The 72,089-nt window shown below is 31.8% G+C and overlaps 3 protein-coding genes and 1 long non-coding RNA gene across 7 annotated transcripts; 3 read left to right on the forward strand and 1 right to left on the reverse strand.

Annotated features, from left to right (window-relative positions):
* The first annotated feature begins 5,847 nt into the window (after positions 1 to 5,847).
* On the forward strand, positions 5,848 to 9,387 carry LOC109339445 (protein FEZ-like). Its single transcript, XM_019576883.1, has 3 exons — positions 5,848 to 6,026; positions 6,840 to 7,141; positions 8,830 to 9,387. Exons 1-3 carry the CDS (start codon positions 5,858 to 5,860, stop codon positions 9,385 to 9,387), a joined length of 1,029 nt encoding a protein of 342 aa, XP_019432428.1. The 5' UTR covers positions 5,848 to 5,857.
* Positions 7,120 to 20,834, forward strand: LOC109339443 (myb-related protein 306-like). 3 transcript variants are annotated; one of them, XM_019576881.1, is made up of 4 exons: positions 7,120 to 7,139; positions 19,464 to 19,665; positions 19,805 to 19,934; positions 20,040 to 20,834. In XM_019576881.1, the coding sequence occupies exons 2-4, from the start codon at positions 19,533 to 19,535 to the stop codon at positions 20,770 to 20,772; spliced, it is 996 nt and encodes a 331-aa protein (XP_019432426.1). In that variant the 5' UTR covers positions 7,120 to 7,139; positions 19,464 to 19,532; the 3' UTR covers positions 20,773 to 20,834. The 3 variants fall into 3 exon arrangements, with proteins under 3 accessions (XP_019432426.1, XP_019432425.1, XP_019432427.1); XM_019576882.1 differs by lacking the exon at positions 7,120 to 7,139 and having other exon boundaries at positions 19,408 to 19,665; positions 20,040 to 20,468; positions 20,499 to 20,834; XM_019576880.1 differs by lacking the exon at positions 7,120 to 7,139 and having other exon boundaries at positions 19,403 to 19,665.
* LOC109339446 lies at positions 20,767 to 39,816 on the reverse strand. Its single transcript, XR_002106663.1, has 3 exons — positions 39,804 to 39,816; positions 32,074 to 32,078; positions 20,767 to 20,906 (listed from the first exon to the last, which is right to left on the reverse strand). It is a non-coding gene; the product is annotated as an uncharacterized LOC109339446 (long non-coding RNA).
* A 28,118-nt stretch (positions 39,817 to 67,934) lies between these two features.
* LOC109339447 (mini zinc finger protein 2-like) lies at positions 67,935 to 68,669 on the forward strand. 2 transcript variants are annotated; one of them, XM_019576886.1, is made up of 2 exons: positions 67,935 to 68,038; positions 68,189 to 68,669. In XM_019576886.1, the coding sequence occupies exon 2, from the start codon at positions 68,211 to 68,213 to the stop codon at positions 68,481 to 68,483; it is 273 nt and encodes a 90-aa protein (XP_019432431.1). In that variant the 5' UTR covers positions 67,935 to 68,038; positions 68,189 to 68,210; the 3' UTR covers positions 68,484 to 68,669. The 2 variants fall into 2 exon arrangements, with proteins under 2 accessions (XP_019432431.1, XP_019432429.1); XM_019576884.1 differs by having other exon boundaries at positions 67,973 to 68,043.
* The last annotated feature ends 3,420 nt before the right edge of the window (positions 68,670 to 72,089 follow it).

The following is a 72,089-nucleotide window of genomic DNA, read 5'->3' on the forward strand; positions in this document are numbered from 1 at the left end:
GTCCTTAAGAATCTGGTCCTAGCTAACAAACCAGATCTTCTGTTTATTGCTGAGCCAAAGGTGGATTTCAATGATATCCACCCTTCCTATTGGTCTCAAATGAATCTTAAGCTATTCATAGTGAATAAAAGGCCCAACTTGATTCCTAGTTTATGGGGTCTTTGCAATAAAAATGTTGATCCCATAGTCCTTGGTTGCACTGATCAACTGATCTCAGTATCAATGGCTATCAACAACACAACTTTCAACTTTGCTGCTATATATGCTCATACCAACTACTTGGTTAGAAGGAATCTCTGGGATGACCTGAGCATACTTCTTTCCTCCTTTTCTGGTCCTTGGTGTTTCATGGGTGATTTTAATGCAATCATGGGCTCTCATGAGCATAAAGGCTCTTCTAGTCCAGCTAGAATTCCTATTGTTGACTTCAAGGAGTTTACTGATAAAGAGAGCTTAATCCATCTTAGCACCAGAGGCTCTGACTTCACTTGGTCCAACAAAAGAAGAGGGAATGCTCTTACTGAAAAGAGGTTGGATAGAGCAATGTGTAATGAGGGATGGCTCAATTCATGGAATCAGGTCTCTTGTTGTTCTCTTCCTAGAGTCTCCTCTGATCACAATCCAATTCTCCTTAATTGCAGCTCTTACAGTATTGATAGAGTTACCTCTTTTAGATTCCAGTCTATGTGGATGCAGCATCCCAATTGCAGATCAATAATTGAGGATTCTTGGAATGGCAGGGTGATTGGTTGTCCAATGTATGTGCTATCTTCGAAATTGAGAAGATTAAAAGCAGCTCTTAAAATTTGGAATAAGGAAGTCTTTGGCAACATCCATCAAAGAGTGAAAGATGCTTTGACAGAAGTTGAATCCATTCAATCTTGTATCAATGTTTTGCAGCATAATCATGAGGATATGCAAATGTTGCTTGATGATGAAGTCACTGCTCAAAGACACCTTCTGAAGGTGCTTGGCATGGAAGAAGAATTTTGGAGAGAGAAATCCAGAATCAATTGGCATACTCAGGGTGATAGAAACACTGCCTTCTTTCACAGAATTACCAAAATCAGACAAGTGGCTAAGTCTATGAACTTGCTAAGGCACAATGAAGTCATTATTTCTGATCAGGAGGAAATTGCTAATCATGCCCTCAATTATTTTGTTGATCTTTTTGCTAGTCCTAATGTTACATCTGCAAACTCTTTAATTGCAGATGTTATACCCAGCATAGTCTCTGATGATGAGAACTACATGCTTGTCAAGGACCCCTCTGTTGATGAAATTAAAGGGGTTGTGTTTGCTATGAATGGTAATGGTGCCCCTGGTCCTGATGGTTTTGGTGGTTGTTTCTATCAGCACTATTGGGACATTGTTGGTTTGGATGTTTGTAACTCTGTGCTTCAATTCTTTAAGCATGGTTGGATCTTGCCTAACCTCAACTCTAACAATGTGGTGCTAGTTCCTAAGGCTGCTAATGCTGAGAAAATTGATGACTATAGACCTATTGCTTTGGCAAACTTCCAATTCAAAGTCATCACTAAAATTCTGGCTGATAGAATGTCCATCATAGCTGCTAGAATAGTTTCTCCTAATCAAAGAGGATTTATTAAGGATAGATCCATTCAAGACTGCATATGTTGTGCTTCTGAAGCAATAAATCTCCTTGACCACAAATCTTTTGGGGGGAATTTGGCTCTAAAATTGGACATAACAAAGGCTTTTGATACTCTAGACTGGAAATTTCTGATTGACACTCTCTCTGCTTTTGGTTTTGGTGGAAAGTTCATCTCCTGGATCAAAACTATCATGCATTCTGCTAAGCTCTCTGTAGTAGTCAATGGCAAGAGTTATGGTTACTTTAGTTGTAGCAGGGGTGTAAGGCAAGGGGATCCTCTTTCTCCTATTCTGTTTTGCCTTGCTGAAGAAGTTTTAAGCAGAGGAATCTCCAAGCTCTGTGATGAGAACAAGATTTCCTCAATAAAGGGTCCAAGAAATCTTTGCACAACCTCTCATGTCCTTTATGCTGATGATGTTTTCATTTTTTGCAGAGGAGTCAAAAAGGAAATTCTTGCTCTCAATTCCTTGTTTCATGATTATGCTCAAGTTTCTGGACAATGTTTGAACTTGAATAAATGCAAGTTCTACACTCAAAACGCCTCTGCCAGAAAGATCATCAACCTTAAGGACTGGTTGGGTTTCAATAGAGGTAGCCTCCCTGTCAACTACCTGGGAGTTCCCCTGTTTATAGGCAAGCCTAGAAGGATTCATATGCAACCTTTGGCTGATAGGATCATAAACAAGCTTGCTGCTTGGAAAGGATCTTTGCTATCTATAATGGGAAGGGTGGAATTGGTTAGCTCGGTCATACAAAGCATGATGCTGTACTCATTCCACATTTATGCTTGGCCTGCTCAATTGCTCAAAGTTCTTGACTCTAGCATAAGGAACTTCATTTGGTCAGGGGATACCAAAACCAGAAAGATTGTCACAGTGGCTTGGGCTACAGTTTGCACTCCCAAAAAAGCTGGAGGGCTTGGCATGAGATCCATAAAGAAAATCAATCAAGCCTCTCTCATTAAACTGGCCTGGAATATGCTTAGTTCCAAACAACAGTGGGCTCATTTCTTCAGGGAAAGGTTTGGTCATTATTGCTCAATCAAAAGGTACTTCAAATCATCAATATGGCCTGGAATCAAAAGCAACTTGTCCCATGCCACCAACCATTCTGTTAGGCTCATAGGTAATGGTGAGGATACCAATTTTTGGAGGGATAATTGGATAGGAAGTCCTATAGTGGATCTTCTCAATATTCCTGATCATATTCAGCCCAAGCTAATCAGTTCAGTGGCTGATTTCTCTACAAATAATGCCTGGACAATTCCTCAGGAGTTGTTTCAAAAGTTTCCAGCAGTGGCTTCTAGCATATGCAGCACTAAACTATCTGATTATAAAGATACAATCTTCTGGTCAGCTTCTACTGATGGATCTCTATCCCTCAAGGATGCCTACAAGAGCATCATGCCTTCTTCTGATCCAAGGCAGTGGTGCAACTTAATCTGGTCTAGATATATTCCTCCATCAAAATCCTTCACCATTTGGAGGCTTATAAACAATAAATTGCCCTCAGATGAGAACCTTCAAGCTAGAGGATGCATTTTGGCCTCTCAATGCAATCTCTGTCATGGTCATGTTGAATCATCTCAGCACCTATTCCTCTCATGCTCCTTTTCTGCTGGAATCTGGATGTGGTTATCCAATCAATTCCAAACCTCTATAGACACATCTTCTGCTGCTAATCTTCTGCTTGCTGTCAAAGGCAGTGACCAAGTGCAATTCCTCATCACTGCTGCCATAGTGCTTGTTGTTAACACAATCTGGCACTGCAGGAATTTGAGCAGGTTCCAGGACAAACAGTTGCTTATGCCTCAAGCTATTAACAGAATAAAGAGCTTCCTCACTCTGGTTGGTAACTCTTCCTCGGCAATAGCTAGCTCCTCTCTTCTGGATTTCTCTATCATAAGGTCTCTTAAGGTGCAAGTGAACTATAGAAAATCCCCTTCAATCTTGGAGGTGAACTGGAAGATGCCTCCCTTTGGAAGAGTAAAAATTAATACGGATGGGGCAGCAAGAGGCCATCCAGGGCATGCTGGAGGGGGAGGAATATTCAGGGATCATAATGGCTTGTTCATGGGTGCTTTCTCTACTTATTTTGGCATTCATGATGCCCTCTATGCTGAACTTTCTTCAGCCTTCTCAGCAATCCAAAAGGCTCATAGCATGGGATGGCATACAATTTGGTTAGAATGTGACTCTTTGTTGGTCACAAAAATCCTCCTAGGATCTATGATTATCCCTTGGAAACTTATGACAACATGGAGGGCTTGCAAGTTGCTCTTGTCTTCCATGGATTGCTGGATAACACACATATATAGGGAGGGAAATCAATGTGCTGATTTATTGGCAAACTTGGGCATTGATCATAAATGCTACACTTGGTGGTCTCATCCACCTTCTAAAGTGCTTTCGCATTTGCATAGGGATAGTTTTCAATTACCTTCATATAGGTTTGTAAACTAATATTGTATGTTTCCTTTTTATCAATATATTATGGGCTAAGCCCCTCGTTTAAAAAAAAATCCTAGCTATACTCAAAATAATAATGCTCAAATATACAACTTACAACTACTATGAACCTGCTCATCAATTTTCAAAGTGGTCTAACATCTCAACATGGAAAATTAATATTTTCACCATATATTCATATTTTTAGAGTATTTGCATTAGATTACAAACACATGATACATTAATACTATTCACATTCACACATAATTCCACATATCACATTAATACTGAAGAAAAATTCTCACATTTTTCAACAAAAAAATTGTTAATTAAAAGGATACCAAAGATTACAAAAAGAAGATTATATCATAGTTAATCTAACATATATCTATCACCTTCCACCACACATTATGGCACTAGTCCAATATTGGCTTTTGTAACTTTCTTGGTGATTCACGTGTTCTAAAGAAGAGAGAAAACCATTAGAAATATGTCGCTAGATTTCTTTGCCCCTGGTTATGTTTCCTTTGAGGGTTTAGTCAAATATTGTGTTTTCAAGCAGGTTCAATTGTAAGTGGAAACTAGGAATATAATGCACTTAATATGAGAGTTAATAATTTATTGGTACAATTTAAAAAAACTAATTTTAATAAACACTAGACTTATGATAGGTCACTTGTTTGTTATTTTGTCACACAAAATGAGCAATAGGTTATAAGAAAAGAATGGTATATAAAAAGGAATTTTGGATCCAGGACTTAGCATCAGAAAAAAAGATAAAATTTTCCAAAGGGGCCCTCATAAGAATGAGGAAGAGAATAATACAAATTGATTACTACATTTATAGTATTATATTCATAAGTGGGTCCATCCTACGATTTTTAAAGAATAATTCAAACTTATGAATTTTTTTAATTACAGAAAATGAAAGAATAATTACGTTGGAAGCTTGCCTTGTCATTTTGTCCTTGTCTATGATTTGTTGAAGATAAAAATAAAAGGGTTATGAGCATCATCAAGTGTGAACATGGGAATATAATAAAACAATATAAATACCCCATAAGACTAATAATTTTGTACTCTCATTTGATCATTGTTTTACACATAACATATATATTAAGCTAAGTGTGGAAGTAAGAGAGATCCATTGAAATGTGTTTACTACCCTTGACTTAAGTGACATATACCTTGGTACTTGTTCACTAAGGAGCCTCTTATAAGTGTTATAACTACAACCACTTCTCAATTATTCTCATTTTTTCCACTAAGGTCATCCTCAAAGGGAGCATTAGCTTTGGAAGCAAACACCTTATTTGGAGGTTGGTATACACTGACCTTGGAGTAAACAAATTTGCACTGAGTTATTTATATTTGAATCTGCTTAATAATTTTTGGTAATGTTTGACATGACAAAAAAAAAAATAGGATGATGAAAGAGGATGTTTTGTTATGAACTTTTCTTCCACCCTTTTGGTGATGAAATTAATTTGATATCATGTGGTTTTTTTTTTGTCATATATTTTAACATGTCTATCAAAATGTCACATTTTAGATTCTTCTTTGTTGTTAATTATATTATATTTGAGAAGAACACAATAATCAAGGGTTTTGTTTGATTTCACAAAATGCTATTCTAGAAATATAATATACATGTATTTAATTATTAGTGCTTACAAGGCTAAATATCTTATAGGTATAAAAGCAAGTATTGACATCTTGAAGTTCCTCCCTCTATATCTTTCCATTTGGTTCTTGGAGAAGAAATTGATAGAGAGAAAAAGAGGGTGAAAGAAAAATGGACATGGAAAAAATTGATGATGTGATGTTACCAGGTTTTAGGTTTCACCCTACAGATGAAGAGCTTGTTAATTTTTATCTTAAGAGAAAAATTCAGCACAAATCTCTTCCTATTGAACTTATTAAGCAAGTGGATATTTATAAACATGATCCTTGGGATCTTCCAAGTAAGAACTCTTATCACTCATGTTTTCTACCTTTCTTTTCTTTTTGTAGTTCTACTTTAGGACTTAATTGTGATTCATTTATTAGATTTAATGTTTTTTTGTTGTTGAAAAAGTCAACAAAATTAAGCTTTGGTATAAAGTGAGTAAGTATTCATCTTTAGGGAGTTAAAATTTTGATGTACTTTAACTAATTCCCACTTTTCCATTTTATACCGAAATTCATTTTAAAAGAACCTCATGAAAGGTTTTAGATTATTTACGAATTATGTATGGGCACATCATTAAAAATATTGTACCTTCGTAACAACAATTTTGAAAATTACATGTGATGATGTACAATGGAATGATATTGTAAAAAAGTTTTGAATCAACAATATATCCAAATTAAACTTTTACTTGATGAAACTGGAAAATTAATATATGTATATATAGAGGAGAAATCTATTTATATTCAAATTAAATTAAACTAATTATACTTAATTTTAGTCATTTATTTTCTTAAATTCAATCGACCAAATTTTATCATTCAAGTTTCTGATTTGGATCAAAAGAGAAATCAAAGAGAAATATTTTCAGTACAATAAAACCAGCAAGACCCCATGCGAGATACGCAAGCAATGTATTTGTGAGAATGAAATGATGTGAAAGAGAGAGAAAAAAATAATAAATAAATATACAAGAATATAAATGCATGATGTAAATACTCAATGTTATTGACTCCAAGTCAAACCCAATTTTCTTTGTTTTCTATTGAGCAAAAAAAGTTAAAAAAAAAACTAACTTAATTTATTTTTCTGTTTTTTACACAAGAAGAATTGGCAAGTAGTGCAGAAAAAGAGTGGTACTTTTATTGTCCAAGGGACAGAAAATATAAGAACAGTGTAAGGCCTAATCGAGTTACAAGAACTGGGTTTTGGAAAGCCACTGGAACTGATAGACCTATATATTCTTCAGAAGGAAAATGCATTGGTTTGAAGAAATCACTTGTGTTCTATAGAGGTAGAGCTTCCAAAGGAATCAAAACTGATTGGATGATGCATGAGTTTAGGTTACCATGCATTTCAGATTCATCTAAACCACCCAAGAATTTTTCAGAAAAAACCATCACTGCAAGTGTAAGTATATTTAAGTTTAATTCTATGTCTTACATATTTAAGTTTAATTCTTATATATGCACCTTCTGTGATGTTTCTTTTGTTATATGTTAAGGATGTGTTGACAGATATTTTAAAAAAAAAAACTATAGTTCCAAGTTCCAACATAGTAGTTATGATAAATATATTTTTTTAAATTATTTGGTGATAAATGATTGGGTATTAGTAAGAGAATATAAAAAAGATTGGTGTAAGTAAGCATAGTTTTCATCTTGCATTTTCAGTGCATTTTCTGACAAACTTTTGTTTTGATAATAATAATTCATTAATGATTAATTTTTATAAAGTAGGTGTAAGATGAGAAATTGTATTTATAAAAGGATAGATGTAAAAGTATATATATACAAATAATATTTTGTATTTTCATTGATGTTGACACATTATTAAAAACTTAGAATGGGTAGATATACTAATTGTAGTAACCAACTTTTTGATAATTTTACTTGGCTTAAATACCCTAGAAAATTTTGATTTTTAAGTCCCCAGTTTATTCTTGTAGCTTTTAGTTCTCACTTTAACTCATTGTTTTTTGTTATAATTCCTCTTGATGATTGATTAATACCCCAATTGCCCATGTCACTTTATTCTTGTAGCTTTTAGTTCCCACTTTAAGAATTAAAATTAAAGTATACATAAAAAGTACCATTTAAATTTTTTAAAAGATACTATTTTAATATGTCCATTATATTGAATATACCATTTTAAATATTTCCATTATATTTAACTAGCGTGTTGACATGCATTGTCGTGCCTGTCAACCCGCTTTCCTATCGTTTGTAATGTATAACTTTAAACAATATTTTTTGTACTAAATTTAAGGTTGAATTTATTCCGTTGGTCTAATATTCAATTTTTTAAATACACTTTTAAAATAAGAATATAATAAGGATAAAATAAGAAAATAATATTATATGGTTTTTTTGGTAGAAATAAAAAGATATTGAGGGCAAAATAGGAAAACACAATTTACACCATGATTGGTGGTTATTTTGTGTTTTCCCTTTATTAATAGTATAGATATAGATATACCATTTTTAAATTAATGTACTTTCTAAGTTCTTTTTATAACTGTTTTTTAGTAAATAATATGTGTCTATATTTATCCGTTTCTTTAGAAAATCAAGACAACATCAATGATTATTTTTTACAAATTTATACAATCTGATTAATAAGAAAGATAATAAGTAGAAATAAATGATTATAGTTACTATAGAGAATTAAAGAATATGACAATAAAATATTACATATAAATATGAATATTAATTATATTCATTATTTTTTTGATCGGCGATAGTTAGTATGTTAGTATTTTGTTGTGGGACTCGAACCCATAACCTCATACACTTCATTCCTTACGACGACCCTCTTCACCATGAGATCAACTTATGACTCCCTATTATATTCGTTAATTGAATGTAATATGTATGATCTCACCTAGATAGTACGTTATCTACTATTTATTTGTATCACTTATATTTAAAAAATTAATAATAATTAAATATGAATAATAAATGATATAATAACATCATAGATACTCTTATAGTATCGGCGTATACATTTTTTCCTTAATAAGTTACAACCTAATTGAATAGGACAGAAGCTAGTAACCTTGTGCATTAATCATGTCCTGAACAAGTGCTTATTTGCAGGATTCATGGGCAATATGTAGAATATTCAAGAAAACCACTTCAATGTCAATGGCTCAAAAAGCTTTATCTCAATCTTGGTTCTCTCAGTTACCAGAAACCATGGATATTCTCACACAGGGTGGTGCAAATTGTAACCTCAACAATCAATTCAGCAATTTAGATAACAACATCTCTTCATACACAACAACAAAAATAGCATCATCAACCATTCAACAACAAGAGTTACACCAACTTTCACCTTCAGATATTCCATCATATAAACCAATCATTAGTAATAATATCACAAACCCCACAAACCCTACTACTGATGATAGCTTCATGTTCTACACATTTGAGACCATAGGGCCTACATACCCTGTTGATTTCGTAGGTTTTGAAGATACAAATAATCAGCACTATAGTAATAGTTCTGGCTTCTCAATTAATCTACCTCAGGATATGCAAATGCAACCAAACATGCCAAGTCCAATGCAGCTTAATGGGTTTCCTTTGAATTTGTCTCCAAATGATGATGATCCTATTTTCTCATGGGAATTAATCACACCCTTGCCCCAATGATATATCCACTAATAAATGTTACATGATTAATTAACCAAATTGGGGTCATTCAAGGTATGATTATATAGGAACTAGCAATATAGTTAATTATTAGTTACTGGTTTTGCAAATAGTATGTTTACTAGTAAAATCAGTACTATGCTAGGTACTGATTTTACTAGTAAATGTACATGGGTTATTGTTTATTTTGTTCATACAATATTATGTACCTAAAACCATAGCTTATGTATTAGGTGCTTGATTTATTGGCCTAGTTGTACAGAGTTTCATATATATACAAGTATAGTTTTAAAAACTTCATTTATATTTTCTTCTTCTTTTATTTACTGATTTATTTATCTATTTCTCCTTCTTTTATTATATATATGCAATCTAATAATACTTAACACAGATATTATATTGTCAACTTAAAAGATGTGTGAAGTATAACTTAACAAATCCGCCAATGTACAATTAGACCTAAAAGAATGAAATCTTTCACAAAAATAAACAATAATAACAGTTTTTACTTTTTTAGGAGAGAGAATATTAACAATTAACAGAATATTTTAGCATAATATAAAAGTTTTACTAACCTTATCTGGTTATTGCTTGTTGCTGAAAATATTAAGGTCGAAAGTTTGAAAGGAAATAAAAAAGATTAAACAAGTTGGAATAAGGTTCTTAGAATTTTCTATTATTTGGAGTATAGCCGAAATGGCTTAAAAGATCAAAGAAAACACAATAAAATAGTTATGCGGAGAATATACATTATATTTTGGCTAATATAAGAATGCACTTATATTTATAGATTCAAATATATTTTTAATAAAATTATGTTTGTCGATAAAAAACTGTTCTAGATAAAGACTATTAATTTAACCCATCAACACCTGTACATTGAAGAAATCTTCCTACCATAGCAATAAGAGTGAAAGTATTATGAAAACAATCTGCATGGTGTATATACTATGCTAAACATATAGTTATATTGATATCTATATCAGAAATATTCAGTATGGTCAAAGATTGTTGAGTATGTTGAAGAGACTACCGCACTAGTCTTAAATATTGGTCTCAAGGGGCTATTTTCAATTCTCATTATTCACAATCTTTTTACTTTTATTCTCACAATTCTTATGAAAAGTGAGTCTCGGTAAGATGATAAAATTATTGTTTACTGGTCAAGAAATCGTGTATTTAAATTCTTGAAGCAGTCTTTCTATCTATAGGAGTAAAACTACTTATATTTACTCTCTCAAACCTCACTAGGTTAGAAACTTGTGCATTAAGTCGACATTTTTTTATTGGTCTAGAAACTCGATTCCACCATCCATCAAGTCGACCTTTTTCACTGTTCTTACAGTCTAGATTTCATGTCAATAAACATATATTTTTCATTCACTCTCACCGAGATCTAACAATGAGCATGCATAGTTGTGAATTTCTGAAAAGTTGCTTGTATGAGCATAAAAAGTACATTGCAGCATTTCATAAAGCAAACATATAGTATCATTTCTACATAACCATTGTCCACTTGCACTTCATATCTAAGCTTTCGAACTAGACCTAGAAGAAAATGATGCATAGTTCATTGTTTGAATGAATTTAATGATTTGAATAGATTGATTGAATTAATCAACTTATTATATAAAAAATATAAGAGACTTAACTTTACCTAATTTATAACTAGCTAATCTATTTTACATATGTTTTAATCATGGAAGTTGAATTTACAATGATTGTTTGTTATTCAATAAAATTAATTACTAACCCGATACAATATAACTCTAAGAACAATACTGATTAAAGGGAGAAGGCTCCAAAGCCTTCATTAGATGATCTACAACTTTAAATTGTGCATAATATTCTTGACCATTGAAGTGAATGCAAAACTAAATTTATTGCCACTCAAGTTGAGATATTCCAAAAAAATATTCTTGACCATTGAAGTGAATGCAAAACCTTCGTTAAAAGATCTAGAACTTTAGTTGTGCATAATATTCTCATTTGGTCACACATTTTTTTGTTTAATCTTATTTCACTCTCTTAACTCTATTTATGTTATTTAGTTAGTCTCTTAAATGTTACTTTCTTTTGCTAATGTGGTAGCCATGGAAAGAGATACATGACACACTTATTGATATAACAATACTTGAAAAAGACACATAACAAAAGTTTAAGGGAGGAACAAACAATGAAATAAAAACAAGTTGAAAATTTGAAATGAGATAAAAAATATGAGGACCAAAAATACATTTTGACATTTATTTTTTACACTTCTAAATAAGTATTTATGGGAAGTCTTAAATATCATACCCAATATTTATGTTGTATTAAAACACATTTTCTTTTGTATACAAAACTTTGCCACCTCTTCAAAATAAAATAAAATAAAATAAAACTTTTGTCTCATCCAAAATTAGTGGGCCTTTCTATGGGTGCTTGCTCTTCCCAATGTCATACATGAAATTTATTATGAATTTATCGGGAGCACATCTGCTATCCCACAATAGTGTACTACTTGATGTGCCACTACTTGTGATTGGTCAGAAAAATAATTAATTATTAAAATTTTAATTTAAATATATTTTTTCAACCAATCACAAATTGTGGCACATGGAGTGACACTCTTTATAGGACAGCAGATGTGCTCCCGAATTTATCACCGAAAACAGCATGAGGTGGATTTGGTTTCTATCATGAAATTGCTTGACCCATAAATTATTACAATGACATTATTATTCATGTTCTGCTGGATCCAGGAAAGCCAGAAAAGTCTATTCTCTCTATTGGACATGCACTAAATCGATCTTGACTTTATAGTATATTGTTCCCTTATGTGAAGAGGTTGATTAATTACAAATAGCAACTATTTAATAGCCCTGGGTCCTTATTATTTATAATATCATTAGCTGGTTTTAATTTTCATTATTATACCATATCTTATATTTTCTATGCATTTTTTTTTTAAATTTATTTCTATAATATTTATTATTTTTCGATTTAATTTTATAAAATTTATTAAGATATATATAATATAATATAGTTGCAAGTGTCATGAGATGGGGTATATATATGTTTATAACAGCTATCATAATAAATGAAATTGCAGGTTTTGGAACTTGAAAATTGTGCATGAATTGTTTTTCATAATTCAAATGAATTAATTCGCTGAACAAGGTTAAACGTACAACAGTTGAAATGGTCAACAATGGAAAAAGTTATTCACTTAATATCCAATCATGGTTATCCCGTTGACTTACACATGAGAGAACAAAGAAATAGTAATCTACAACAAGTTACTTGTATATTCGTACGAGATAATATTTTTTTTTTGTATAATTAAGAATACATATTTCTCATGCATTCGACTGGAGAAAAACATATATTTCCTAAACAATTGTTGGTTTCATGCATCGTAGGTAATTGTGCACATTTTAAAATGATGATAGGTTATTATTGATTACATCAAATTTGCGGAAAAGTTATAGTGATATTATCATTATTCATTAATTAAGCAGAGGATATGAAAGGTCAAATGAGTATAAGTTGACTTTGATCATGTGTGGTATGGTGTATATGAGGAAGTGAAATCTTTTAGGAGTGAATTATTTTGCTGAGAGCTTGACACGTGCATGCAAAAACTTTATTTTCTTATTTAATTATAGATAATAGTTTTCTCTTTATCCCTTTCTAAATGCGTTTGAACTTTCAAGATATATCTAAAGTTTAGAAGTCACATTTTGATTAAGTATTTTTTACATACCTTATTTCTACTATTCAATATTCTTATCATTATTTTCGTTAGGGATACTATCTTCCAATGACTTACTCTTAACACCATCAAGATATGATTTGTGCCATTATTTTTCAAAGAATCATTATCATCACCATCATAGTTGTGAATTTTGTCACTTTCATTAGTGAGATCATTCATCAAAATATCTTATTTTGGCTATAAAAAGTTATCTTGCTAAACCATTAGTTGTATCCTTGTACACACTTTTCCTAAATCATTATCATCGTTCATTTACATTACTTTTATTTAAAAATCAATGATAATTAAAATTGAATAATAGATAATGCAATAACAATATAAAAAACTCTAATATTATCAATGTATATATTTTTCTCTCTTACTTTATATGTTTTACTCTTACTAGATTCTACTCATAGCTTGTGGCTAGATGGGCCTGTTGAGTCCTATGGGATCATTGCATCACCACGAGTGGTTCCTTAGCACAATTTCTCCTACATGCATAAGCTTAAATTATTTCTTCACAGGTTCAAGTTTTGCAACAATGTAAAGTTTACTATGGAGTATGTGTTAAGTGTAAAAATTACCTTATATAATAAGTATAATTGATCATTTTTTACCATAAAAGTTTACATAAATGTGTCATTCATAAGGTTACTATTCACGTTACCAACAAGCTTAAGACTCTAATTAACATATGTCAACTCATTTAATTCAATTTAGCCCCATTGCAAATTTGCAACATGTGCATTAACGTTAAAAAACGTAAAGATATGATTATATTGGTCTATCAAATATTTGATTTTGTTTCTTGTTACAGTATATTATCATGGAGCAATTAAAGGATAAATAATGATTGAGGACTTTCCTCTTTATGACAAGTAGGTTATTAAATAAGAACCAAAATAATTTGAAGGTGTTAGACTAGACTGCGACCAGGGAGTTCAACAATCTTCCCCTCAAGTGTGGGTACCACACACTTTCCGGTCCGCTCCCCCTTGAGTCCACCATGTCTCAGCCAAACAATCGGCTCTGATACCACTTGTTGGACCAGACTGCGACCGGGGAGCCTCCAACCATCAGGGAGTTCCATTGTTACATGGGTATGGGAAGAGTGAAGAGTCACAAGTGAGACACCACGTCTTGAACCAAAACCTTAAGACATTAGTTCCATGGGTCTTTCCTTCTTATACACTCTTTCACTCCTTCCCGTATATCCAATGTGAGACTTTAGACTTGAATAAACACAAGATAAGGACTAAATGTCTATAATCTCACATACTACCGGTTAGAATTTGTCATTGTTGTATTCAATTCACGAGTATCCATTATCCAATATGTCCCTTTTCTCCTGTTCAAAGTTTTTTTGAATATGACATAAATATGAGATGCTACGTACACATAATTTGTATGTCTATAATAGTTTGTTGTGAGTAAGGGGATAAAATTAATGGCTCCAATTAAAAATAGGTTATTTAAATTCTAAATTTACCAAAGAGTAAATATTATGTAGCCAAAAAAAGAGCAAATATTGTTAACATTTTCATGAGAATGTTACTTTGCTGTATTTTAGGTAGATTCTTCAGTTTTTGACTTGATAAATGTGATGTGAATATTTCACATAAATAGATCATTTTTCTAAGATAATCATGTTTGACATGTTTGAGTTATTTGGCATATGATCATGTTTGGCTTGTTTGAGTTATTAGACTTATGATCACTTCTTTTTAATTTTGATTGTTGAAATATTATTTAATGATCTATATTAATTATTTTTATTTCTCATAATAATAAATATTCTCACCTAAGTCATTATATATATATATTATAAGTTCTTTCCCGGAAGTGAGTTTTTGGTTACACGATGAATATTGTGCTTCCTATCAAATTATCTTGTCTTGATGTGACACAAATATGCTTACATGACCTTACGCTTCGAAGGCAAGACATTCTTTTCCCCTCTTTTTCATTGCTTGGAAAGCTTGATTTTGCTGAACCCCCTCTTCTTATGATATCATAGAAAAAGTGGCCATAATTTTTAAGTCAACTAATTCATCCCCTCTTAGTTGCAATCTTAGTCTTACAGGATGAAGGGTTAATGTAATTCAAAAATATTATTTTACTCTCCCGTTAAAAAATCAATAGTATGTTATGTATTATATAATGTACAACAAAAGGGCATAAATGTATTTTGAAAATATTAGTAAGGGTAATTATGTATTTAACCTTGTTTTCTTTCCAAAACTCCCAATTTGGGGGAACACCAAAAAATAGTATAATGAGGACTTTGAAAGGTTTTAAATATTCTCCAAAACCCTCCTCGTTCTCGAACTAAACTCTTAAACAATGGAATCCCCTCATAAGCCCTTCTTTTTCCCTTCTCCTTCAAAATATTAACACTAGTACATGCTTATTGAGTATGTAAAATATGTTAAACTCTAGTTTTGAAAAGTGATAGTTTCACTTCACGAGGAGAGATATGTATACCAAATTGATAAATGATGGTGTGTGATCCTATATTCATACCCGAATAACATGCTAATTAATTACTTTTTATGATGTTATATACTAGTGTTAATAGACAGATAGGAGTATAGAACTACTTTGGTGTCACAAATAAGTATAAAATAAATGGTTGTCAAATCCACAAGGACTTGTTAGATACTAGTTTTTAAACTAAAATTTATTATTGTAAGTTATTGTTCAAATGGTTGTTTGTTTGATGCACAAATATAATGAAGATTGTAATATAATGATAAAGAGAGTTGATTTCGAACTTCAACTTACTATTTGTACACACTTGATTATTAAAGTAAATTCTTTAAGTAATGATTATTTCATACAGTGACCTCAAAATTACTAAAAGCTAATTTCTTAGTTAATTTAACAACTTATACAACAAATCTTTATGTCTAGCAACTGTAGTCATAAAATTAAGAAGTGTGACCTGCATAACATGCATCTATGTATAGTAGTCAATGTATGCAAAGTTGAGTTAAATGCAACACCTCAATTTTATTAGTCATCAATGTCTTAGTCTATACTAACACTTTATTAATCCACCTCTATGTCTAGTAGTCTAGATTAACAAAATTAAGCTATATGAATCATCAAGCATACTAGTAGTCTATGCCATCTAGTTTGACAGTTATAAAATTACAAGATTAGCATAATGTCTAGATACTAATAAAGTAAAGTGCATGATATGATAAATAATACAAGTCTATGTCTAGATAATGTATCAATTGTTGAGTTATGCAAGTTCAGAATAATGCAAGTATGAGACCAAACAATTTATTCAATAATCATGCAATAAGTTGATCAAACTTAAAGTAAGCATTAACTAAATGCAAGAACTCAAAGATAATCAAGACTTCATGTATTAATAGATGAATCAATGTACATATATCAAGCTTATGTTATATCCAACCCCAACAAGTGTTTTGGCTACTCATGCTCACAAAGTGTAAGTAAGATAGAGATAAAACACAACTTATTGGATGGTAGAACCACACACAAATGAGCATAGATTAATGTCTCTAATACTTACACCTTGATCCTATGATTCAAATGAGCTAAACTACCTTAGAAAATAAAAAAAAGAAGTATTACAACTCAATATTACAAAGTGTGTGTCTAATGGCTTGATTTGAAAGTCCTTAAATAGTGTTTGCATGTTGGTTCATGTGCTCAACGCACCAGTTGTGCGTACCCTCCAACTAGCTATGTGCGACCTTTCAGCACACCTCCTTGCGCTCAACATACCACACCTTGCGCCGTGCTCAAATGCATGTGTTGAGTGCGCATGAAACAATGGCTAAATTTCTAGAAATTTGCCGATCTGTGCTAAGCGTAAGAAACTGCGCTTAGCACATTGAGTTTTACATATTGCATCGGTCCGACCGTTCACATTGCAGTATCACAATTTTACTCGGACTACTCATTGTCGAATCCTTACTTTTGTCCAAAACTTATCTTTTAGCCATAATTCCTTCGGACTAAGCCTGCAAAACATTCCAAATGTGAGACTTGACTATTTAAATAAGTTTTAATAACGTATTAGTACAATTTCATTCATTTGAGTTGATTAGGTAGTTAACTACCATAAAAAGAGTTTATAAAATATAATAAATTTTGTACTTAACATTAATATCAAACAACTCTTGCTTCTAATTTGAATATGATATACATGATAGAACCAAATATGATATTGCGCTAGGAAATACTTTCATATCTTAAAATTATGTGAAAAGCTTCCTAGTTTCCAAGGATCGAAATAGAGAAAATAAATGAAACCATGTTACCGAATTTGTGCATGTGATATTAGAACCGATTCATTATACTCTAAAGTGATCCAAGCATTTTCCAAACAATATCACTTCTAAACTTTTGAAATATGTAGGAGATTGTTGTGTTTTGAAGGTATTTCCAAAGTTTAATTAGAAGTCACACTTTAACCAAGCATTTTCACATGCCTTATTTGCACCATCATAAACATTATTTTTATCACCATCTTCATCACAAATATCACCTTCCAAAGCCCAAATTGTGAATATTTTCATCACAATCATAGTTATGAATTGTGTGACCTTCATTAGTGAGAGCACTCATTGAAGTGTCTCATTTTGGCTATAAAAAGGTACATTGCTAAACAATTAGTTGTACCTTTGAGATACCCAACTTTGTTTGGGTTTACTTTACCTATTTTATTCTGGCTAGATTATGCTCCTATTTTATTGCTAGACGAGCTTATTGAATCTTGTGGGATCATGGCATTACTTCTTAGAACATCATCTCATGATCCACTCCATTACTGAAATGGAAGTACACAAAAAATAAAAGAGATGTATCCTTTAGATACAATGTGATGACATTTTTACTTTTAATTGTAAAGATAAAATTAATAATTTATCTCTCCAGTAATCGAGATGATTTTTTTTATCTCTTATGTACCTCGGGCCAAATTATTCTTTTCATATTCCAATTCAACTATAGAAGCCAGACAAATTTCATTTTTAAAATTATATTCGTGATATGAAAAGAGATAAAAATATAAATAGCAACATTTATCATAACTATAAAAAAGATTTATCATATAAAATTATAAAATACAATAATACATTTTTTCATTATTTCCAATAAAAAAGTTTAAAGTTTCTATTTTTAAATTCTTATCCTCCACTTAATTTAAGAAAACCATTTTTATATTATTTTAGGTTTGTGGTTTGATTCAGATATGCATGTAGGTAGAAAACCATCAAATCCAAACAATTAAGAAGGATACTTGTGGTTCACTTTAGTTGGACTAAAGTCTAAAATCCAATCAAATTGGAATTATTGTCATTTGGTTTGATTTTCCTATCTAAAATTTAAATTTAATAGTGAGTTATGTATTAATTATTTTTAGAATTGCGAGTAAAAATCACAAATCAATTAAATGCACAATTTTAGAATATAACATATGGGAATTTTATTTCCAATCTAAAATGTACAAAAAATGTTTTGGTCACTAGTTATTTGGTTATTTTTAATCAATTTCTGATTTTATTTAAATAGTTTTGATGTCAAGAACCCTATTGTTTTGTTTTTACAAAGTATATCACTCACTCTACAATTAAACATCTAGCATCTCCCAATAATATTTTTTACCTACTCAAAATTATAAAACCCTACTTTCAATAGGACAAAATTTTAAATTAACCTTAGACTATCTAACAAAACCCTAATTTCAATGGTTTTTTAAGTGATGTTAGTGTCAATGCCTTAACTAAGAATTACTCCAAGTAAGTTAGACATGGGTCTCCTTCAAAAACATAAAAAAAAGTCAATGAATCAAAATGTTTAATTGATGAGTTGAAAGAGAAAGGGTTGGCTTGCTTTATTAAGAAGCACTTACTATTCACATGCACATAAAGAAAGGAACAATACAATGTGGTAATGTGGAAGCTTTGGGTTTGCTAGAGTCATCACCTTTATCATATTAACATTAATGGTTACTGAGTTTATGAGACTTTTAAAAAAGCAGATAATAGAACTTTCCCAGTGCAACCACATTGAATGCAAACGCGGTTTTGAGAAGCACAAAGAGAGAGAGATAGAAACATATTATTATTATTATTACTCTATAGTTGAAGCTGACTTTGCTCTCATAGTTAATGCTATTGCTGTCAAATTTTGACTATTTGGCTTCCCTTCTATCTTCACACACTCCTTATCATCACTTCAACCCTCTATTTATACTCACCATGTTTTCCTTTTAGCCTTTGTCACTTGTCATAGAAGTAAACAAGAAAAAAAGAAGAAGAAATCATAGAGGGAATAGAGAGAGAAATAGAAGTGTAATACTATTTAATTTCTGGAGCATATATTATAAAGTTATAAGGTGTAAGAGAAAGAAAGAAAAAAGATGGGAAGACCACCATGTTGTGATAAAGAAGTTGTGAAAAAAGGACCTTGGACTCCTGAAGAAGATATCATTTTGGTGTCTTATATACAGGAACATGGTCCTGGAAATTGGAGGGCTGTTCCTACAAATACTGGTTAGTATTTGGTCATTTTTTTATTCATATATTCTTTTTTCTTCAGTATTTTTAACATCATATATATTATTAGGAAATTAAAATTCTCACTCTTCTCTATTCCTTTGATCTGAAATAGTACCTTATTTTTTGTTTTCAGGGTTGTCAAGGTGCTCTAAAAGTTGTAGGCTTAGATGGGCAAATTACCTAAGGCCAGGAATCAAAAGGGGTAACTTCACAGAACAAGAGGAAAAGATGATAATCCACCTTCAAGCTCTTTTAGGAAATAGGTACTTTATTCAACTTTTCAGTATATCATATAACTTAAACTTTACTATATATTTAATTTTTTGGAGGTTCATTCTTACTAAACAAGTTGATTGATTATGATGTAGATGGGCTGCTATAGCGTCATACCTTCCACAAAGGACAGATAATGATATCAAGAATTATTGGAACACGTATTTGAAAAAGAGACTCAAGAAATTAGAACCAGGATCTGAAGGAGGAAGCTTAGGAAATGTGTATAATTCATCTACTTCAAAGCCAATACCTAGAGGCCAATGGGAAAGAAGGCTCCAAACTGATATTCACATGGCTAAGAAAGCTCTTAGTGAAGCTCTTTCACCAAACAAGATACTTTCATTACCTGAACAAAATGATAGTAATCTTTATAATGATATTGGATCCATAAAACAAACTAATCCTAATTCTGTATGCTATGCTTCAAGTGCTGATAACATAGCTCGTTTATTGAAGGGTTGGATGAAGAATCCACCAAATAAGGCATCATCAAAATCTAACTCAATTGTGAGTACTCAAAACTCATTCAACAACTTTGCAGGAATTGAGAGTGCTTCTAGTGAAGGAAAGACTAATAGTGTTGATTTGTCTGAGACTTTTGAGTCCTTGTTTGGTTATAATGATTCATTGGATTACTCTTCAAATTCTGAATTTTCTCCATCTTTGTCACCTGAGGCAAGTACTTTTTTCCAAGATGAGACCAAGCCTAGTACTAGTATTGCAGAAATTCCATTCTCTTTGCTTGAGAAATGGCTTCTTGATGATATCAAAATTAGTTGTAGTGATGTTACATCTTCTGTTGATGATCATGCCACTTTGTTTTAGATTATTGGTTCAATTTGTAAAAATTTGGGAACTATGGAACTATAGACCCTTATTGAATCTTACTTTGTTTTTCAAACCTTTTGGTGCTAGAAGTGTATATTTCAATATTAACACTATTATAATTTCATGCCTCACTGGATAAATTGTTCTCTCGTGACAAGTTTAATGCAATGATTTTTTCTTGCTTTAATTCTGAGTTGATTATTTAATTTCATTTTTCAGATTATGCTTTGAAGTTTAAGTTTCATTTGATTAATTTATACCTAATTTTAACAAGTCAGTTGATTATAGCTTAAACTATAAAGTATAGTGAAGGAAATAAATCAGTTTATAACAATAGAACTTGCACCAAGTAGTATAATAAAGTCTTGTTTGGTTAAAGTTCCCATGTTTAAGGATCATTAACAAGGTTGGTGTGTTAGACTTCTTGATTATATGAGTATTTATTGTTAGAACAAGTTTTAGTCTTTCCTTATGAGAGTTGGAGTAACTTTATATACTCCACTAAAATTTTCTTTGGCATATTAAAATAAAATAAACAATCTAGTTTATTTGTTCAAATTTATTTTTAATATCCTTTTTGTTTTATACAAGTACCTTACAATAGTGTACAACGTAGAAGGGATTAATAAACTTTAATCATGTGGATGCTCTTGAGATTGTGTGTATAAAGTTTATAATTGATTAAGAGAAAATTAGTTCTGGTCATTTATAAGACCACGCCATTAAATTTAGATTTATATTTTACCAATGAAGGTGAGATATCTATTAAAAATGGTAATTTTTAACTATTAAAATCCTAATTTAAAAGTTTAGCTATAAAAAATCTTATGGTAGGTAAACTTTTCTAATTATTTTCGTTTGAAACTTTTTAAATTATTTAGTAGTTTTATAATTTGATGATATATAATGTAAAGTATCTTACTAAAAGATTTAAATAAGATTTTGGTATGCCGAGCAGTCATTAAAGAATTAAAAAATATTAAATAAAAAGTAAATTTTCTGAAATTTTCAATGCATTTGTTTATTTTATTTTAGTGTTCAATTAGAATGTTTTATTTTTAACGCATATTACTATATTTCAATAAGAAAAAACTGTGTCAAACTTACTCTCTAAAAAAGTCTGGTAGTGCAGGCATAAGGCTCCTACTTAATGTGCTCTAGGAATGGTACATATATATTGTCATACCCTGCAAATAGAAAAGTTGTTTCTAGCATGATGTGTTTAAATCAATCTTTTCTGTGTCCCTATGTTTGATGTGCTTAAAAATTCTTACTTGATCTATATGTCTGATTTGCTTAAAAATAATTTTCATGACAAATGCTTAATCCATTTTAAAATTATATTTTCCATGACCTCGTACTTGACATGTTCCATAATCATGCTTCACATGATCTAGTGTATGACATTATTCAAAATCATACTTTTTAAGAGCTTGTGGCTGATCTAAATTTAAATTATGTTCCCGGATTGTGAAAATAACGCAACTTGCGTCTTTAACATTTTATTTTGGCAGGTTATTGCATTACACTCTCATGCGTTCCTAGTGTTTTGTTTCTCAAGTTCCAATAGTACTCCGACCTACATTCTTGATTTTATTTATTTTCTAGAATTTCGGAGTACCTAGGCGTTTGTCTTCACTATTTTTATATTCTTAGGTTCTAACTATACAGCGACTTGTGCTCATAATATCTTCTTTTCCAAGTTCCGATAATACCCTAACCTATTTTCTTGGTTTAATTTATTTTTGGAATTATGACAATACTCTAACCTGCGTCTTTGGTGTTTTTACTTTATAGGTTTTTACATTACCTTGGCTCATGTTCCTAGTGTCTTATTTTCTAGGTTCCGTAGTACTCCCACCAACATTCATGGTGTCTTGTTTTCTAAGTTTCATTTGTAACCTGACATGTGTTCCTAATGTTCCCTAAGTTCTGGCTTTACTCTACCATAACTAATCAGAAAACAAACTTAACAAATGACAATCTCAAAGGCCCATGTTAGAAAAAGAACAATAAACACATTCGTGCGATAAAACACTGCCATATAAGATCTCCATATCTCAACAAAATTCACAATCATTTATTTACTATTTTAATTTTCATGACAGATCTCAAACCTCTATTTGTAAACTATTCAATAAGCAACAAATAACGAGGAAGACTTTTGAAAACCCAATTTTGTCTTACACCTATTGTTAAAAAATAAATAAATAAAAATATCAAATATTAATATATATATATATATATATATATATATAATAAAAGTCAATCACAGATAAAAATATTTTAATCAGACTTGATTCCATAAAAAATAAACGAAAGATTTTGATTTGGAAAATAATTTAATAAATTAGATAGTATCAGATTTCTTATTCATATAAAGAGATTTAAATAATTTAATATATATTTATTGAATATCATCTCAAAGTTAATGATTCCTTTCAAAATAAAAAATGAACTCAATAATATTGGGATACTTTTCAAATTAAAATTTGTAGAGAGGAATTAACATACACTTATTAACCTAATAATGGAGAGATTTCAATTTAAAAAGCATGTGTAATTTTTCTTTGATTTTTCATTTTAAATGAAAATAAAACAAAAAGTATTTCGATTAGTTTAAATGGTTATTAGTGGACTCATTAATAGAAGATACCAATTTTAGAAAGTATATATGACAAGTAGTCGAATTCAATGTCATTATTGACTCGTTAATAAGGATTCTTTCTAAAAAAAATAGAGACACACCGACTCACACAAAACTACAAAAGACATAAACATAAAAAGATACTAGAGAGAAACACAAAATAATTGATATGGGATTGCTCAAATTTTATGGGGCTCATCTCTTCCTTTATTCAACTTTTTTTCATATTACCCATTCAAGCATAATCTTGAGGCCTAATGGGGTTAGATGAAGATTTCTAAATTTCATCATTGTTGTATGACACTATCATCCATCAATTTACATGCAACAAATGATATGTTGCTTTTAACATAATTTTTTCACATATTCCTTTTCTTATTTTATTAATAATAATAATCCTGAGTGACTATATTATATTATAATAATCATAGTTATAATAATAAGTAGTAATAACATAAATGACAATAAATATAAATATAAATGTGCATTCTATTAATAAAAAATGAAATTAATAAAATAATTTATAACGAATATATTTGCAGTGATGGATGATTATAATAATGGAATAATATATGAATCTTCAGTAAAAGTAACTCAAATAAACACTTTTTACTATGTTACCATTTAGTTTTCTTAATATAAAACCTTAAATAAATTGGTCCTCTTTTTAATATTTTTCTTTGTCTTGTAACTTTCTTCATCTATATATTTTGGTGCTCTTGCACCATGCATAAAAAAAATAGTAAATGTTAAAACATGGATTTCCATACTTGAAAAGAAAGAACTCAAGATAGGAACAAGAAAAGCAAAGATTCAAACTTCATAGAAAAATAGAATTGGCACTAGAGTATTGAAGACTACCTCATAATATTTTCATTATTGAATTGGGATTACAAAGGTGTAAGACTCACATTTTATAGTAAAATCACAAATAAAACTCAGCTTAACTAACTGAAGTAACTAACTACATAATCAGTTAACCATATTGTTAATCGATTATACAAAACAGAAAACACATCTATTTTAACAATAAAAACTATTTTTGCCGCAATTTTAAGATGAGATATTGTGTGAAACATATGCCTGCACTTCACACTCTTGAAATAGCTAAAAATGATAATTAAGTAATCATCAATTTTTTTTTAAACAAAGGTGCTAACCCACACCCGAGAGTTCATTAAAAGAGAAGGATTACAAACAAACGTCAAAAGTTTACAAATTACGAAACCTATAGTTAGGAAGCAAATTCCTGTTTCTATTAAAATCCTCATACAAGAAATTCGGCAAACTATCCCACCAAGAATCAGCTTTGGAGGTAACTCCATGCGTGGCAAGCTTGTCGGCACAAGAATTCCCTTGCCTGAAAATGTGAGTAACCATAAAGTGTATGGAATTTATGGCGGTGGTGCACTTGTTCATGAGGTTACTTAGACGCCAAGGAACCAATTTGGAGCCATTGAAAATGTCCACCACCACTTTAGAATCACACTCCAACCAAATAGACCTCCAACCTTTCTCATAGGTTATGATGACAGCCATTATAGCTGCAAGCAACTCAGCATAGACCGAATTTTGAATATTGAAATAGGAAGCATAGCAACCCAAGAACTCCCCCTCACTGTTTCTGAAAATTTCTCCCCCTCCGGCATGACCAGGACAACCATGGGCAGCACCATCTGAGTTGGCTTTCACCCAACCAAGAGAAGGAGTCTTCCAAATTACCTCTAAGATGTTAGGAGCCTTGCTAAAATTATCTCTTATACCGAAAGCTTGAAGTAACTAGAACTTAGCTAAGGAGTTTTTAGTATGCAGGGTGCATATGTTCCCAGTAAAGGCAGTGTCCCTTTTGATTTTAGCCATGGCATGAGGGAGGGAAATGTCCAAATCATTAAATCTAGCTTGGTTTCGGCAATACCAAATTGTAGCAATTGCATTGATAATGCAAGCTATCATCATCAATTTACACCTTGTAGTAATCTAAAAAACCTTAAGAATTGAAAAGTAGATGAGATCTTGGTCTGAGCTTTACCACTCTTTAAGATGAGATCATGTATTGGGCAAAGAGTTGTATAACTTAACTCATTGAAGTAAGGCCAGATGATGGACTTTGATTAAGTCTTACTTCTTCTTTTCGAACCTAAAAATAAAGTAAACTTAATTAATAATCTATTTTCAATCTAGAATTATATAGTCTTGATTCTCTATTGCTCATGAAGATACATGAAGCATAATCCTACGTTGTCAAACACAATAAAGTAAAAATATTTATTCCTTTTTAAAATATAAAATAAACAAACAATTTTAGAGGTATAAATTGGTCAATGCAATTAATGAATGTATCATCTAGTACGAGAGGATAGAGTATTAATATCTTCCTTGTCCTGTAACCAACTTTTGAGTTCAAATTTCAAATTTAAAGACAAATGTGATAAAAATGTGCATAAAAAGGGTTTTCACATGTTCTAACAGTTATGGATTTGGTCTTAGAGAGAAAATCCTAGTGCAACAAAATTTAAATAATGATTTTTAATGATGGGTTGGCCCTCCACAACTGTAACAGATTTAGACTACAATTTGATATAAATAAGTTGTATTTGATTTTTTTAATCATGTCCGGTTTAACCTGAACTAAAGAGTAGATCGTCAAATATAATGAAAAAATAGTACATATTTAAAGGCAATTATTTATGGCAGATAATATCATACCATGTTTATTTCTTGTGATTTTGCTTTTGCTTTGTGAAGAAGAGTTTACTCTTGGTTACAAGTCTCCATTTAACTTCCAAATTCGATTGGGGAATTCTTAGTAATGCATGATGCTCTTAGACCGAATGTAAAAGGGGCAAGTTTGTGGAGAATATTACGGTTTACTATGGTTTGATCCATTTGGATTATGAGGAATGATTTGATCTTTTTCAATAAAGCTATGAGTTATGTGCATATTTTGGATTTAATCCAGACTAGGTCTTGGTCGTGGTTTCTTTCTAAAGTTGTCCCAACTTCTCTTGTGTTTGCAAATTGGTGTAACGATCCAAAAACTTGTATTATATTAACTTCTAAAAAGATCAATTTTTTATCTTTATCTTATATTGGGTTAGCACCTCTTATGCTGCTTTTAATACAATTTGCTTACCAAAAAAATGCAGATGCATTCGCTAGGTTCAAATTTTGCTTTAGTAGAATGTTAGTGTTACTAAGACATGAACAACTTATAATAACAACATAACATGATGAAATCCAACTTCAATCTTACACCAACTATCTCAATAGAAAATGAACACGCATAAACACCCCAAAATGAAGTGGGAAAGAAGGGAAAGCAACAAAAGATTATAATCACATAATGATTAATGAAGACACAGAGGCAAAATTGCAAACACAAGTTCCTTCAATGGTGCAGAATCGTGTGTCAGAACCCTCTTGAATGCAACACGTATAAACCACCAATAGAAAATTATTGTTCATGATTGAGAGTGAGAACCAAATCTAAATGCAGCTAACTAGTGTTCTTGATTGAGAACCAAAGTTGCAACACTGAGTGAATGGATTTCAGTGGATTATGCAAGATTGAGGATGATATTAGAATATATAAAAATATCCTAAAATATATTAAATTATTTTATAAAGAATATCTAGAAGATATTTGGATATCGAGAGAAAATCGTTATTATATTTTTTATTAGTTTATGATATTTAAAAATATCTCTTAGGATTAAGATTTTTTTGGTTTCCCACATGTATTCTCATACTATAGGCAATGATGTCTGAGTCGGGAATATTTATAGGTACGTGAGGCTAACTCACTCAACGTATATTTTTTCCATCCACAAGACTCGAACCCGAGACTTTGCTTAAAGAGAATTAAACATGTAACACTTGAATCAACGCCCATTGATTCTTAGGATTAAGATGATTTTATCTAATCTTTTATGATTTGTTTCCTTAAGTAATGGAGAGTTTAATACATATATTAATAAAATTAAGAGTTAGTATTATTATGTATTTTGTATTATAATGTCATCACAATTTAGTATCTTGATATCATTCATATACCTCAACCCTTTATATATTTTTGGGCATTTTCTTTCCTAGTTGTTTTCTCGGGTTATTTCATAAGATATATTCTGGCATATGCCGATGCAAGTAGCTTCCATACTGTAAAGGGATGGGATAAAACATTAAGCCCCTCAAGACTCATGTGTACTATTATGGAAAAGAAAAATATAGATAGAATCTTTCTAGCTTTTTAACATGGGAGCATTAACTTACTAGCTTCTATGAGGCAAAGGATGTAACTTATGAAAAAGAGCTTAGGTTAAATAGTAAGATTTAAATCTAAGTTGGTCACCACAATTCATGTTATAATACTATGGTCGTAGTAGATTTGGCATTCATAGGATCAACCACGTTTTCTTGAAATGTTCTTCAATTATTGTGAAAATGTTCCATAGCCGCAATGGTAAAGTTAAGGTTTTTAGTTTTAATAACATCCTCTTAATTAATGGAGAGACAAGTACATGTTTCCCTTTTTATTTTTATGGTAAAAATGCAAATTTCATCGTAACCAAAAGAATAAAAATATAAATTTGGACTGTGTGATTGTATTTTCTTGTAATAGCCCACAATTATAGTAATATAACCTCAATCATAATTTAAAATCTTGTTTTTTTATGGACAAATTTTACTAAAATTGAATGAGGGTTACAATAAATTTAATGAAAAATTACATGGGAAAATGAGAGTCGAGACAAATGAGCATTGGTGAGGGTTTGACACCCAAATAGTGTAAGGTGTGTCTTCTATTGATCCAAAACTAAGATTTCACCTTCACATGATCTACAATATAATGAATAGTCAATTTGTTTGAGTTAAAGATGGTGTCGTTATGCACTAATCAACTGAATAGTCGACTTGTAGTATGACACTATATGCATGAGAAAATGGTTGATAAGTTCATAAGGAAGTGCAATGTTAAGATCCAACCAATTTGTCTCTTAATTGCTATACTAAGTATGTGAACCTGCAAGTAAAACCTTGTTATCAAGTGAAATGAAAATAATTACTCTTATTTACGACTTATTTATTACTGTTGTTGTAGAACCATTTGTGTAAGAGACTTTGTGCATATAGGTGGAGCTGGAGTGCTGAGAATTTTGGTTCTTATTTAGTGAAATCAGCTTATCTTTGTTAGACTGGTCAAACGCCACATACTACAGATACTCAGCTATCTAAATCTTGAATAAATTATGTGCCTTCCAAAATTTGAAACTTTGTTTGGAAACTTTTGAGAGGTAGACTCCCTTCAAGAGTTGAATTATTTAAGAGGAGTGTTATCTCTTCTCTTGTTGACATAAAGTATGCTATTTGTAAGAACCATGATGAATTTCTGGAACATTTGTTCCTTAACTGTGACTTTGCATCTTCTGTTTGGAAAGGGGTTTATGTCTGGCTTGAAGTCCCTACCTCAAATCCTTCATTTGCTATTGAGTCGTTGAATATGCATGATGACATTGGGAGACCCTTTAATGGGTCAAAGTTTTGGAGGATTGTATGGTTAATGGTAATGTGGTCCTTATGGATTATGAGGAACGACATAATTTTTTCTAACAAGGAAGCTAGTTATGTGCAAACTCTGGATGTAATTCAAGCTATATCTTGGACTCGGTTCCTCTCTAAAATAGGTCATTATTCTCTTATGTTTGTAAACTAGTGTAATGATCCTATGTAGTACATATCTATATACTCAAAAAAAGATTCTTCCATAATTTTAAAGTATTGGGTTAGCACCATTTTTACTGCGATTAGTACATCTTTGCTTTTAAATTTTTTTTATAGTACTTATATACTATAAATGCATGTGTAAATGTGAATTATAAACACATATTATTAAGTCTCTTGGCAAGTAGATAGCTTTTTACAGAGTTAGAAAAACCATGGACCGTGAGTAAGTTTCTTTTGTTTATTCGGTCATAATGAAGTCCAGCACATTATTAGTTTTGACAATTGAGGAATTAATTTTCCTATACTATGCATGTATCTTTGTACCTTATATTAGAATATGTAACCTACTTATATATATTATCTCTAACAGAAAAAATGAAAGAAGTATTAAATCATATGAAAAAACTTGAGCATACTTTATGTTGTAAACCAATATTTTGAAGAGGAATAAAATATTTTCCCATATAACATGAGATAATTTATCTCCTTGAATTTACATATTGTATATTGTTTGACATGTGTCTTCTTTTATTTTTTATAATATATTTTAAAATGAAAACTTTTAGAAAAAAGAGAAATAAAACACATATTAAACAATGAATAGATTTAAGAAAATAAGTTATCTTATAATATAAAAATATATTTTATTTCATATTTTAAATTTCATTTTGCAACCAGCAAATATAATTGTGATCCTATCAACTATATTTCGCATAATTTATCGTAAAAAATTACGATAAACACAAAGAAATCACAATTACGATTTCAAATATAATTTAAATAGTTGCTACCACTATAGCTAACTTCTTAACGACAGAATCATGTGCCTTCTAAGCCCAACTCATTCTGCATTTAATGTTGCATGTGGATACATATACTGCTTGGACAGCTTGCAATGTCATAGACATAACTTCATGAAAAAGACATATAATACTTCATGAAAAGGAAAATTTGTTCCATGGGAATTCTATGATTGTAATGATTAGATACAATAAACTAGGAAAGTTTAATCTTCAAAATTCAAATTATCCCACGTTAAATTATTTAATTAGGGAATCTTCAAATTATGAACTTATTCTCACTATTTATCAAATCTAGGGTCAAAGTTGATTAGGCTCTTTTTGGTTCTAAACAAATTAATTTATTAAGTTTTGGGTATGGTGGTAGTGTGGTACCTCATTGGATTGGAGAGCCCAAAAGTTAAAAGAGATTCACAATTATGAGTTAAAAGAAGAATCACAATGAATTTTCAATACCACATATTAACTCAAAATTTCAAGACATTTAAGTTGAGTTTAGTCGGGTAGAGTTAAAGAAGAGAGAAAAGAGAGAGCGAAGTAGAAGAGAAATGGGGAGTTTCTCCCCTTTGGTTGAGAGGGGAGAAAGAAGGGAGAGAAGAAAAAAGCGGGTCGGCCCACAATTTTTTCCTCTCCACTTATGAGGAGAAAGTGAGAAGAGGATGAGAAACTTTAGCTGAATTATGATCCGTTGTCTCAAATTTTGTCCTAAACTATGTCACAAATCATATCAATTAAAAATGTTAATTAAAATTATAATAAAATTTATAATTTAAAATTATAATATTTATTTTTAATTAATAATAAAACAACATTTTTCTGTCTCTTTTCTTTATTCTAGAGACATTTTTGTAATTTGAATCACAACATTATCACTTTCTTCTCTTATACCAAATATCACAAAAATCTAATTTATTTCTCCTCTTTCTCTTTCTCACATTTTTCTTTCTCGCCTATTTCTCTCTTCTCATTTTCTTTTGTCAACCAAACAAATCCACCGGTTGGAAAATGGGCAAGCACATTATTGGATATTCAATCCCTATGAATGTCTTGACTTCAATCTTTTTTTTAATTTTCATTTATTATCTTTCACTCCCTTGTAATACTTTTATACCTTTAGTAAATATCTAATAATATTATTTTTGTCAACAAAAAAATTAATTCGTTTAAACTCTTTCAAGTTATTTATTACTCTTATTGTTAGTAATGTTTTTATGTTTTAGTCTATTGATTTATTCAAATTTTCTTTATATTTTAAACTTAGAAAGACCAAAAAGGTTAATTATTTGATTCATGTGAGCAATAATTGTTGAGTAGACAGTCATATGCCTCGAGAAAAATTAGTTCCTCACTCATAGATGAGAGGATATTTTTGGTAGTACAAAAAACTCAATACTAAATTATATCTTATTTTCAACTATACATTTATTTATTACATGTTCTTTTTCACTTCATATTTATAACTCTATTAATTATAGAAGTAGATGGAAATTAACTAGGAGTATTTTAGTCCATTATAACTATTTTAGACATCATTAAATAATTTATTTAATTTACGTGTGTAATCTTAAATATAAAAAATAGAGTAAATTATACTGACAACCCTTGAGTTTTAGTGAAATTACACAAATTGTCTATCACTTTTTTAAACCTACACAAACTGTTAAATTTTGATGATATTAGTCACCATAGTTTACTCAACATCAAGCAAAGACCAAGCCCAAAAGCCCAAGATGAAATCCTTCCTTTAGATTAGTCAAAAACTATTTCTTTCCTTATATAGAAATTTTTCATAATTCTGTTTATTCAGTTATTAGTTCAGTTTCCCTTTCTGGAAACTTTTTAGTTTTAGCTAGTTTCTTTTCTTTCTTCTTGATTCCCCTTAAGTAGTATACGTATGAACTATGGCTTAATTATTTTATTGTCAAGTAATAGAAGCTCTATGCATCATTATTGAATAGTAATTGAATAAAGTTTTCTTGTTGAGGTTATTCTTTGTTGTTTTATACTCATCATCTTCTTCATACGTCATCTTCCTTCTTTATCAATGGTTTACCATATTTTACATGGTATCAGAGCACCCTTGCAAGGGTGACTCTGCTGCGCCATCTCCTTTCAAATCTTCACTACTACTCAATCTTCTCGTCTTCTCTTTTCTTTCTCTGCTTCATCATCAGCTGCTGTTTTCATAACCTCTTCTGCATACCAATGGCAAATCCAACAAATCCTATTCTTGACCCAACAAATCCTTACTATATGCACCTAAATGAAAACACGGGCTCCTCTCTAGTATCATCTCTCTTGAACGGAGAAAATTATCATTCTTGGTCAAGAGCCATGACAATGGCTTTGGAAACCAAAAACAAGCTAGAATTTGTCAATGGAACACTGACCAAACCACCTCCACACGATCAAATGTTCACAGCTTGGAAAAGATGCAACAATCTGGTAGTGTCTCGGCTTAATCACTTTATTGAACCTTCAATTGTCCAGAGTGTGTTGTGGTTGGAAACGACACAAGAAATTTGGGAAGATCTTCATCAAAGATACCATCAGGGAGACATGTTCAGAATCTCTGAGCTTATTGGGGAAATTCATTCCATCAAGCAAGGTAATCTGTCCATTGCAGCCTTTTTCAATCAGATGAAAGGCCTTTGGCAACAACTAGACAATTATAGGCCTATTCCTCCCTGCCTATCTGAATACAAATGTGCTTGCACCATCCCTACCATTCAAAATTATAGGGAGAATGACTATGTAAAATGCTTCTTGAGAGGCTTGAATGAATAATTCACACCCATTAGATCACAAATAATGCTCTATGACCCTCTCCCTCCAATCAACAAAGTGTTTTCAACCTTGGTTCAACAGGAGAGACAAATGCAACTTGAGGACCTGAAATTTTCTGGGAATTTCTCGAGCAACTACAATGAAACAAGACAGAAAGGAAGAGGAAGAGGGAGAGGAATAATTGGCGACAGACCTACTGGAACATTTGGAAGAGCAAGGGGACAAAAGACTTGCACATTTTGCCAGAGAACTGGACACACTGCTGACACATGCTACAAAAAGCATGGATTTCCACCCAACTATCAAACAAATGCAAGAAATGTCAATAACTATGTAGGACATGCAAGCTTAGACTTATTAGAAGAACATCATGATCTTGTAGACCTGAGCTTTAAAGAAGAAAAGTCTGATCCAATACTAGCCTTCACACCAGCTCAACACAATGCTTTAAAGAATCTGATACAAGAATCCATGAGCCAAGCAAAGCATAGCTCGAATCAATCAACATCCAATTCCATCATTGCCACAGAACAACACATTTCAGGTAATTCACAAACTACATCTTTCACATGGATTCTTGACACAGGACCAACAGACCATGTCTGTCACTCCTTGTCCCTATACCAAAACTTCAAGAAGATTAAACCTTTGTTGATCACCTTGCCCAATGACAATCAAGTAATTGCCAATTACTCAGGAACTGTGGTTTTCTCAAATGATTTATACCTCACCAATGTCTTGTATGTTCCTATTTTTAACTTCAACTTAATCTCTATATCTAAACTTACCACCTATCTAGCCTGCACTCTAATATTTACCACCAATCATTGTAAAATTCAGGACCTTCACTCCTTGAAGATGATTGGTGCAGCTAAGCTAGAAGGAGGACTATATGTGCTAACTGATTCTACCAAAAACTATGCTAAACCTCACTATGTTAATGTTCACATTAGCCATGCTGATTGTAATCTGTGGCATTCTAGGCTAGGCCACTTGTCTGATGACAAAATAAACACTATGCATGCTACATTTCCTTTTATAAAATGCAGTAAAAACATTGACCCTTGTGAGATATGTCACCTAGCTAAACAAAGAAAACTGCCATATTATGCTAGCATTACAAAATCTATCACTACATTTGAATTAATTCGGATTGATATATGGGGTCCCATGCCCACCATTTCCACCTTTGGACATAGATATTTTCTCACCATTGTTGAGGACAAAACTAGATTTACTTGGGCCTTTTTTATGGAACAAAAATCTGACTCAAGTCAACTTGTTAAAGAATTCATATCTTATGTTGATACTCAATTTAATTTGAGAGTTAAAGCCATTAGAAGTGATAATGGCAAGGAATTTACTATGCGTGATTTCTATCTATCAAAAGGAATACAACATCAAACCACTTGTGTTGAAACACCACAACAAAATGGTGTGGTTGAGAGAAAGCACCAACACATACTAAGTGTCACTAGAGCCCTTATTTTTCAATCTGGTTTGCCTCACTGTTTTTGGAATTATGCTGTGTCACATGCTATACACTTGATTAATAGGCAGCCCTCTACTTACTTGTGTAATAAGTCACCCTATGAGGAACTCTATCAAACCTTGCCTGATATTGAAATCCTGAAAGTTTTTGGCTCCCTATGCTATGCTTCAACCTTAGTCTCACATAGGAGAAATCTAGATCCTAGGTCAAGAAGATGTGTGTTTCTAGGATTTAAGCATGGCACTAAAGGATACATACTCTTAGATGCCAAAACAAATGAAGTATTCCTTTCTAGAAATGTGTCATTCTTTGAACACATTTTTCCCTTACTCAAAAATATAATGAACACTGATATGAATGATATACCCACTCTCGTCCTTCCTATTGATAGGGAAAGCATACCATCTTGTCCCATACCAGCACATGATGCCTCAACCATCCCTATGCCAATCCTGCACACTCAACCTGATCACATGCCAACTCTGCACACTGAACCTGAATCTGAGCCTATCCCTGATGTTCTTGATTCCAACCATACCAGTAGACAATCACAAAGGATCAAGAGAACACCTAATTACCTAAGAGACTATCACTACAACATGATTCATGGACCTAACATTGAGACACCTCACATAAAATACCTCATCAACAAAACCCTCACATATAACCACCTGTCTCAAAGACATGAGAACTTTTCTCTTGCTATATCCATCAACCAAACCCCTCATCACTATGCAGAAGCCATCAAACATGAATGTTGGCAAAATGCGATCCATGCAGAATTGAAAGCTCTAGCAAATAACAATACTTGGACATTGACCACCCTACCTAATAATAAGAGGGCCATAGGATGTAAGTGGGTCTTTAAAATCAAACATAATCCTGATGGTTCCATAGAGAGACACAAGGCCAGATTAGTGGGAAAAGGTTTTAACCAAACTGAGGGTGTTGATTACATGGACACCTTTAGTCCAGTGGTGAAAATGACAACCATAAGAGTCCTCTTATGCCTAGCTGCCCTGTTTAATTGGCATATGCATCAGTTAGACATAAACACCGCTTTCTTACATGGAGATCTTAAAGAAGAAGTTTACATGAAGATCCCTCAAGGTCTACACAACAATGATCCCAAGCTGGTATGCAAACTTGAGAAGTCAATCTATGGTCTGAAGCAGGCAAGTAGACAGTGGCATGAGAAGCTAACAAGCACCTTGATTCAAATAGGTTATATCAAATCCTCCTCTGATTATTCTCTGTTTACTAAAAACACTGACACAGGCTTCACAGCCATTCTAGTTTATGTGGATGATTTGATCTTGGCAGGTAATGATATGCAACAGATAATTCATACCAAGGCAATCCTCAACAATAAATTCAGCATCAAAGATATTGGTGAACTCAAGTTCTTCTTAGGAATGGAAGTTGTAAGAAGTGCTCAAGGGATATCTCTCTATCAAAGGAAATATACCTTGGATCTCCTACAAGAAACAGGGTTCCTAGGAGCCAAACCGGCATCAACTCCAATGGAATACAATACAAGACTCCATTCTAAATCAGGGAACACTCTTGAAGATTCTACAGCTTATAGGAGGCTCATAGGAAGGCTGCTTTACTTAACACATACCAAGCCAGATATCTCATTCGCAGTTGGCTTCTTAAGTCAATACCTCTCTAATCCTACTGATTTGCATCACAAAGCAGCAACAAGGATATTGAGATACCTCAAGAATTCACCAGGGCAAGGGATCTTCTTTCCAAGTAACAACACCACTGAAATAAAAGGTTACTCTGACTCTGATTGGGCATCCTGCTTAGACACAAGGAAGTCAGTAACAGGATGGTGCTTCTTCTTAGGAACAGCTTTGATTTCATGGAAGAGTAAAAGGCAAAACACCATTTCCAGATCCTCCTCCGAAGCAGAATACAGGGCACTTGCCATGGCCACTTGTGAAGCACAATGGTTGATCTATTTGTACAGAGACCTTGGCATTCAACATCCAGCTCCAATAAGCATATTCTGTGACAACAATTCGGCTCTTCAAATTGCAGCAAATCCAGTCTTCCATGAAAGAACAAAACACATCGAAATCGATTGTCATGTTGTTAGGGAACGTGTTCAAGACAAAACAATTCATCTCCTACCTATCTCCTCTGCAAATCAACTTGTTGATATCCTTACTAAATCTCTTTCTCCTCTACCATTTCAAAACATTATGTCCAAACTTGGAACCATTGACATCCACACACCAAGTTTGAGGGGGGCTGTTAAAATTGATGATATTAATCACAAGCAAAGACCAAGCACAAAAGCCCAAGATGAAATCCTTCCTTTAGATTAGTCAAAAACTGTTTCTTTCCTTATATAGAAATTTTTCATAATTCTGTTTATTCAGTTATTAGTTCAGTTTCCCTTTATGAAAACTTTTTAGTTTTAGCTAGTTTCTTTTCTTTCTTCTTGATTCCCCTTAAGTAGTATAAGTATGAACTATGGCTTAATTGTTTTATTGTCAAGTAATAGAAGCTGTATGCATCATCATTGAATAGTAATTGAATAAAGTTTTCTTGTTGAGGTTATTCTTTGTTGGTTTATACTCATCATCTTCTTCATACTTCATCTTCCTTCTTTATCAATGGTTTACCATATTTTACACAAACCACCCCAATTATGTACATACATTACTACATTGACTACCCCTATAGGAAATATATGTATCATTTCTTAAACAAAAAATAGTGATGAATGTAATTAAGATAACTAAAATATAATACATTGTGTATATAATTATAAATAGTATAAAAAATAATGTCTATTCATTATGGTTAGTTAGAATATAATATAAGAGTGATTACACCTCTTTCTTTTAATCATCTCTTTGTACTAAGTTGAACATCTCTTATACTTTCTTAATATATTTCACCACCTATAAAAAAACAAAGGGTGCAATACTTCAATATACATAAATAAATAAATCAGGGAAAATGTAATTTACCCTTCCATCAATTTTGAAAAATAAAGCCAAAATGTTTCATAGCAAAACAATAAACAAAATAATCCTTCTAGAAAATTAAAAAATGTGCACATGAAATGCGAAGAAAAACAAACATGATGGGCCATAGGGGGCTCCCTTTGTACAAGGTTTATTGTGCAATATGGCAACATATAATCAAAGTGTCCAACATAAAACCTGAAAATCCATAACTTCTTGTGAGGTTGGTAACCAAAATTTGTGTTAGACAGCTGGAAATCCAATATTTTAAAAAATCCAAAATTATCTTACAATATAATTCTATTTTGTTCAAGCTTAAATAGTAGTTTATGGAATGGATTGGAATGAGATCAAGAAATTAGGTGTAACGGTTGATATTTTGATAATAAATATTGTTCCTATTTTGCTAGGCAATGTGTAACGGATTTTTTTGCTAAACCTATAAAATGATAAACATTTTTATATTAAGAGTTTTATATACTATTAGATTTTCATTTATCACTTATTTTTAATTATTATTAACTTCTCAAAAAGAATAATAATACAAATGATTGAATAGATAATATAATAATTATGTATAAATATTTATATTAACATTGTATACATATTAGACTCATTTTTTAATTAGAATAAAAGTATGAATTTCTACACTTTAAGATAACGTAGGTGATGACCATTGGGACAAATAGTCCAAAATATATAAATTGATATTATCGTATTGTCTGCCAGATGACAATGTTTCTTCACTTTCATGTATCATGGTTGCAAAGATCCTTTTATAATTCTATTCCAACTTCTTTTTTTCTTTCTTGGGAAAGAAAATTCATTAAATGGAGAATTCTGTGCAAACCCAGATCCAAATTTAACTAAGAAACTTGTTATTCCTCTTTTCAATGACTAAACAATTCCACCACATTTATGGCAATTAAAGGTGACAAATATTCCTAACCTCTCTTTAAATATTATTAGAGAACACATTGAATTCCGCCTTAAATATTTCAACCATAAATATTAAGACTAAGTAGAAAATGTGAGTCAAGTAAATTACCTATGTCGAATATTAGATAAGCAATTAAGAAGTTAGGGCTTAAGCGATAAGCTAGGACTTCAATTTTGTAATTATTATTTGTTTGAGATCGTAATAGTTGTGCGGACAAATTGGCAAATCATGGAATACACTCTAAGTCTTATATTTGGTGATTCTCTATTCCAAACTTCATTCATGAAAAGTGCTTTAGAAATGATCTAGGCCTTCCTAGCTATTGTTTCAGAAACTTGTAATTGGTTCCTTATGCTTTTGTAATTGGTTCCTTATGCTTTTGTAATGGTTACCTATATTAATATATATTTCGGGTGCTAAGCACCTTTGCTTAAAAAAAAAAGATTTGTTTGAGATCGTGAAGTTAAGTGACATCATTTGAAGGCATACAAGTGGAATTGATCACGAGAGGGGAATTAATTGGTTCGTGACCAATTCAACATGATAAAATCTACAAAAAATTATACAAATTGAGAGTTCATTACTTTGAGGCACAATTAGGAAATGGGTAATAATCTATACCAAGATATTTATCTTATTAGTTTTACTATTGATTGATAATGTAACCGAGAGATATGAATCTTTCAATCTGACTATCGTTGGGAAGTAAGTTTCATATCGTCTGTTTCATTCTCCAATGCATGATTTAAATATTTGTTGAGTTACTCCTCTAATTATCAATTAGTTTTGAGATGTGTTGGGTTTATTCAAGTGTGAAGTCCCACATTGGATATGCGGGGAGGAGTGAAAGAGTTTATAAGAAGGAAAGGCCCATGGAACTAATGCCTTAAGGTTTTGGTTCAAGACGTGGTGTCTCACTTATGACTCTTCACTCTTTCCATACCCATGTAATAATGGAACTCCCCGGTGGTTGGAGGCTCTCTGGTAGCAGGCTGGTTCATCTTCATAGTTATAACATTTCACCTATTTTTGATTTTTGTAAGGTAGTGCTAAAGGTGGTAAGCTTCATTGTAATTTCTATGACATTTTTTTGGCATGGTGGGAACTGAATTAATAAAGAATAAGACAAGCTGTTGTAAAATGAGAAAGTAAATAGTTAAAAAGATAAAGCAAAACAAAAGAAAGAATTGAAAAGTAAAGTGAACAAAAGGAAAGACAAAGATAGTGTAGTGTGTGCCATACCCTTTGGTGTCTCCCTAAAAATATTCATGCACTTGAAAGTGTAGCAAGATTAGGCTATGCTCATTGTTATTGGATCAAAAAGTTAATGTCTGAAGCTAGCTCATAACACATGGTGTGGTAGCGTAATGGGGTTGAGAAAACTAAATTAGCCTCATGAGAATCATTGTTAAAAGAGTAATTGAGTTAACTTTAATTAGTGTGTAAGCATTATTGTATATTTGTAGTTGGTGAAAATGAAAAAAAATACAATGATTGAAATATTATTATAGATTTAGATCAGGGTAGTAATAATTGTAATTCGTCAAGAAGTCTTAAAAGACCGTTTATGTGAAACTATTGAGTGAGGATATGAGTTCATAATTCGTATGACCAGAATAATCTTATATATAAGTACCTCAGAGACTAGACTTACATGATAAGTACCTCTGATAAATGTATTGGAAATTTGTTAGAGTAGTTTGTATTCTAGGTTGTTTTACCTTAGGATTTGTCCTTCCGAAAAGTAATGAAAATTAGTTGGTTGAATTGTATAAATATTGCATGAAATATAAATTAATTGGCAATTTCAATATCCTATCATATAACTTCAATAACTCATGCATCATTTGCAAATAGATGTTATTCCTCCCTTCCCAATTTTATCTTTTATTTATGTTTTGTCTATGTATATGTTTCTTATAGATGCACCATGGATATCCATTGTTGGAAAACTTGGCCGAAAGAAATTACTTCATACATAACTAATTATATTTTCTATATTAGAATTATTATTGGCTGATGCTTAAAAATATATATGCAAAATGTCTTTCTAACATGATTATGTACTAGTTAAATTTTAATTTTAGATTTATTTTCCTCAGTGTAGGTCATTTATGAAAACCTTTTACGAATGATTCACTTTCATAATTATGATATTTTACTAATAATTATATTTATGAGTCTAGTTTATTGATGTTATAAATTTATTGATGTTATTGATGTTATGAGTTTATACTTTTACTATCTATCTGTATCTATCTATCTATATACCTATCCACTAAATAACAAGAAAATGCAATGGAAAGAATCCATTTCAATGGTAATAGTCTCCAACAAACTTTGAGTTATTGAGTTGAATCCATACGTGTAAGTTGCTTAAGATTCAACTAGTTTTCTTCTTCAATATCATTAATGTACCAAACAACCTGATAATTCGTATAAATCTCAAAGTGATGATGTTATGTTTAGTAATGTAAACATATTTTCTAAACATAATTAACATTAATAATAAAAGTAGATAATTTAGTATTATAAACAATTTTATTGGAAAAATGTTTGATTTAAATTTCCAATATTAATTTACTTCATTTTATTTATATTTCTAAAAGAAATATTCTTAAGACTCGGTTAATGCAACTTAGAAACTACAATGCAGACACTAATATGATATTGGTCTAGTAGTGTAAGGTCTTATTAGATCTCTAAAATGATCAAAAAGGTCAAATATTCAATTCCGGACAGTGATAACTACATATTAAAATAGATTAGTTTATTACTCAAAAAATAAGGAATATTATTGGTAATACTATAATACATACCATAGCCAATGGTGGTCCAACTTATTTTCATGAAATCGTGTGAGCCCAATCTTCAAAAATACTAAGGATCGAATGAGCCCAACTCAAACTTTTAAAAGTTTCTAATAGCTACTTTACATTTTTTTACCCAACACTTAAAAGAGGAGCATGTTTCATATACCAAAATAAAGAGCCAAATATTTCACTAATCTTTAACTTACGGAAATTTCCGAATTCAAGATTTATACACCATCAGTATATCATAAACAATTTATTTATATTTTTTAATAGATTAATAATATATAAAACTCATATACTATTAATATATATCTACTTATTCAGTTTCATGTTGTTACTTTATATCCAACAAAAAATATTGTGGAACAAAAGAACATCAACCATGTCTAGACAATAATGCAATAGATGGGAAGAACAAAAATATTGTGGGTGTCTAATAAAAGAAAATCATTTTAGTAAAATAAGAAATTGGTTCAACAAGAATCATTTTATTAAATTTATTATTTTTTTGTACAAGGACAGTCCACCGATTATAGTTACCTAACTTATTAATGTTATATAGAAGATAAATTAAAATTGCATATTGAGAAGTTGTTTTTACTTTTTAATCTTAGAATTAAATATGTAATAGATTTTAATGTTTATAAATTATTAGTGTGTTATTTTTTACACAATAGATACATCATTCATTACATATGTATATTTATTTATTTAAGAATTGAAAATTTATCACATGAATAATGGACTAACGATATAAATAATTATTACTTTATATATATATATATATATATATATATATTAAACTCTTAATTTGAACATACTAAAATAGAAAATAATAATGATCATATCGATAATAATAACAATAAAATAAATTAATACTAGGGTTTTTATAACCCTTAAGAGTATCGGTTGGGAATTGTTATATTTAAAAAAATGAAATTTTATAAAAAAAATCATGGCATTTACTGCGAATTTAGTTGATTTTTGGTACTGAAGAACTTGTTAAATTGAGACAATAGCATATGACACAAACAATTTCGAATAATTTATGTTTTAAAATATTCATGAACAAAATAATTTAGTAAATCTTTTATTTTTTTCACATTTTAATATTCGACTCTCTAAATACTGAATTCTAAATTATATGCGGCAAATTAAACCTTTGTCTCCATATATTCCAGAATTTCAAATTTCTTGGATTCTAGCTTGTGGTATAATATATATGTCCACGAGCAGGAATCACTTTTTTCGGTGGTTGATTGAATTAAATTATTGATATATTGAAATGTGTTATTATATTATAACTTCTGATGAATGAAAATGAATACAACATAATTATAGTATACTAAGTATAGTAGGATAACAAATATTGTCTAGTAGTAATTATAATTAGAAACCAGACCCCAAGCTAAGATGCTTGTGATTACAAATCTTATAAGTGAGTAACTCACCTATTAGTTCTTTCTTATTTTTCTACTTAAACAATCATTAACTTATTGTAATTAAGTTCTTTGTAGTTAAGCTATATCATTAATAATATTATTTTTGACGATAAAAAAGAAAGGTTATATAGCTTGAATAGTTTAATTATTTAAGCACAATGTGGACCTTAGAAGAATTAAATAACCCTAGCTTTTTTGAAATAGCTTGTTACCCTCCTTAGTACGCACCCATACTGTGGTCCAAGCACGAAAAGCATCTTGCATCACACAAAGCAATTTTTTCTTACATTAAGGAACCTTGCAATTATATTTCTTAATATAGTGTCTGGTCAATGCAAGTTTTTAATGTCAGAGCAGACTATACGAATCATACATTAAATTGAATAATTCCATTTATTTTGTATTATTAATGTATCTCCTCACTCTCTTCGTAAGGAACTAATTCCTTTCGATATATGTGACTGTCTTTTTTTCAATAAATATCGCTTCAAGGAATCAAACATTTAACATGTTGATCATCCTAAAGATTTAGCAGAGTCTTACACCACTAGACCAATATTTCATTTTTCATTTACATTATTGCACATCTTTATCAATGGTTTGTCATGGTTTGGATCAATATCTAGCTACCACAATTAGAAAAGCATAACATTTGTTAATAATTAATAAGCTTAATTTGCTTTATCCAAGGACACCAAAAAATCATAATGGCAAGTCCTTTTACTGTGGATAATGCAATATGGTTGGGTAGTTGAGTAGCAAAAGATTTAATCTTACTGTATTTTTTCAAAGCACCATCATACAAATCTCTGTCAAACTCTTTAATAGATCTTAAATTCTTAATCAATAGTCTTTTGAATTAAGATAGTGTCATATGATATTTTCAATTATTATTTTTCAAATTTGTAATCAAACACTTCAAATTTTAGGAAAAATTAAAATAAAATGTTGATTATTTAATAATTAATTGTGTGGATAAATAAATAAATGTGTTAATAATATCATCCTTAAATGGGATAACTTCTTATTTTCTCTTCTCTCAATTAACTTTCATGGGCCATCTATTGCATTCAACTTGATTCAACATAGTATTTCAAATCACACATCTCATCTTCACCACTAATTGAGAGAAAAAGGGATAATGTTCCCCACTTTTTGTGTAAATAGTAAATTTAAAAAATAGGATAGCTAAACTTATTAGGTGGCCTAAAGATAAATTAATGTGTCTTTCAGTATATTAATATTAAGTGTAGAATGCATATATGATGTTCAAAAATATTTCAGTGTTTATTTGTGTGTAGAAATAGACTTTATTCCACAAGCAAAAATTAACTACAAATACCTTTTCAATACTCGCCACCTTCTAGGAAGAGTTCAAGTATTAAAAATCTCCCTCAAAAGTCATCAAATAATAATCACATCTCAGCTCTAATTCTGGCTAACAACAATGGACTTTACCATCTATCTAACTTTGGATAACAATGTAAAAATCAAAAAGCTAATTGTTTTCCTAATTTTAATAAAAACTTGTAATGGTTGAACATGAAAAATATTAACTTCAAAACTATTTTCTAAAAAATAAATAGTAAAATTTTACAATATGAGCATGGAATAAATATCAATTTAAAAATATTGTAACATCTACAATCTAAAAACAATTATATGACTACTTTCAATAGAAAAATTATACAAGTACAAAAAAAGAATAAACTATCTTACATCACTTATATGTTTGTAATATATATCCTTAATTAAAAAATGATAATAGATAATAATTTTAAATTTTCAATAACGTTGACAATTTGTACTGAGTTTGAAATAAGCTAGGAACACAAAAATACATAATATATAAATCATCCATTAGAAATACGTTAGCGATTAGAAAACAATAATATTATGATAATATAGATATAAGTTTATTTACTGACTATTTAGAATAACTCTTATTAAAAAAACTTATAATAAACAAATTTAATATAATATACAATGTTCCTACTCGGCAAACCGAAGAGTCCCATGCTTGGTCGCCGAGGTAGGCCCCGTGTGTTGGGACCACCAGAGTTGACCTAAGAGATAGCATGCCTTCCGTACCTCACCAACCCACATGCTAGCACAGCAGACAGGTTGTAGAACGGCTACCAAACCAACCACAGGCTAGAAGACAAGAATGACACAGTGTACGGTCTTGGCAGACCGCCTGACACGGGAAAAGCAACTCCCGACAACACCTTTGGTCGGCCACGTGTCGCACCACCAGCCAAGAACCCAATGTCAACTCTCCCTTCTATAAATAGGGATCTCTACCAACATGAAGTATCTTAATCTCTTCACTCTTTAACATTACTCATTCTATTGCTGCTGTCTGTCTTCATTATTCTCACACTCCCATTCACTTAGTTCATACACTGACTTGATCGTCGGAGAACCTTTTCAGGTACCTCCACCGGCGGGTCCAGCTCTCCTACTTCATCCTGCTACTTTGAAGACTACCTCTTCTCCTTCCTCAACAGCTGATCAACCATTGTCCGTACCTTTGTGTTCTAGTAAAGAACATATAAAATTATTACCTTGGATGTATGCACTATTTTAAAATTATGTAATAAGATTAAAAATTAAAAATGATATAAATATTGACAAAGGGTAAAATTCTTCTCCAAATGCAAAAATCAAAATTCAAATATTAAAGCCAAATCAAGACACCCCTCATTTCATATATTACTAGTTCACCATCTTTTCTATGCAAGAAACATATTAAAAAAAAGTGATATGATACCGTATATATTTAAATAAAAATAATTTCAAATAATAAACATTAATATACTTATAATAACATTATTAATTAAATAAAAAATAAATTTAAAAGTAATGAGTGTAAAATAAATTTAAAAAAAAATATTAGTGAATGATGAAAAACTGAAATTAATTATTACAAATAAGGATTATAGCATTGTCTTGTTATCTTAATCAAGTACACTCTAATTTCTAACCGGTGTTGTTGGTTCTCTATTGTTTAGTTAGAGAGGTGACCTAACAAAGGTAATTTAGGATTGAATCAGGTTGAGGTTGGTGTAATGCCTGAACTATATTGAATCGGGATGAAAACTAGTCATGTAAATGGAACTATAATTCATGTGTATGTTTAAATTTTTGCTGTTCCTAAATTTTTATTGTAATTATGTGATTATTTGGCTTTTTTGTGTAAATTCTTGTACCACTAGTACCTTCTATTAATATAATTTTACTTATAAAAAATATCTTTAGATCACTTCGAGTGGTATATGAAATGAGACTTTAACGCTTAAATTAATATTTATAGATGGCAAGAGATAACTAAAGAGGTGATGAATAATAAATTAGATTTGATGTACTTCTAGTGAAGTGACTTCCTCTATTTATAATGAATAAGATAAGCTTACATAGCACTAAAGGAAGATCCATTAATGTTATGAGGGATGTCATTCATATGTCATATCAATTAGTCATTTGAAAGGATTATGTTTGGGCCTATGGAGGCTCCTCCTAAATGACCCCAATAAGAGTCTTCTCCCTTGAGTTACCTTGTCAATTAGAAACCTGACCTTAATTGTCATAACAGATAAGTCTAGGTTGTGGATTAGTCTTGAACCTTTTGAGTTCTTATCTTTATATATTGGTCGAATCTTGGACCTTGTTAGTCAAATCTTGGACTTTGTTGGCCGAAACTTAGATGGTCAGCTAATAAACATTATTGTCCAGGTGGTGGTCAGAGGCCAATTATGACCATAATTGGCTAACAAATGAATGGTGACCATCATTGGATAGCTAATGGACATTATTGGCCAACTTGTACCCGGAGTCCGGGTGGTGGCCATTATTGGCCACTTGATGGCTGATGGTCTATTAATGGTCACCATGGACTAGATGGTAGATATTATTGGCCAGATAATAGACTTATTGAGCTTCAATTCTCATGGTTCGGTTAAATATGCTTTGGACTTGTGGGAGGGAACAATTGGTGGTGATGACATGTTTGAAGGGCTAATATATTCAAAGAAAAAATAATTCTCTCATTAAGAGCATAGGAGATTTTACACTTATTATTCATCATTCATGCATAAACTATTATTTATTTTGCAATAAAAATAAGACACATCAATGATAAATAATAAAATCATAGTTTAAAAACTTTAAGCCATATTGCTCATATATTTAACTCATTCAAAATTGGTTTTATATGATTATGGAAAGAAAAATATTAAACTTCTAACCACCTGTAAAGTGAGGAGTGTGACTGCACCATTCTGCCGAAGAGCAATGTAGAAGCTGCATTGTATTCTATTCAAACCGAAAGGAATTAATTAACTTTTAGAAAATTAAAGACATTCCCTTCATTGTTTATTTACATTAGGAATTCAATATTCGTATCAAACCAATGTAAACTAACCATCCTTTAAAATTCTCAAACATGTGATTTTTTCAATATATGAAAAAACTTGAATTGTTGGGAAGATGTTACATTTTTTTTAAGCAAGGGGCTTAGCCCATAATATATTAATAAATGGAAATCATACAGGATTAGTTTACAAACCTATAGGAAGGTAATTGATGACTATTCCTATACAAATAAGGATGCACTAAAGAAGGTGGATGAGTCCACCAAGTATAGCAATTTTGATCGATGCCCAAGTTTGCCAATGAATTAGCACATTGGTTTCCCTCCCTATAGATGTGTGTTATCCAACAATCCATTGAAGACATGAGGATCTTGCAGGACCTCCAAGTTGACATTAATTTCCAAGGGATAACCATAGTACCTAGGAAAATTTTGGTGACCAACAATGAGTCACATTCTAACCAAATTGTGTGCCATCCCATGCTGTGAGCCTTTTAAATTGCTAAAAAGGCTGAGGAGAGCTCAGCATAGAGAGCATCATGTATGCCAAAATAGGTAGAGAAAGCACCCATGAATAAACCATCATGATCCTTGAAAATTCCTCCCCCTCCAGCATGACCCGGGTGACCTCTAGCAGCTCCATCAGTATTGATTTTCACCCTACCAAAGAGAGGCAACTTCCAATTGACTTCCAAGATTCTAGGAGATTTCCTATAGTTGACTTGCACTTTTAGAGACCTGATGATTGAGGAATCAAGCAGAGAGGAGCATGCTACTGCTGAGGAAGAATTACCAGCCAGATTGAGGGAACTCTTGATTCTGTTGATAGCTTGAGGCAGAAGTAAGTTTTTGTCCTGAAACATGCTCAAATTTCTACAATACCAAATTGTGTTGACAGCAAGCACCACTGCAGCAATGATGAGGTATTGCATTTGAGCACTTCCTTTGGCAGCAAGGAGCAGATTAGCAGCAGAAGATGTGTCAATTGTGATTTGGAATTGATGATTCAACCAATCCCAAATTGCAGTAGCAAAGGAACATGAGAGAAATAGGTGCTTTGATGATTCGACTTGGACTTGACAAAGATTGCATTTAGAAGCTAAAATGCAGCCTCTAGCTTGTAAGTTCTCATCTGAGGGCATTCTGTTGTTTATAAGACTCCAAAGGGTAAAGGATTTTGAGGGAGGAATGGAGCTAGACCAAATGAGTTTGCACCAATTCCCTGAATCAGTAGATGGCATGATGCTCTTGTAGGCATCCTTTAGAGATAGATTACCATCAATAGAATCTTTCCAGAAGATTCTATCTTTATAATTTGATAGCTTGGTGCTGCAAATTCTAGTAGCAACTTCTGGATACTTGTCAAACAACTCCTGAGGAATGGTCCAGGCATTATTGGCAGTGAAATCAGCCACTGAACTGATTAGCTTAGGATGGATATGATCAGGGATGTTAAGGAGGTCCACTATAGGATTTCCTATCCAGTTATCTCTCCAGAAATTTGTGTCTTTGCCATTACCTATGAGCTGAACAGAGTGGTTAGTGGCAAAGGACAGGTTGCATTTGATTCCAGGCCATATTGAGGATTTGAAGTATCTTTTGGTTGACCAATAAGTGCCAAACCTTTCCCTAAAGAAAGCTGCCCAATGTTGTTTAGAATTCAGCATATTCCAGGCCAGTTTGGTGAGAGAGGCCTGGTTAATTTTCTTTATAGATCTCAGACCAAGCCCTCCAGCTTTTTTAGGAATGCAAATTTTGGCCCAAGCCACTGTGACAATCTTCCTAGTTTTGGTATCCCCTGACCAGATGAAGTTTCTTATGCTAGAGTCAATTTCTTTGAGCAATTGAGCAGGCCAAGCATAGATGTGGAACGAGTACAGAAGCATACTTTGAATGACAGATCTAACCAATTCCACCATTCCCATTATTGAGAGCAAAGAACATCATTTAACAAAGAAATAGTTGATTGACATGCATGTAGAAACCTCCAAAGCGTGTGTTGCCACACTAACCTTTAGGTTCGATTCGCCCACACCAATTTAAGTATATTGGATGCAAATGGGATGAATAGCGAATCCTTCAGGATACTTTGGAAAACCTTGATATGTTTTGCACAAACACAACAAGCGTATCTTTCAATAATAGTTTACAAACTTATGTTTCCTACACTTCTTTCATGCATTAGAGAAATGGAGGATGATTTCTTGGATGAGAAAAATCGGATTTTCGGATGTCTCATTATGCCTTGAAGTGTCTCTATTTATAGAGAAATAAATGCCACTTGGTGAAAAGAAACACTTTTTGGATTCTACACTAATTTACGAATAGCCATATACTAACACGGTTCACTTATTATCTAAATGAGTTTTGTAGCTTAGTGGTAAGGTATACTGTTTGGCAAGTAACACTTCCTTGGTTTGAATCTTTGTAGTTGCATTGTTTCATTTTTATTCACATTATAATAATGAATAAAACATGGACAAAACCATCCAAACAGGCCGAACTCATGACCTCCAATTCATTGCCAATAGGTACAACCACTGAACCAATTATCATTTTGTTTCATATATTATGAAACCAAAATATGTATATAAGTGCTATGTGAATTCAGATATTTTGAAAATATCTCTTACATATATATTATTAATTAATTATGACCTAAGTTTATGTTCATGATAAAGTTGAAATATATGCAATTCAAGGCTACAAGTTTTGGGTCATTTAGCTTGTATGGATCTCAGATCTAAAGGAGAGAATTTTATTATTTATTTTCTATCCACCACCTTAACTAAAAAGTTTTTTACTAAATTGTTGAAACATCATGCTTCCAGTCCGTGCTTTACAACTAATATTTGTTAAGGGAAAGTTCAAAACACATCCTTTAATGTTGGTCTCTTAAAATTTAAAACGTGTGTAAAGTGATTCTAGATTTGTATAAACAATAAACTTAAATTACATTAATATACTTTAACTACTTTGAACATTTCTTTAACTTTTAAAAATGTGGGGAAAGATCTTAACCTAAAAGTTTGATATAGTATAACCTATGGGATTGAGACATCAATATAGATTTGTTATTCCAAATCATGTCTTATATGTTGTATTGAGTGGATCAGAACATGTCATGTATGTCAATTATAAATGTAGTTTAGATTTTAATTATTATTATTTTTGTTTTATTATCATCGAGCAGAACAACATATGAAACATGATTTATAATAACAAATATTTATTAGACACATATAGTCATAAACCTTCCCCACTATGTTTGTAATCCATTCTTAGATTTCTCTAGTTGGTATGAAATTAAAGTTAATTAAAGGTAAACTCTACTTATTACCTAAAAGTTGAAGGACCAAACCACCTTTTGCATCCTTGTGTAAAAAAAAGAGATGGGGTAATAGATATGTTGGGTACTTTTGTTCAATTTAAGCATATAATAACACCTTTGAGGCTCTTTGAAAAATAATATTCTCACATGGCGTGCAAAAAATAGATAAAGGAAAAAAGAAGTTCTTTTACTTTTAGTCTTCCATCAATATCATGTACCAGCATTACCTAACCAAACTCCAGAGGCAGTTAAAACATTAGGAATATTTGTCTTACTATATTACATTCTTATTTTGACTTGAAGCAAAGTTAGAATAGGCCCAAGAGCTCACAATGTCTTTTTGTTGGGTATGAAAATGTCCTTTATATATAGGAGCTTCACTTATTATTTTAAATTGTAATAATGTAAAGTAGTTTGTTTTATCAGGTTGGAATTTATTTATACATATACTCTCTAAGAATTGAGGAATGACATTATTCCTTTTTAAAGTCTCTACTATATTTATCAAAACTATCAATTACACAAGGCAATTAAATTTTGGATTCATGATCATCAGATGTATTTAAGCTGCATAGATTTCTGATATTTCACATTTAAGGGGTTGTTTGTGTAGGATTCTTAAAAAAATAGGGGTTTTTTTTTAAGAAAAACTCTTTTGACAAAAATAATACAAAAGAGTTTCTTTTTCAAATAACCATTTCAATAAAATCCAAACATGCTTATGAATGTCAAAAGCAATAATTTTATAAAAAAATAACCTCTTTTTAAAAGGAAAAAAACTAACTAAATGGGCTCTAAATTATGATTTGTAGCAATCCACTAGAATTAATATTTAACATCACTCATTTAACAATGCTTATTTATTGAATACTGTTAAATATAAGTTGAAAGAGAATTAACAGCACTTATTGAAGAAAACATTATTAAATGTGTTATCTTTAATAACGCTCATTGAAGACAACATTGTTAAATGTGAAGTTCATATATTTAACAACACTTCTACAGTGAACGCTATTAAAGGAGTTATTTTTAACAGCGCTTATTGAAACAAATATTGTTAAAGATCATACATTCATATATTTAACAACACTTGTTGAAGAAAATGTTGTTAAAGGTTATACTTCATATATTTAACAACATTTCTTCAATAAGCGCGATTAAACGCTTGTTTTAGTTAGTGTGAATTTTTTAAAATTGAAAATAAAACTTCACACAATAATACACATATCATTCAGTTTATTATTTCTCTTACTTTTCTTCTTATCCATGAATTACATTTTTTTCTCTTTTGTTTTTAGTTTCTCTCTTCAAGCAAGTTATAATTTTTTGGTTTTTCTCTTCATGCATAAGGTAAATCATTATCTTATTTTAGCTCATTTATTTCTCTCTTTACTAATATTGTGATCTTTATTTGTTATGAAGTTATGCAGCTACGATGTTCTAGGTTTTTTACTATGATTCACTAGTTTAGAACACAGTGTTTGGGTATAATCGTAAAAAGAATTCTCAATTACTGCTAATTTTATATATATTTTTCTTAACGTTTTCAATTTGTTTAGAGATGTCATTTTTTATTTGTATTTGCAGCTTGCATTGATCAGTGAGGAACGCATGAACACTTTATAAGGACTTGCACATTGGAGGAGAAAAAATGAACAATTTGTATAAGATCTCATTACTCATATTTTATTTTATAATTTTGGAATCTGTCAAGGTTGAATGTAGCTGAAATCATTGGTGATTTAACAAATCTATTGTAAATGTGGTGGAGTTTGACATGTTTGTCATGTGTTTGATAGAATATCTGGGAGAAATTGTCTTATTTAGAAACTAGACATTTAATAGCACTTGCTTCAGTGAGCGATGTTAAATGTCTATTTTCTACAGTGCTTGAAAAAAACATTGTTGAATATAACCTTCTATATTACTGCGCTGACATAGAAAACACCACAAAAGCGCTTTTAAATGACAATTTTAAGCGCTATTGTTTTGCTATTCTGGCACAGTGTAGATTGCAAACTGAAAGTGGAGAGTGTCAAGGGTAGCACTAGCAATACTTTGCCTATGTTTTGATGAAGACAATGTTCTATTAAAGATTGAAGATGACTCAACAGTCAACATGCCTTATGCTCATTTGGTCATATCTAGACTAGGATATAAATAGAGTCACTATTCTAAGTAGTCTGAGATGTGTGCCGTAGTAAGTGAGTATAGGTGAGGTGAACCTATGTGCTAATCTCTCAAGCCATCTTAATTGTCATATCATATCCATGAGACATATCATCTAATTAATTGTATGTTCATGCATTAATCATACATGTTATATGTGCATATTAGGCATAATATAATTGTTAGAACATATATATTAGTTGTGCATAACATATGAGAAGTTTACCTTTTGAACCATGTACTTTAATGTGCCAGTTAATCGATTAACGTGGTGACTTAATCGATTAACTCAACTGCTTTTCTGTTAAATCAGTGTTTCTGTTACAACTATTTTCTGTTTCATTCTATTGCACTGGTTAATCGATTAACATGTAGTCTTAATCGATTAACAAGTCTGTTATTTGTTATAACTGATTTCTATTTTAATCGTTTAACTGTTTGCAACGAATCCAATTGCCAAAACTACTTACGATAAATAGAGGCAACTTCCAGAAAACTGTAGCATTGCATTCTATTGTATAGGGCTGATTTAGAGAGCATATTTCATTTTGTTTTACTGTTTTTGCAAGAGAGTTGCATGTGTGAGAAGAAAGTTATCATACTAAATTTATTTTTGATTTTGCATACTGTTTTACATATTCATATGCTCATTCTTATCTTGCTCACATGTTCATGCATTATTTGTAAAGATTGATAGAGATATTATTTGATTTCTGTTTTTGATTAACTCACACGATTCTTAGTGGCTTGAGTGATTAGTGAGTGAGTTAGTCTTAAGGTCTTTTTGTTGTAATATTTCAAGCATTATTGTGCTTATAATACCTTGATGTTTTAACCTGTTTTTGTGTATTTCTGGATTAATCTCTTGGTGTCGTACCACCACAGAGATTGGGAGTCTTCACCAAGGCTAGGAGGTCTTGATTGAGGACAAGAATCTTGGCTAGGGTTGTTTCGTGAGAAAGGTTTTCTCAGGCGAAAGGTAGAGTCAAACCAAGGGTTTAGGGGTCCTAGATTTCAAGAAAGAAGCGTCACATGTGCTTGTAATTGAATTGGTGTGTATTCATACTTTTACTCAATATTGTGAAGAAGAAAATCTCCCTAGATCATAAGGAGAGGTCTAGATGTAGTTTGCAGTGGACCGCAAATGAACCACGATAAAAATCCACTTGTGCACGCTTTTTCTACGTGAATCTTCTTTACGTTTCTTGCTATTTCAATTTGAATCTGTAGCTGATATTTTGCATATTTGTTTATTGCCATATGTTTATTAATAATGCTTAAAAATATATGTTTTGTCTCTATTCAATTGATTTTAAATAACTGTGTAATCTGTCTCTCTGATCATTCTGTTCTGTGCACAAGTTAATCGATTAAGACTAGATATTAATCGATTAACTGGGTTGTTTCCAGAAATTGGGTTTTGGTGCAAGAAGCGGTGATCGATAACCACTACACTATTCAACCCCTCTTCTAGGTGTTCCTAGGCCACTAATACCTAACACAAACGTACTGAAAGCTCCTAGCAACAACTAAGAGTGGAAACAGGTTAGGGCAGACCAGACTTTGCTTTAACAGGCCCAGCCTCCTATATAGGCTGAGTCTGACCTGTTATTCTGTTTAAAAAAATTCAAAGCCTAGGCCTGACCTGTTTAAAAGTCTGGTCTGACCTGTTAGCATGTTTAAAGGCCTATCTAATTATAATAATTAAATTATATTTTTATATTAATATTATATATATATAATAATATTGCTTATATTAACATAATATAATTTCAATATTCTTATATAATATAACTAAATAGGTCAGTCTGTTAGGCTTAATAGGCATTTTATAAGTAATCAATTCTATTACAAAAAAGACCCTTAGAGACCCGGGTCAAAATTTTAATAGTCTAAGTAGATGAAATGATTTTTTTTAATATTGTTTATGCATATATATAAATATTTACATTTTTTTTATAAGTAATCAATTCTATTACAAAAAAGACCCTTAGAGACCCAGGTCAAAATTGGATTTTTTGCAAAGACACCCGTACAATAACAATTTCTAACTCATAAATGTTTTTAAATTCATAAGAACTAATTAAAAATCAATATTTTTACAACTTTAAAGTTCTAAAGAAATTCCTATTCATGACATCATGTGTTTTTGCTTCAGATTTATTTTGGAAAACTTAATAATTGATTGAGTTATCTCTCCGGAGCTGGGCTAGGAAATAATCTTCTATGTCTCATACCCCACAAATGATAGATACTAGAATCAAAGATAACATAAATAAATATATGAAATAATTAATAGAAAATATAATTTAATCTAATAGTATAAACGTTAGACCACTATAAAATATGAAATTCATGTGTAGATAACTTATACCTTTGATTACTATTTCTACCTGAGAAACTATTTGAAATATTTGAATTTTTTATTTTACATTAAAATCTATGTTCATAAACATTGTGAACTTATTATAATATATTAAAGGTTATGTATTTTCAAGTTTTAAATTATAGTAAAAGTATTTGTCAATCAATTTATTTTATGCTTAATATATTCTTATGTTTTTAGTTATACATACTTTAATTTATAATATGCCAATTTTTAGGTATAAACTAGTTGTTGATATAACATATTATTATTGTATGTAAATAATTATAATATATGTAACATGCAAAATTGTTATATTTTTATATTGATATGGGCACATGTTATCGTTTAATTGCAATCTTGTGTTTATTTATTGGAACGATGTTGAATTACTAAATCATATTAATCTTATAAAAAAAATGTGTGATTTCAAATAATTAGAGTCAAATTACTTTACTATTTTTATATGATGTTTAGACATACTTCATGATCTCCTAGGAGCATAGGAATTATGCGAGATAAATTTTTCATATATGAAAGTTACTATCATTTTGGACATGTGATTTATTATGAGGAATTTAGGGCCCAAGTAATATTAATGTGGTGATGCAATGAGAAGAACCTAAGATGATTATTAAGATTAAAATCTCTCTTACTTTAAGTGGTTACTTCATGAGGTTTATTCTTAATTCCTACCATTTCACTTGACTTTTGGTTGGGTTAAGAGTAAAAAAGGTTCCATATGTTAGATTTAAGGGTTAGAAAACAAATTTTTAGAGGGTAGGGAAGATTATCCATAACTCCATTCTTAGAAATCTCAAACTCATTATATAGCTTAAAGATTTATGGTACCAGCCAAGACTTATTTAGTATGTGAGTATAAGAGGATAGAGATAACTCATGCCTTAAAGAAACTTAGGCTTCATGATGGCAAAACTATACTACTGATTATATGGATTTTAAAACTTTTTTTTCATTATAAGAAAATGACTTTTGAAATTATTTTTGTATGTGGTGAAATTTGATATATTACCATAAATGTCTTAAATATTTGTTTCATTAAAGAGAATCGAACCTGAGAGAAATATCAAAGATGGGGTTTCTTAAATTTTTTGATGTATGTTACAATACCACCAATAAAGATCAACATGTGGTTTATGGTTTAAGTAAGAGAATCACTTTGGTAATAGTTGTTTGGGAAGGACCTCCTCAAAGGAACTACTTGAGAGTTGGACTATGAGTTGAGACTATTGGTATTTAAAGTTATTTTAAATAAATAATAACCTCAAAATTTGAGGACAAAATATTGTTTAAGGAGGGAAGAAATGTAAAATCCCAAAAAAGTACTATATTTTTTAATTAATTTTTGAATCACATATTATACTTTTATTTTATGATAAAATAAGTATAATGATATAACCAATTTAGGTTAAGAAGGTATCTCAATGTTAAGATAAGAAATAATAATATAATTCTATTATTATTATAATCTTATTGTTATGATTATAATTACCGTATCTTCAATTATGTGTGTCAAAATATTATTTGATTTTATATGTCTATAGTTTATCTTGTTCCATCCTTATCATTATATATGCTTATTTTCATATAGTAATCTATATTATTCTCTCAACTTCATAAAATTGTATAAATTGATATTTTTATTATAACCATTATTGTTATGATATGATAGATTGAAATAGTTGATTTGTGATAAAATTTAGAAGTTTATAAAAGTTAAACAAATGTATTAATTAACTTTCGACCTAGAACTACCTAGTTTTAATTTTCACATTATACAAACACGAGCAAGTTAAACTCTTGTAATACATAAAAATAAAAAAACAATAAATAAAAATAGATAAATTTTTAATAAAAATAAATTAAGAGTATAATTACTCTATGTAGATGAGGAATATATTGATTTAATATTGGTGAACGAGATAGGAAAACTTTTAATTTCCTGGTATGTAATTGACTTTTGAATTGAGAATTGTAGTTTGAAAATAACATTTTCTAAATTAGATATAAAATAGAATTTTCTACACAAAATGATCACCTAAAATTAATTGTACATGCGGTCATATTTCATTCTTCATCTTTCTAAGTTGTGAGAATGATGATCATCAAGGAGAAGTATTAATCATTAATCCTTTTATTCAAATATTGATTCACATCCCTCAACAACTCAAAATATCTCAATTGAATTGTTTAAATTGATAACCGAAGTTGACAATTGAATGCTATATCAAATTGATCTTTCAAATAGCTGAGCTGAATGAATGCATTTTACTATCTAAAGGTGGTAATTGATGAATGATTTAAAGTCTTCACTAGTTTTGTTTTTTGTTTGTGTGTTTTTCTTGAGTTTATTGTTGTGTTGTTTTTTATTTTGACTTTTGTTTTGTTTTTGGGGTAAAGTTTACAATAGATTGGTGTGCCCCCACTACAAATATTATTATGGATTCGGGTGTAATATTCTTTTTATAATAGAAAATTAAGAATTGGTCGCAAAACATGAGGGTTTATGGATTAGGGTGTAATAGATAGTTTTTATTCTTATAAAAAATATCACTTCTTCAAAACATGTTTATTCTAACATTTATTACTTATTACATTATTTATGATTATTATATTATATAATAATAATTGATGTATAATTAAATTGAGGAATAGACGGTCATCCTGGGTGGACCAAGTTTGAGATTATTCAATGACCATTAAAAATGTAATCAAAAAATAAAAAAATACGTTGAACATAAATTCTCAATGAGTAATAATAATAAATGAGTAAAAAAAAGAAAATATGTCATATGCCTTCGTGATTTCCATGAGAATTGTATTTTGAAAAGTTAGTGTAAACCATTTTAGATAATTAATTTTTTTATAAATGAAGAATATCATTTTCTCTCATAACTTGGAATTCACACTTTCATTTAAATTTCTACCCATAAATTTCAACGTATAAAAACGTAACCAGAAAATGAAAAATATGTTGTACTCAAATCTTTAATGAGTAACAATAATAAATGAGTAAGAAAGAACTTAAAAAATGAGGGGAGTAGGAGAGTGGACGCAAGTTGGAGACAGGGGTAGTGGCTATCGGCGGAGGAGCTGGAGGCAGAAAGATGGGGGTATGGGAGAGGATGCTGCTTCTAATTTCCATGGAGCTGGTAGGAGAGATGCATTCCAACCAAAAGGATATTTCAAATCACTTCAACAAAACACCATTTCCTTCTTCTTCACTAACATTCCCGATAGTCATGGTACAAGAGAGATGTGGGATTTTTTCTCAAAATGGGGTAAGGTAGGGGATGTGGTTATCCCTCAGAAGAGAGACAAGAAGGGGAATAGATTTGGCTTTGTCAGATTCAACCATCTAGACAAGGATGGTAAGTTGGAGAAGGCTCTATCTAACGTTTGGATAGGGAATTTTAAAGTAATGGTCAACAAACCAAAATTCAACAGAGATGGGATGCCCTTTGCTCAAAAGGACCATAGTAACAACAATTTTCAGGTGCAGAATCAGAAAAATGATCAAAAGAAGCTACTTTACTCAGTGGTTGATCAAAAGGGTTCTTCTTGGAAGGACATCCTAGTGAAAGGTAGAGATGCAGGGTCATCTAGGGATGTTTCCAAATGGACAGGGTTGGATTTTAAAGTCTCTGAGGAAAGGATGCAATCTTGTTATGATTCGTTTATAGGGGAACTAAAAGAGATTGAGGATGGCAAAGAGGTTAATAGATTTTTGGCATCACTTGGTCTCCTTTCGGTTAAAGCTGTTCCTATGGGGAGCAATTTAATTCTTCTTAAAGGAATTGAAGGGGCAGATATTCAGAACATAGTTAAGCAAGATGAGGAATGGTGTAAGACTCTCTTCAAAGAGGTTAGAAGATGGTCACCTGAGTTGTTTGCCATGGACAGGTTGGTATGGGTGAGATGTTCTGGTATCCCTGTGCAAGCCTGGACAGAGGACTTTTTTAGACTTCTTGATGGTTCCTTTGGTCGGTTTATCAGGATGGGTGAGGCAACTCAGACTATGGAAAGGTTGGATGTGGGCCATATATTGGTAGCCACGAAATCTTTGAACTGGATAGATTTGAACCTCACAGTGAAGGTGGAAGATCTATTGTTTGATATTGCAATGGTAGAGATTGCTTCTGAAGAGGGTGGTTCGGTTATGAAGGTTAACAACGTCAGTGAAGAGGGAGTCGTTGGTTCAGATTCGATGGCTTCGGAGGACGGTGAGACATGGCCGGAAGTTAACTCTGCGTGGGAGGAAGATGGTGGTTCGGAGGAAGATGAAGATGACATGGCCTCTTTCTTGATAGGGATGACGTGGCCCAAGAGAGAGGTCAAGTAGACGACTCAAAAGTGGCCATGGAGAGAGATGATGGTGACATTTCTACCCAATGTCTTCGGGCTGACACGGCTAGGGAAGAGGTGTTCATAGAGTCTTTTCTAAAAAAGGATGGTGAGAAGACAAAGAGCAGAGAAAGTTTTTTGGTTGGTAATGGTTTTCAAGAAGGGAAGGACGGTTTTGCAGGAGGGAAGGGGCTGCCAAACGAAGAAGGAGGAGGGTTAGCAGTTTGTGTGGTACAAAAGATAGGAGATGAGGATAGAAATTTAACTCTAGTCGGGCCTAAGGTATCCACGTGTAGAACCCGATCCGGGTTGAGTGGAAGTGGAGGGATTCCGTGTTTTATGAATAAAAAAAACACATTGGGCCATGTTATTCAAGCCCAACCAATGAATAATAATTTTAATGCAGTGGAGGTCGGCTGTTCAAATAAAAAAGGCAAGGAAGTTCAATTTGTGTGTATGGTGGTCCATGGTCACGTGAATTTAGTCCAGCAGGAAAAGTTTTCTCTACAAGGTAATAAAGGAGGCTTTGTAAAGGGGTCTTCATCAAAGAAAATTAAGAGTAAGGTTGGGGCTTCTATTTCTACTTCAAGTGATAATCAGGGAATTGTTATGGAGGTGCTCAAGTCTTCTAAAAGTTTCAAAGAGAGAGAAAAATCTTTTACCTCTCTTCCATATTCTTTTTCTAAGCTGAGTTATGGAAGTAGAGGATCTCGTACTACTATGAAGAAGGTGGGAAGAGGAAAAAAGAAGCCTATTAAAAAAGGTAAAGTCAGTTTTAATAAACCTCTTTTATCCAATAATATTATGAAGAGTCCTGATTTAGCTATTGAGGGGGTGGAGGTGGATCCAACAATTAGTAATTCCATTATTGATTCACATGTGAGAAGTGCAAATCTCCTCCATTTCAAAGAGGATGATTTAGTGGTGGGAAAAATTTGGGAGATATGGAAGAAGTTAGGAGTTACCTTTATTGGTGATGAAGCTGCGATGCTGGACAAAATTAAAGAGTTGGAAATAAGGGATAAGGTTGGATTCACTAATGCCAACCGATGGGAGCAGGGGGGTGATCAATGAATTGTGCCTCTATAAATGTTAGGGGGTTGGGTTCTAGGCTAAAAAGAAGAAAGATTAGAAGCCTAGTGGAGAATAATGATATCCATTTTTTGGGTATTCAATAAACTAAATGGGAATTGTGTGAAGTGAACCATGTTTATGGGATTTGGGGGAATTCAGATTGCGAGTGGGATTTTATTCCATCTGTTGGTCGAGCTGGGGTTTATTGAGTATGTGGGACTCAACGAAATTCACAAGAATTGACACCTTCAAAGGTAATGGTTATCTTGCTATTAAAGGAGTGTGGCTTGGAGATCAAATTACTTGTTGTATTGTTAACATATATTCTTCCTGCAATTTGAGTATCAAAATGTTGCTTTGGGAGGAGTTGTGTGTGTTGAAACGGAGCTTATCACTTGATTGTTGGTGTTTTTTTGGAGATTTAAATTCTGTTCGTTGTGCTTCCGAGCAAAGAGAAGGAGGTCAGGTGAGATGTAGTAGAGAGAGGTCGCTCTTCAATGATTGGATTATAGAGTTGGAGTTGTTGGATCTTCCTTTAATTGGTAGAAGCTTTACTTGGTATCAATCTGGTGGGGGAGCTATGAGTAGACTGAACAGATTTCTATTGTCTTCAGGGTGGCTCAGTCATTGGCCTGGGGTGTCTCAATGGGCTATATGTAGAGATTTTTCTGATCATTGTCCTATTGTTCTGAAACATAGGAGGTTGAATAGATCTCCTATTCCGTTTAAATTTAATAATTGTTGGTTGAAGCACTCTGATTTTCGAGATTTAGTGAAGAGAAGTTGGTCGGAGACTCAGATAACAGGATGTCATGCTTTTATTGTGAAGGAGAAACTGAAATGTTTGAAATCGCATTTGAAAGCTTGGAATAGAGATACTTTTGGGTGTTTGGATAGTAAATTAGCTAATCTTTCTAAGGCTATTCAGAACATTGATATTGCTGGTGAAAATTCTATTTTAGAGTTGGATCAAATTTGGTTAAGAAAGAATCTTCTTGCTGGTTGGTGGAGTGCGGCTAATATGAAGGAAAGTCTCTTGATTCAGAAATCTAGGAATAGGTGGTTGAAGGAGGGAGATGCTAACACAAGCTACTTTCACGCTTGTATAAACAATAGGCGTAGGAGGAATAATATCTTGGGGGTTTGGATTGATGGAGTCTGGTGTGCCGAAGAGAAGGTCATCTCATAAGGAGTGGCTAGATACTTCAAATCTTTGTTTCATTGTGTTCCTAGATCTAGTCCAACGATTGATGGAGTGGAGTTCTCAAAACTATCTGAATCTCAAGTCTCATTTTTAGATGAGGTTTTCTCAGAGGATGAGGTTAGAGATGCAGTGTGGAATTGTGCTAGTGACACGTGTCCGGGTCCGGATCGGTTCAATTTCAAGTTTTATCAGGAGTTCTGGGAGCTGATAAAAAATGACATAGGCCACTATGTGAATGATTTCCATCGGAATGGTAAGATTCCGAAGGGGCTGAATTCTTCATTTATTGCTCTGATCCCTAAAATTAAGAATCCCAATAAGATTCAAGACTTCAGACCAATATCCCTGGTGAGTTCTTTATATAAGATTATTGCTAAACTCCTAGCGGGAAGACTGAAGAAGGTTGTGGGCTCTTTAATTTCATCATCTCAATCAGCCTTTATTCAGGATCGTAGTATTCTTGATGCGATAGTAGTGGTCAATGAGGTTATTCATTAAGAGAAGAAGGATAGGGGTGGTTGTCTTCTTTTTAAGGTGGATTTTGAAAAGGCGTATGATTCAGTTAGTTGGGAATTCCTTGATTATATGCTTGGTCATTTTGGCTTTTCCGATAGATGGAGGAATTGGATTAATGCATGCTTGACGTCAACTTCGATGTCTGTTTTAATTAATGGTTCTCCTTCTGATAACTTTTCGGTGTCTAAAAGTATCAGGCAATGAGATCCTATGGCGTCTTTCTTGTTTTTGATTGTGGCTGAAGGTTTTGCTGGGATGGTTCGAAAGGCTAGATTGGTTTGTTCGAAGGTTATAAAAAGGGAAGGCATAAAGTGGAAATTACGGATCTTCAATTTGCGGATGATACTATTCTAGTGTGCACTCCGAAAGAGTCCAACATCTGGACTGTAAAGAGTATTCTCAGATGTTTTGATCTGATATCTGGATTGAAGGTTAATTTTAACAAAAGCTCTTTGATTGGTATTCGGGTTACAGATAGTCTTCTTTCAGCTGCTTCTACATTCTTGTCGTGTAGAATTGGTTCCATTCCTTTTATGTATCTGGGAATTCCAGTTGGGGCTAACTCGAGTAACTATTCATCGTGGCAGAGTGTTATTGAGAAGGTATCCAACAGACTGGCAGGGTGGAAATGCAAGCATATTTCATTTGGTGGTAGAATTGTTCTCATTAATTCGGTGCTTGCGAATATGCCTACATACATGTTATCGATTTTTAAGGCTCCGAAGAAGGTTGTTTCGAAATTGATTTCTCTTCAGAGAAACTTCCTTTGGAATAAAAATAGTGGAGGTAGAGGTATTCCTTGGGTTGCTTAGTCTGAAGTGTGTAAGCCCAAAAGGCTTGGGGGGCTAGGTGTCAAGGATCTTTCTCGATTTAATGATGCTCTGTTGGGAAAATGGAAATGGAGAAGATTTGTGGATACTGATACTCTGTGGGTTAGAGTGATTGACTCTAAGTATGGCACTAATGGGGTCTTTAACTCTATTCCATCGGCGTCAAGGTGGTGGAGGGATTTGGTGAAAATTGGTTCGGGGTCGAGTAGTGATTCTAATTGGTTGGATGATAATCTTTGGAAAGAAATTGGAGATGAATTACACGCTCGTTTTTGGCAGGATATTTGGTTTGGCCATAAAACCCTTAGAGATACTTTTCCGAGATTATTTATGCTTGCTATGGAGAAGGAGGCTTTAGTTGTTGATTATGGGACATAGAGTAATGGGGTATGGACTTGGAACGTTCAGTGGAGGAGGACCTTGTTTCCTTGGGAGGAAGAAGCAGTAAAAAGCCTTTATGATCTTATCCAGAATCATTCTTGCAAAAGTAGTGTTGATGATAGATGGAGGTGGAACCTTGACAAATCAGGTTGCTATGTGGTGAATTCTGCTTATTTAGCTCAGTTGAGTCCAGTCACGGTGGAGCTAGGTAATATTCTTAATTTATGCTGGATTAATTGTGCTCCTTCCAAAGTTTGTTGTTTAATTTGTCTTCAAAAGTTTGTTGCTTAATTTGGAAAGTTATTAGACGAAGGATTGCAACAAAAACTGAGCTTCATAAGAGACATATTGTGGGGGAGGATGATTTAACGTGCGCTTTATGTATGTTATATGATGAACATATAGATCATCTTTTTCTTTCTTGTCCTTTTGTTTCTAATGTGTGGAAAGGGTTCTATTCATGGCTTCAAATTCAAATAACATTACCGGATACGGTTTTGGAATCATTTAAGATGCATGAATCTCTGTGTAGGATTGTAAAAGGTAAAGCTATTTGGAGAATGATGTGGTTTGTTGTAGTCTAGTCTATTTGGAAGTTGAGAAATGACATCATCTTTAGGGGGGAAATGTTAGTTATATTTAGATCATGGACTTGATCCAAATTATATCTTGGTTGTGGATTTCCAAAAATTTGGGATCTTTTTCCTTTACTTTTGCACAATGGTGTATTGATCCCTATACCTGTATTCTTCTTCTTTGTAAGTTGTAATTGGGTTGGCACCCCTTGTGCCTCTTTTTAATATACTTTTGCTTATCAAAAAAATAAAAAATAAATAAATGAGTAAGAAAAGAATATATGTTATATGTCCTCGTGATTTTCTGCATAGAGTCTATGAAATGTCAGGACCAGCCCATAGATATCTTATATTCTCATTTAGGGAAGAAAAAAGGAGTTGCTTGTAGAAAATTATGTTCATATGCATTAATTTGGTGTATGTTAATAACTGATCTTCAATGATAATTTCTAACGCAGTATATATTCTTGGATATGTATGCCTATGTTATAGATAATCATTTCTATACTTAGCTATATATGAAAATTATAAAAAAAGATTGCTTTTAAGCTGGATGAATTTCCGACATCAACATTTCATATACAACCCAAATTAACCAAAGCAACCTATATTATTTCTCTAAAAAGGACAGAAATAAAAGTAATGAAGATATATTATCATGTTACGAAAAAGTCATTAATTTTAGTAAAATATCTTATTACGTATTTCAATTATTAAAAATAAAAAATAGGTGATAACATGTTGGATAGACACCGGTGAAAATATATAACATGGACACAATTTAATCATGGCTACCAACAATACGTTAGTCTAGTGGTATAAGGTCTCATTCAATCCCCAATATCAAGTGTTCAATTCCTGAGAACGATATTTGTTGAGAGGGACAATAAATTCATAAAATGATTAGTTCCTTACCCAAAAAGATGAAGGAACACCGTACAAAAAATGTAATCATGGCTCAATAACTACGACTTTAACAATGTCAATTTTGTAATATAGTCTCTAAATTTGAATATCTTATAATTAACCATAATGTTATATAAATAAGAAAGTAAACCCACAGTATATATTGTCAAATATATTTTTAAGAAAAAAACAATAGCAATGTATTATTATGTTTTCTTTTTATAGATAAAGAGATATATAAATTAGGAGAACAAGTGGTACTCTTATCTATCAAATCCTTGAAATTAACAAAAAATAAGACAATTTGATAAGTGTCTCACCCATCAACAAGAGAGTAAGAGAAGAAAGGAAAATGAACATTGAAAATATTCTAAGAATGCATAAATATAAGCTTCATCATCTCATCTAAGTGAAACCTCAAGTTCTCAAAAATAATGCCAAAAAGTCCATATTGTGACAAACAAAATCGTCATCCACAAATGCATTTTCTTGTTCTCCAACCATGTCAAGTTTTCATGAATTGAGAAATGAGCTTTGACATCATTATGAATAATAGATGTAAGACCAAAGGAAGAATAAAGTCTTTGCCAAATAAGATATGATATTGAACAAGAGAAAAACAAGTGGCTAGTAGATTATTCCAACTCTCCCCAAAGACTACAAAGAAGAGGTTCTTGTACTCCTAATCCACCAATCAGTTACGTTAACTTTAGTTGGAACTTCATCAAAGACAAATTTTCACACTAAGCACTTCGTCTTTGCCTGAACATACTCGCTCAAAGCTTTTTCAAGAAAACAATATCACAACTTCCATCTCCCTTTTGCAAAATTTGGTAAGCACTCCTGACCGAATACTGCCCACCTTTGTCATATTTCCAAATCCATGTATCAACAATGTGTTTTTAGGCTTAGAATCATTGATGAGTTGAAGAGGTCATCAAATTCATCTTTCTTCCAAAGGAACAAGTTCCTTCTCCAAGGAATATTCCAAGGCCAAACCTCATTGCTCCATGCACCCAAAGAATCCACAGCTGCATCTTTATCCAAAGACACCTCAAATAGTCTTGTAAATGAATTTTGACTGTCACTCCCCACCCATAAACCAGTCCAAAATTTAATAAAAGAATCACATCCTAGAGACCTACGAATACCATCATTCACTCATCCACAACCCACCCATTTCTTAGTCTGACTAAGATTTCCCAATTCTCTCTACCAAGAAGAACCTCTCCTAAAACACTCAAAATCACAATCCTTCCACTCATTAAAAACTCATCCTCATATCTAAATCGATCTTAAGACTTTCACTCAAAGAAAACCACTTTCACTTAATAATCTTCATCTTCATTTACCTAAAAGGGCTAAATTGAACAAAAACAAGTTTTTAAGCCTGAGACTGTTTCCTCTTTTGGCATACACACTTTCTTCCACCTCACTCAATGAAAACATTTTCTCTCTTCTCCCTCTACCCCAAGGATTGGGGAAACTTTTTTGAATTTTGTTAATACATTAATAATAGACATTTGGGCTTTAAAAAAGAAAAGAAATAAATAGGTAAAGAACATAATATAGATTTAAGATAAGAAATGTGTTATATTACCTGACTAATTGGATGATTACAATATAACTCAAACCAAATTCAAAAAATACATTAAATCATTTTAAAATCTAAACATATATCAATTAACTTAGGTGCGATGAGAACACAGGTGACTAATTAACCCATATATAAAGAAAACAATCTTTCCACAAAAAGAATCATTCTAAATACTTGTTATGCTTATCACTCTCATTATTAATTGGTTTTGAAATAATTTTCACATCGTCTACTTCATTTTTTTAAGCATGATTTGAATACTTGGCAGGCTCATTTTCTTAAGCATCATCTACCTTATTACCATTTTCTTAAGAATCCTACCCACTCTCATTACCAATTTTCACATCGTCTAACTCATTTTCTTAAACATGATTTAAATATTTGTTGGATTACCTATCTCATTATCAATTATTTTTGAAATAAAACCTTAACAATGATGAATCAAAATATGAATGCTCTTTTCCTAAACATGTAAAGAGGGATCTTATAAAGCTACATCTACATGCAAACAAAAAGAATCATTCTGAATTTGTCGTACAAGTTTGGCAAAGCTTATCTATCATGCTCACGTTTTTAGGTCAAGAGCTGTAGACAAATGTTATTGGCAATGTATCACTGCACCCACAAATTTGCCTTTTATTATCATGTTAGGGGCCACGTACGTATGAGGCTTAAATGGCTTAGCTGGTCATTCTAAATAAAACCCATTTGTTAATGTAAACCCATCACTCATTTAGGTGAAAAGAAAAAAAGTTTCCAAATTAAACCCATCACTATTTAGAGTTTTCCTTATATATACGGGAATCATTTTTCTTTGATTTGGTTTTCAGACGTACTTGATAAAAAGCTAGTTAGGTGAACAAAGCATATATTTAAAGTGAATATATTATTCTTATATTTTTTATAAGCAAATGTATATACCAACTCAATTACAATTTACAATACAGTTCAAGATAAAAGTATTGTATATTAATTACATCATGGGGTTTATCTAAATAAAACTAATTTCATGATTTTTAATTGCAGTATACAAACTCATCACAACCAAAAGCATGTTTGTTTACAATTATAGGTCATTGAATCTTAATTTAAAATCATGTCAAGCTCCAAACTTAATCATCAACACTATACTCTCTTGTTTAACTTAATGTCCTTAAATCATTCCATGTGAATTGGCTCATAGCTAAAAATATTGGAAGTTCAAATTTCACTGGAAATGACAAAATTTTGTTGGTGATTAATTTGTAAATATTTTTATAAGCATTCATAGAACCTTAAAACTTGCTCTGACCAGATGAGCCTTCAATACCATCTCAATTAAATTAAAAAAATCATTCCAAGTGAAACAGTTTAATTGGCATATATCATTGTTAGTTTGTTATTGAGGAATTGAATATTATTATTATTGAGGTATTGTCTGTTATAGATACTCTCAATATTATTATTAATACTAATTATTAATAAAAGTTTGATGATTTGGGTCAAAAGTCTAGCTAGAGTTAGTTTTATGGTTTCAAAAGCATATACTTATAGATCAGCCTAATAAAATCGAGAGTAAGAGTAAGATTCAAATTTACACTCTTATGAATTAGGATCTGAATTCTTACTAACTATATCAATCTCCATATACCTCTCATCATTATTTGATATTTTTCACAAAATTTGAATTGGAATTCTTGCAAGATGATGTAATAAAACATACCAAACTGTAAGAATTTTTTAACTAATGAAGTGTAATTAAATTATTTCCAATATCAAATCTAAGTTCCAAGTAAGGAAAACCTATTTATTTAACTTTTTACATGATGGAATATCACATCCCGTGAAGAGAAAAAAAAGTGATTATGAGCTGTTCCCACTTAGTTTAATTTTTTTAATATATTAGACATTAGGTTTAGCTTTTACAAATACACATTCTAGGGCTAGGGTTGCGTATGCTTCACAAAGTAAGGTCTACCTTCTCTCTCTCCCTCTTTCATTCTCTCCCTCTATCATTCTCTCCCCTTTTATCTGATTTCTTTCTAGTCAAGTTTCTGATAAGCTCATTCACCAAACTTCTGAAATATCTTTCAATATATATAACTATAATTTTGCAGGGTTTTGAAGAATTTTGGTAACATGAGGAAGCGTCAAGTAGTAGTGAGAAGATTAGAGGGACCACCTTCAAGAAGTGTTAGGAGTGTGAAATATGGAGAGTGCCAAAAGAATCATGCTGCTAATGTTGGAGGATATGCTGTTGATGGTTGCAGAGAATTCATGGCAAGTGGTGATGAAGGTACAAGTTCTGCTCTCATTTGTGCTGCTTGTAATTGCCACAGAAACTTCCACAAAAAAGAGGTTGAGGCTGAAACAGTGAGTGAATGCTCTTCACCAACCTCTTCTGGAACTTGAGCAGTTCAAGATATATACCTCAACAATTATGTAATATATTCTGTGAACTTACTTGCTTTAAGATATAGTATTGGACTTGTTTAATTTTCTAGAACTATATGTTCTAGAGTAATGAATGGTTTCAATATGGTTGATGTGTGTAATTACAAAAGTGAAAAAACCTATATTTGAAAGTTTCTTTTGTGAGATGAGGAGTGCAAATTTAATTTTTTAATTGATAGATTAAGCTACTCTTCTTTGTTATTTTTTTTTAACTTACTTTACCCCTCTATTTTATTTGTTGATTTTTTTATCAAGTTGTGTAAGTTTGAAATGTAATGAGTATATTGGTTATGGTTTGCTGATTTTGATTCCATTCAATATCATATTCTTTGGGATTTAAAACAATGTACCAAACCCCAATTTGCTTTGCCTTGTTTGTCTATTTTCTCCCATTTTTTTCTATTTTAGAATTGCCGTGTCTGAATTAAACTTTTCTCAAATATGATCAAGATACAGTGTTCCGGAATTTACTATATCATGCATGCTAGGTTCTTTAGTGTGCAACATGTCGTGTATAACAAATGGGTTAAAAAATCACAACTTTCTAAATATATAAAAATTTGCATTTATCACCTAAGCAATTAAACTCTATAATGCTAACCACACTTTCCTCATCTCTTCATCTTCTTAAAGGGCACCACTAACTGATTATGTTATAAGTTTCAAATATGAATGGTAATGAGACAGATCGGGGTTGAGTTTGTACATACCTAAACCTGAAATTCAAAACCCAAACCCAAATTCAACGGAGTTGAAAATAAAGATATCATCCTCAAACCCTTCGGGTTTTGAGTAATCCGATAAAAAACCCGAAAATAATAAATATACTCAAAGAAAGTTATGATTTCATTTCTTTTCTTTTTTCTCTAGCATTTATATTGTATTATTTTGTTTCTTTTATGTTTGAAAAACCAATAATATGTAAAGTTAAATTAGAAATTAAAAATAATGGGCGCACACATGATAAAACTTTCAATTTTAAATTGAATTACATTACTTCGGGATGAGTTTGGAGTAGAGTCTTTGCTCTATCAAACCTGAACCCGAAAATTAAACTCGTGTAAAACTCAAACTCAATCACATCAAATTTCTCTAATAACTTCGAATTGAATTTAGACGGATATAATATATTCAGTTTTTATTATCATCTCTAATTCCAAAACAGCATGCAAAACACTTGGTGGTGTCGTTTGATATCACCTTTGAAATGCATTAACGGCCCACATGTCTTATCATGTTGGTTGTTGAAATAAAGAACTTTCATTAACTACTACTTAAAAAGTTGTTCTAAACAAGATCAAGCTGAAAAGAGAGCGAGTAAAAAAGATAAGAATACATTAATATCTTTTACTATTTGGTCAAAGCAATTGATTATTATAATAAATCGAACTTAAAAGTAGCCAAAACACATGTTATATAACCTACATATCCTTGGTATATTTTAATGTTACTATTATATGTAATTCATTCGTTTCATATTTTAATTTTATGATGTTTTATCAAATCACTTGATATTTTAAAAATTCAATACATATTTATATTCTACTTTCAATCTCTATCATTATTTCATTATTTATGATATTTTATGATGCTTATTTCATTATTCAATTGAAGAAATCTGTTGTTAGAAGATTAAGAATTAGCTCTGCTAGGGCTTGACCTCCAACATTGTCAGAGAGAATCTGTATATACCATGAACATCGTTGTACTACTCGTCCCATGGAGTTTCCTCGGTGATATGAGCTCTGCTTGTGAGTTAAATGCTACTCCACCAAAACAAGCTCTTCCAGCTCCTACAAAATCCTTTGTGCAAGCCCTTAAAAACTCTTGCGATGTTGCGGTTTCTCAACTGCCCCAACCGTGCATCAAGGGGGGCGATATTGCTATCAGAATACCTGAGGAGGAATACCAGGCAGGTCTACAAAGGTGTAAGAACCACCTTCATGGTCGACTCATCCTATCTAAGGGAGACTCCCATTTGAAATTTACAAATCTAAAGGATAAACTCACTTCTTTATGGTGCAAAATCGGAAAATGGTCAATGTTTTCACTAGGTAAGGGTTTCTATGAATTCAATTTTTCTTCAGTGGAAGATATGCATAGTGTTTGTGTTGTAGGAGCATGGAGTTTAAAACCAGGGTTCCTAATAGCTTTTCTATGGACACTGGATTTCAATCCAAACATCCAGAAATCATCTCATGCACAATGCTAGGTCAGAATCCTCAATCTCCCTCAGGAATATTGGAACCCCAGAATAATCTTCTCAATAGTGGGAGGTATAGGTACTCCAATCTCTTTGGATGAAGCAACAATGAGTAGATCTTTTGGTCACATCGCAAAAGTCTTGGTGGAACATAACCTGAAATCAAATCTGCCAAACTAGATCCTTCTTGAGAGAGATGGTTTCGCCTTCTTTGCTCCCATCGAGTATGAAAATCTCCCGGATTTTTGTAATGGATGTCACTCCATTGGTCACACATTGACAAAATGTCGTAAAGCCATCAAGAATGTCAATGAGGTTGCTCCAAAACCTGCAGTTAATAAAACTTTCATCCTAGAAAAGCCTCACAAAACTGTTGCCAACAAAGATTTGGTCATTGACCTGGTCATTGATGAGGAGACAAATCTTGAGGGAATAGAAAGGGTGGAACTCACACCAGTTGCACATGTTGTTTGCAACCAAGTGGAGTTATTGGATACAACATGTCACACACCTAATGAAATCCTAGACACTGTGGCAGGACACAATGACAACTTCCTAGTCCAAGAAATAGAATTCCTCAATAATCAGGTGGCTGCAAATGACATAAGGATTCTGGGGAGATTATGGGCTGGTGATGAGGTCCATGAGAAGGAAGAATATGAGGAAAATTTCACAGACGTCCTTAGCAAATCTCACAAAAAGAGGATGAAGAAAAAGAATTCTCAGGAAAGGGTCTATTTCACCCGTAGAGGTGGTTATCTCAACATCACCCAATGAAGATCTTATTCTAGAACTGTAGAGGTTTTAGCAATATAAAAACCAGGCTGGTTTTAAAAAATCTTTGTGTTTCTAACAAACCTAATCTGGTTTTTTTGGCTAAGCCAATGATTTCTTCTTCTATGATTAATAACACATACTGAAGGGACCTTAATTTGAAGTTATTTATGGTGAATGAGAGGGAAGATCAGCTTCCTAATTTGTGGGGCTTATGTAGGTTTGACTTGTCCCCCACAACTCTAGACAATATTTCCTTGCACATTAGTGTTATTTATGCTCATACCAATTACTTGCAAAGAAGAGCTCTATGGTCTAAGATTCAGGATCTTATGTTCTCCAACCCTAGCTCTTGCTGCTGCATTGGTGACGTTAATGTGGTCTTAAGTGCTCATGAATGAAGACGACCTAGACTTCCTGCTAGAACCCCCTTTGAGGATTTTAAAACCTTCTCTAATGCCTCTAGCCTCTTAAATATTCCAACTACAAGAGCCAAGTTCACTTGGTCCAAGAAAAGAATAGGGATTGCCCTTACTGAAAACAGATTGGACATGGTCTTATGTAATGAGGATTGGTTAAATTCCTGG

This window comes from Lupinus angustifolius, unplaced genomic scaffold (assembly GCF_001865875.1).
Source record: "Lupinus angustifolius cultivar Tanjil unplaced genomic scaffold, LupAngTanjil_v1.0 Scaffold_75_86, whole genome shotgun sequence".
Taxonomy (NCBI): Eukaryota; Viridiplantae; Streptophyta; class Magnoliopsida; order Fabales; family Fabaceae; genus Lupinus; species Lupinus angustifolius.

Bases quoted from the DNA above. Each gene is read 5' to 3' on its own strand.
- LOC109339445 (XM_019576883.1), top strand. From the start codon at position 5,858: ATGGACATGGAAAAAATTGATGATGTGATGTTACCAGGTTTTAGGTTT. The intron at 6,027-6,839 runs GTAAGAACTCTT...TTACACAAGAAG, and splicing joins TGATCCTTGGGATCTTCCAA to AATTGGCAAGTAGTGCAGAA. The intron at 7,142-8,829 runs GTAAGTATATTT...GCTTATTTGCAG, and splicing joins AAAAAACCATCACTGCAAGT to GATTCATGGGCAATATGTAG.
- LOC109339443 (XM_019576881.1), top strand. From the start codon at position 19,533: ATGGGAAGACCACCATGTTGTGATAAAGAAGTTGTGAAAAAAGGACCT. The intron at 19,666-19,804 runs GTTAGTATTTGG...TTTTGTTTTCAG, and splicing joins GGCTGTTCCTACAAATACTG to GGTTGTCAAGGTGCTCTAAA. The intron at 19,935-20,039 runs GTACTTTATTCA...ATTATGATGTAG, and splicing joins CAAGCTCTTTTAGGAAATAG to ATGGGCTGCTATAGCGTCAT.